General features: G+C 37.8%; 1 protein-coding gene across 6 annotated transcripts; it reads right to left on the bottom strand.

Moving 5' to 3' along the window:
* Nucleotides 1-16,436: 16,436 nt before the first annotated feature.
* Nucleotides 16,437-38,372, bottom strand: SLC35B3 (solute carrier family 35 member B3). Of its 6 annotated transcripts, none has more exons than XM_087961279.1 (11): nucleotides 37,936-38,090; nucleotides 33,130-33,175; nucleotides 32,058-32,308; nucleotides 28,949-29,070; nucleotides 27,340-27,494; nucleotides 25,425-25,532; nucleotides 24,439-24,536; nucleotides 22,499-22,591; nucleotides 21,911-22,022; nucleotides 19,344-19,413; nucleotides 16,437-17,125 (listed from the first exon to the last, which is right to left on the bottom strand). In XM_087961279.1, exons 3-11 carry the CDS (start codon nucleotides 32,256-32,258, stop codon nucleotides 16,981-16,983), a joined length of 1,104 nt encoding a protein of 367 aa, XP_087817405.1. In that variant the 5' UTR covers nucleotides 32,259-32,308; nucleotides 33,130-33,175; nucleotides 37,936-38,090; the 3' UTR covers nucleotides 16,437-16,980. The 6 variants fall into 6 exon arrangements, with proteins under 6 accessions (XP_087817405.1, XP_087817406.1, XP_026532460.1 ...); XM_087961280.1 differs by having other exon boundaries at nucleotides 33,083-33,175; XM_026676675.2 differs by lacking the exons at nucleotides 33,130-33,175; nucleotides 37,936-38,090 and adding an exon at nucleotides 38,129-38,372.
* Between the last annotated feature and the right edge of the window lie 33,717 nt (nucleotides 38,373-72,089).

The raw sequence follows: 72,089 nt of genomic DNA on the forward strand, positions 1-72,089 counted from the left end.
GTCAGATCGTTGTCAGGTTAACAGAGTTGGAGGGGACCTTATAGTCCAGGAATGTCAAACTGGCAGCCTGTGGGCTGGATGCGTCACCCACACCCCCACAACTCCGCAAAGGGAGAAAACATCGCAATATGTCATGTGACTTCAACATGACATGGCGAGTTTGAAACCTGTGTTGTAGGTCATGTAGTCCATTCTTGATTGCACAACCTTCTAACCCAGCGGTGGGCAACTATGGCCCTTTTATGAATTATGGACTTCAACTCCCGGAATTCCTGAGCAAGCCATGCTTGCTCAGGAATTCTGGGAGTTGAAGTCCATAATTCATAAAAGGGCCATAGTTGCCCACCCCTGTTCTAACCTGATAGTTTCAAATCACTGTGTTCAACTATCTCTGTCATTATAGGCTTCTAGTTGTGTACAGCTAAGAGTCACTCACCAGGTTAAGAAAACTACCTCATACAATGCATGCTGGAACAATTCTCGCTGTTCACAAGATCTGAACCTCATTGCACAGTTAAAATGCAGTTTCTTAAGATTCTTGGCCATAAGATTGACATAATAATGGAACGATTTAACAGGGGGTACCATTAATCTTTAACTAATGAGACCAGACCAGTTAAGATGTGAAGATTCACAGGAGTAGCTGCACCACCGGAAAACTGGTGATTTATTCAGAGCACTGCAAGGTACTGTAATAATCAGAGTGAGAAATTCTGATGCGTAAAAAAGCAGGATTTGCATCTTAACAGCGTCATGAAAGAACATTATATGACATGACATTTTGCCAGTAGCCACTTCAACATTACTCATGTTGACACCATTCCGTATTATGACATAGGAACAAACGAAATCACAGTTCTACTTACTGCTGAAAATTGGGCTGGAGTGGGGGGGGGGTGAGAGAATCAAGCAGCTGCCATTATTTATTGGCTGCCAACTTGACAGTAGCCAGTGCAATTTTTTTATTTATTTAGTTGATTTGTTGATCGCTTACAAGATGATAGGTATAAGAATAAACATGAGTGTGAATATAGGAAATAGGTACAAATAAATGAGGACAATAGGACAGGGTTTGGCCAATTGCATCTAGAATCAGAATATTGGAATCTTAGGCTGCAATATTGCAAACTATCTTTCTATCATATAGTGTACAGTAGATCAGTGATCCCCAACCTTTTCGACGCCGCGGCCCGATTCCGGCATCAGCTGGGCGCCGCAGCCCGGTACCGGCGTCAACTGGGCGCCGCCATCTTTTGACGAAAAAGTGCTTCCGGTGACCTCACGGAGCACTTTTTCGTCAAAGATGGGCGCCAGCGCTTCTGGTGAGCTTTTCGGGTAGAAATGGCTTTCTACCCGGAAAAGCTCACCGAGCGCTGCGCCGCCATCTTTTTTGATGAAAAAGTGCTTCCGGTGAGCTTTTCCAGGTAGAAAAAAAGATGGCAGCGCCCAGCAACCAGCGGCCCGGTAAGGCTTGTTCCGCGGCCCGGTACCGGTCCGCGGACCGGCGGTTGGGGACCCCTGCAGTAGATGATAGTATATGTATATTGTGTTTACATGGTGGCAAAAGCTGAACTGTGAACATACAGAAATTAAGTATATCACAAAATATCACATTAGTCAGAAACATAGAATGCAATAGATTTCAGCAATGTCAAACCATTTTCTTGGTATGTCCAGTATATAGTATATAACTGTCTGGTTTGGTTCTGCAACCCAACAAGACAGACACAGACTTCAGAGGATAATTAGGACTGCATGGAAAAAAATTACGACCAACCTACCTTCCATTGAGGACCTGTATACTGCACGAGTCAAAAAGAGGCCTGTGAAAATATTTACAGACCCCTCACATCCTGGACATAAACTGTTTCAACTCCTTCCCTCAAAACGACGCTATAGAGCACTGCACACCAAAACAACTAGACACAAGGACAGTTTTTCCCCAAATGCCATCACTCTGCTAAACAAATAATTCCCTCAACACTGTCCAACTATTTACAAAGTCTGCACTACTGTTACTATTAATCTTCTCATCACTCCTTATCACCCATCCTCTCCCACTTGTGACTGTATGACTGTAACTTTGTCACTTGTAGCCTTACGATTTATAATGACTGTTTCCTAGTATGATTTGATTGCTTATTTGTACCCCATGACTATCATTAAGTGTTGTACCTGATGATTCTTGACTCTTGACGAATATATCTTTTCTTTTATGTATCTTGAGAGTATTTGCACGAATTCCTTGTGTGTCCAATCATACTTGGCCAATAAAGAATTCTATTCTATTCTAGTAGGTATCCTGCTTTCATCTTGATTTACTTTATAGGGGTAAAACAGTTTCAAACATCATCCAAAGCCAAAAGGTGATTTGTTTGCAATGTTGCATCATTGCAGTCCTAGGTAAACTCTCTGCTGTTATGGTTCTCCAGCAAACCATTGTTAAAGAAAAAGATAGCTTAGTGTGGATGGTGTTAGCCATATAGGGTACTCTGGTTTTTGAGTCCTTTTCAAATGAGCAATAGATCAAAAATATGAAGCCCAATTCTGTGCTAACCTGTGCTAGCCACCATTCTTATAACACTAGTCATTAGTCCACCTAGTAACAGAATAACAGAGTTAGAAGGGACCTTGGAGGTCTTCTAGTCCAACCTGCTACTCAAGCAGGAGACCCTATAGCATTTCAGACAAATGTCCAATCTCTTCTTTAAAAACTTCTGTTGAAGAGGTACAAAGCACTAATCTGAAAGCAAACAACCACTGAAGAAGAGAAAGGGGGAGGGTAGGAGTGCAGAAGAGAAAAAGAAACAGTTCGTATGCAGTTACTGGTTACTTTCCCTCTTTTTCTTTTGAAAACTACCTGACCTGATAATTTGTTATGGAAATTCAAAGCTTTCCGTGCCAGACTGCATTTTTCATATTTGCACCAGGCAAGCAGAAAATAACTTAAATACAAAATTACCAGGCCCATCTAAAAACTAGTTAAATGTCAGTTTAAAAAAACCTATCCAGTTATCTAAACTACTTCCAAGACAGTGGTGGGATTCAAATTTTTTTTACTACTGGTTCTGTGGGAGTGGCTTGGTGGGTGTAGCTTGGTGGGCATGGCAGGGGAAGGATACTGCAAAATCTCCATTCCCTCCCCACCCCACTAACCTGCTTTTCAGCTCCGTTCTCCTGTGCAGAGCAACAAAAGAAGACCCAGCCGATCAGCTGGGACTCGTGAGGCAGAGAATAGATGGGGGCGGGGCCAGTCAGAGGTGGTATTTGCCGGTTCTCCGAACTGCTCAAAATTTCCATTACCGGTTCTCCAAACTACTACCAGTTCTCCAGATCTGGTCAGAAACTGCTGAATACCACCTCTGTTCCAAGAAGATAACCCATTGGATACAATTTGCCTATGGTTTTGTGCCTTGTAAGACAGTGGTTTCTGCCTCTCTGCCAGCTTTAAAAGTAATAGTCCCTTGCTGATGGGGAAAAAAAAAAAAAGAATTGCATGGTTGCCTAGCCAGAGAGAGCTCTCAATGCACCAGACACAATAGTTCCTTGATGGAGGCATTGGGCTCTTCAAGTGGTGTTGAGGTGTTTGTAGTGCAAAAATTAGAGACTTCTCCAGAGAGCTAAATTTTTTGCATAATTAATCCAAAATAGGGTATTTGATCCTGGTCATTTGTGTCGCAAGTGATAACTTTGGGTTGATAGACTACTATCGCTGATGTAAAAATAATATGGATTAGTGTCAGATCGCAAAATTGATGCTAATGACATTTCTTTATATCGATGAAGTTTGTGCCACTATTGTCAGCATGATGAGGGCATAACACTTCCAAAAAGACCTACAAGTTCTTATCATTAATGTTCTTTGTCATGTGCACATATGGTTGTTATTGTTGAAGTGGTTTGTATTAAATAAATTTCTATGATTTACCTCTTCTGTATTAAGGTTTACAGTTTATGAAAGAGGCCTTGTAATTAGAGAAGGGCTTCATCAATGCTGCTGGTTCGGTTGCAAGTAGTACATGTAGTACCATCTTTTTTTGCTTTTAACTCCACCCTCCCAGATTCTTGTTTTCTTTTCTTTGAGTAATAGGCAAATGCTGCTGGTGCGTCAAATTGCTTTTGGGAGACAAGGAGAAGTTAACTTTCTCCTATTGAAAGCCTCTGTTTGTTTAGGCCAGTGGTTCCCAACCTTTTTTTCGCCCCGCACCCCTAAAGAAATTTCACTCGAACCTCGCACCCCCTGAAATAAATAATAAATAAAAATGCCAACATATAACCAATATCCTATTATTTACCTGGACTTTTCTCACACCCCCTGGAATATCGTCTTGCACCCCCGGGGGTGCAAGCACCCCAGGTTGGGAACCCCTGGTTTAGGAAGTGAGCATGATCCAAAAACATATGTGCTTTTAGCATGTGTTTTCAATTAAAGGAAGTCTCACTCCATAAAGGAGAGGTTACAGAATATTATTTCTGGAAATCAGGGTTGCCTAAGGCTGAAACAAGAGTGATAGATTTTTGTTTTAAATCTGGATTTGTATTCAATACAGTTTGTATGTCTTGGTATGTCCAGGCACAGTTTTAAGTATCAAACACATACATGTCTGTGCACATAGGCACACATACAGAGGGGGAAAATACTCAAGCTTTCTTCTCCTTGTAATGTATCTGTTTTGATCTGATAACATCTGTAAAAGATTTCGAAGTGGTTTCCACATAGTGAAGAGAAATACACTGGACTGGAAATACAGTACATTTCAGCAACACTGTTTCCTATTCCCAGTAGGATAGGATTAAGATTCATCTCCAGACTTAGCTTCATGTAAAGTGGGGATGTCCAACCTTGGCAACTTTAAGACTTATGGACATCAACTTCCAGAAGTTGAACTCTCATGCTGGCTGGGGAATTCTGGGAGTTGAAGTCACAAGTCTTAAAGGAAGGAACAGATTTTTTCCCCCTCAGATTCTGGCTGTTCCCTGGAGAAAAACTCAAGAAGTTCCTCTTTTCCTATTCTGGGAAGTCCAAATTTGGGAATAGATTTTGGATATCACAATATTATAAAAGTAATGCTGTCAGATATAAGGCACAAAATTTCAGGGATCCGCTAGTGGGCAGCTGAAAATTAGCTTTCTTTTCTACCATGGAATGTGTCTCCAAAAGTTTGCAGCCTGGAACTGGTAGTGATTTCTTATTTGCAACATTTTGTCACAGAAAGAAGTACTGTACTACAGTATTAAAGTAAAAAAGAATAATAACTCAAGATTTTATAGGTTTTTTTCATTGTGTGCTCAGCTAGATGTCCTCAAAGATGCTGCAGCTAACACTACCAGCTCTGGAAGTTTGTGGATCAACTCCAGGATAATCCGTCATTGCCAGCAGCATCTGTCATTTTCTGATTAGTTGACACTATGGAAGGTCTGGATTACATTTAATTATTATTACCCACTGCTTTGACAAGCATATTTTAAATTTCATTTACATTTTGCTCATACCTCATTCTTCATTTTATACATAACAGCTGAAAAAGACCTGGCTTAGCAGGGTTGCAGATAAGGCCTGATTTCAGATAATTCTTTATAGGCCTTTATATTAAAGGTTTTTAGACATATAGTAACACATAAATACGCTCCTGCCTAGGGCTGATGTCATCTCACACTGTCATATGTACTGTACAAATGTGAATTCATTCTTATTATAGCCACGTGCTATTAAAGATCAATGAATTATTGGCAACTTAATTCAAGCATTTCTGTATGCACTAAATTTCACTTGATGACTTCAGAGGAGAGAATGCTTTTAAAATAATAGATTCTCTCCCTCCTGTTTGTTCAGTTTAGCTGAAATATTCTTGAACAGTCCTCCCTGGCAGCATTACTTGCAACAACATTAAGATAGTATTCATATTATTATATATAAAAACCTATCTTTTGGTTGTGTATTCTGTTGGGAATGCTTCTTTTTCCTTATCAAGCTGTTTGTAAGTATTGCTTGGTAGTGGAGACCAAAGTTAAAAAGATAAGGATCAAGTTCCAAGAAATACCATGCCACCTTTGTACAAATAACTATCCTTTACAGCAGGGGTTGCCAACCTTTTGGAGCTCAGGGACCACCAAACTCATAATTTTAAATCCCGCAGACCACCTTCGCTCGAAGTTTCCTGTGCCGCTCGCGCTTCAGAGCTCCAGGGACACAAGTTTCCTCTCACTCCCTTCTCACCACAGACGCTTGGGAAATTACCATCCTCTGACTGGCTGGCCACCTGTGGTTGGGCAGGTGGGCGTGAGCAGGACAAGCCTTTGTCAAGCCCTGGTCCGGTAGAGTGGGCGGGATATAGAGGGGTGCTCTGCACCTAAAACGACTCCAATCATGATGGCCAAGAAGGTGACAGCGGCTGGGCCCCGCCACAGTTTTGCTATGAAAATGGGCAGTGATGGAGGCCACCGAGAACAGAAAGATTACCGGAGTGGTTCCTGAGGCACTCTGAGCACGAATGGCTCCTGCCAATGTCGCCGCCGTTTCTGAGGGGCGCCTTGACCGGGCTCTTGACAGATGAGAGTGATTCTGGCTGCTTCTCTCCATGAGCGCTCCTTGAGAGAGAGACAGAGAGATGATTTTGCAGGTAGCTTAGCCGAACTCCTGTCCCTGGAAGTCATCCCAAGCAAGGTGGGGAGCGGTGGTGGCGGCATTCAGGGCAGGGGATTCGGCTGGTGTGAGGCACTTTGGGGAAGAGGCAGGGAGAATTCTGGGAAGCCTCACTAGCCCACTCCCCACTGCTGCCACTGTCCTGTCCAAAGTGCCACCGCAAGCATTCCAAGAAGGTGGGAAGCGGCGGAAGTGGCAGCATTTGGGACAGGGGTTTAGGCTGGTGTAAGACACTTCAGGGAAGAGCCAGGGAGGGTTCTGACACTGCCATCTCCCACACACTCTCCTCCCTGCACGCGTCAGTCCACCCACCAGCATCCCCACTTCGCCACTGGCTGCAGCTGCTCCCCTGCCCACCAGTGCCCTTTGGTTCAGCACAATGGGCGAGGAGCATGTCTCTCTCCCCCATGTGGAGCGTGTTCCCCTCATGCACCCAACTGCAGCAGCAGGTGCACGAGAGGGGTGCTTCTCCAGCAGGCCCCGCAAGAAGTGGGGGAGGGCGCAGCATTTCCCCATCCGCTGCCAGACCCAACAAATGGCGCCTGGCTGGGCTTGTCCAAAGGGGGGCAGGCTAGGAAGTGGTGCCCCTCCCAAAGCTGGAGGAAGAGGGCCTTTGAGCCCCAGACATCAGTTCGGGCAGTGCCCTGCTGACTTGCCTGCTCATAAAGCGGGAAGCGCCTTTATCCCCGAACCACGTCTTCCCAGAACACCAACCAAGTGTGGAATTTGGCTGCAATTCTCAGCTTGGAACAGAGATGTGGTGGTTTAACTATGCCCCCCTCTTGCTACAACAGCACCATTACCTCGCTCTGGCCGGCAAGGAGATTTCTAACCCCACTACGGGCCAGTCCCATATTCCAGAGCTGCAGTAGACACAAGACTGGCCCTTTGGTCATCCCGGAGCAGCTCCAGGATGACCAAAGGGCCAGTCTTGTGACTACTGCAGCTGTGGAATATGGGACTGACTTTCCCACCATCAGCAAGCCATCCCGTTGTTGGTCTTACCTTCCAGTTCCAGCTCACGTGGCTCTACTGAAGGGAAGATTTGCACTTGGCTGAAGGGTGGGGGCCAACGTGCCATGTGGACGCTGTATGTGGGCGGCACAGTCTTGTGTTCCCACGCACTCTGGATTAATTGCTTTGGGAGGGTGTTTGGGGGGGGGGACATTTCTCTGTGGCCCACCGGTTGGTGACCACTGTTCTAGACCAACCTTCTGCTCAAGCAGGCGCCCCTATACCATTCCAGACAAATCACTGTCCATTTTTTTCTTAAAAGACTGCAGTGATGGAACACCCACAACTTCTGAAGGCAAGCCATTCCCCTGATTAAAGGACCGGCTTGTTTTCAGAAGTTGTGGGTTCTCCATCACTGGAGGCTTTTAAGAAGAGAATGGACATCCTTCATTAACTGGTACCAATGATAAGATGAATTCGTGTACATTTTCTTTTGACTCTATCCCTTGCACCAGTATCAATCTAACATTTCAATCTATGACTTTTGCATTGGCATTTTCCTTCTCATTAAATGCTATCCAAATTCTATATTACTTCTGAGAACAAAAGGGGCCACTGGTGTGGATTTTGTCATTAACATGCAAAAGAGTTCTGCTCTAATAATAACAAGTGTGATCTGCTCCTCTGTATGTTAATACAGCCTGCCCGCCCAAGAATCTTGATTGCTGCTCTAACCCAGGGCACATGAAGTATGGATATATCTAGGTGTGTAGAATTTTGGGCGATTAACAATAAGAGTTTGCTTGGTAATATATTTCCCCTGAAATCTTCTGCTTAACCAATTCTGCATTCCATAAAAGAGTCAGGAGGATTTTGCTTGTTGAAAATGGCAACTAGAAATCAGGTTCACTGCTCTTTGAGTAATATTGCTTCTCTTGTACTAACAGCATCTTATAGGGGTCAGCGCTTTGGCTATAACAGGGCATCGTGGAATTGCCTTGCCTCCATAGCCTAATGCTGTTTAGATGGTTTAGGGATCCACTTGAAGTATAATGAATCGGGGGAAAATAAACAAATTATCTTTCAAATGTTTAAGTGGGGACAAATGGATTTCAGTAAACTTAGGGCACGAGAAACACGCTGCACAATTTGTGTTTAGAAACATGATAATGTTATGCTAAAGATTATTTTGACAGCTCTTGCATGAAATACCCAAATTTTCCCTTTCTCTCTGTTGCTTTTGATGTAGCATCTTACAATTTCAGCTGACAGTCCCTAAGTACCAAAATACTGTGGCATATTCTACAGTATTCTAGATACAGAAAGAGGCAAACTAAACAAAAAACAAAACCAACCAAAACCAACCATATATTTTCTCCACCAGAGAACTGAAGTCCAGCTTGCTTTCCTTCTATAGAGTTTAAATTAAGTCAGATTCTTAACACTGTAAGCTGAAGGACAAAGAGTGAAGAGTACCACAACACCTTAAAGACATACAAAGTTATTATCACACAGGTCTTTTTGTAGATCCGGAACTATTTCATTGAGCACATAGATTATAGTCCTGAGGAGAAAGGTTCACACATAGTGAAATAGTGATTAGAAATTAGAAAGAAAACATTTAATAAAACAGTCACTAAGTGTGACCTACAGAGTCTTGCATTGCTGAGTTATACAAGGAAGACTTTCCATCCTTCTTCTTCCCATCTGCTTTTCCAGGACTATCAAAGCCCATAGCAGTTGCAGTTGGATACAACAAATTTCAATCAATTAATCAATCAATATTGGTGTAGCCTGTGGGCAGACCTCTGAATGCTTCTCTCTGCTCCTTCAGGAATAGATCTTAAGCCATAAGTACTCCTGAAAACAAATGAGCACAATTTTGTATACTGGTTTTTTGGAGAGACATACTGGTGGAGTGGAGGAATGAGAAACATACCTAAATACATTAGCTAGTGTTATGAGAACAATAAGAAGCTAAGATTAGGAACAGGAATCAAATCAGCCCCAATGTATAACTGTAATAAGGAACTAGGAGTGTTTGAACTCTATGGTAAGGGAAAGGAAAAAATCCATCCACTCATCCTTTCCTCCAGTTACCAATGGAAATATAAAAGAGATCCCCCCCTTTGTTGAATATAAGAGTGTATGTATGATAGGGAAAAAAATGCTACTTGAAGTCGAGTTCAAAAAAGGTAAATCTTGTTTCTGGACTTTCAAATTGTTACTGTACGTATTCATTTTTGCAGAAATACAAATGCCCTTTTCCATTATTTAAATGGCATGTAATTAAGTAGCAAGGTTCTCGGTTGCTACAGAGGGAAATCCGGCGTGCGCTAGGATTCCAAGCCCAGAGGGCTACAAAAAAGCACACTAAGACTAAGGGAAAGAGAAGGGGGGAAATGGTGTGTGTGTGTGTGTGTGTGTGTGTGTAGGAGTGAGGAGAGAGAACAGAGTGTTTAACATTCAGAATTTGTCCACAGCCGATAATTTATTGGAACTCATCTGTAACAAGGCCTGGCACTGATTTATAAGTTGATTTGAAAAATAAATAAAAGTGATAGAAACCTGCATTCGGTTTTAATGATAGACTGTTGCAGCGTGAAAAGTAAGGATATGAGACATTGCAAGGAAATTAGATATTATGCCCTCAAGACAACTGCAGCTACCAGCCCATTAATTGTTAGATATTTATTATTAAAAATTTCTTTTCATGACTGACTGCAGAATATTTGTGCTGTTAAAGTTGTTGAGTACTGACATGAATGGAGTGCATGGAAGTCATTCTCTCTTTCTCCCCTCCTCCTCCTCCTCCTCCTCCTCCTCTTCCTCTTCCTTCTCCTCCTCCTTTTGTCTGCTTGACAAGGAGACAGACCTGAAAGAGATGGCGAATCTCCACTGTGCAAGCATGAATAACAGCCTGGGTTGATTTCCAGGCCACTTGCTAATCCATGCAATCTAAGGGCACAAGTCACCTAGAAATTATTTTGTGTAGTTTCAATTTATTCTCACTGAGATGATTGATCAATGTCTGAAGGACATACACACTACTTGTATGCTTGGAAGCATGTTTTAGCAAATACCCACATTTAAAATACAGTCCCTTTTGTAGTTGGTAGGAAAAGGGGACACTGGTTTTTCGGTCAACATGTCTTGATTGTGCTATCAGATGTTAAACAAAAGGAAAAATCTGAGCTGTTCAACTGGACACCCTGTGTAAACTAAAAAAAGAACTCCCCAAAACCCTTTCCCTTTGTACTTAATTCAGGATAGAGTTGGGGCGACTGGATGGAGCTGAGCATTTATGTTCTGGATACTCTTCCTGATGCCTATGTGGAGTTCACAGCAGATTTTTTTTTCCTTTGTGCCCTTGGAGAGAAACATCTGTTGCTATCTAGCATTGAATGCTCAAACTTCTGAGTGGGAGACAAGTGTTTTTATGGGTAGGCTACCATACCACTCACGTACCTGCCTTTCTATCAAGATAGGAAGGAGAGATGGAGAATTTTGTAATAGCATTTCTAAAAATTGCCTGGCTCTGTGGTTGAAATGTATACAATTCGCATTCTGCTTTATTCACTTGAAATATCATAGAAAAGCCATCATAGTCTAGGTTGGCCAAAAATTAGAAGGAATCTGGAAGCACACTTTGTGGGGGGCGGCAGCTAACAAATTTTATTAAAGGCATAAGGCACTCTATCTACGCAGCTAATAAAGTGAACTGCAGTTCACAAAGGTTATGTTTCAATTGAGTTGCCTGAATATTTTTAATTGTGCATTTTTGCATTTCCTTGTTTTAGAATCTCTTTAGTGTAAGAGCGGCTGTAATGCTGTGGCATGTAACAGAGCTTTAGGTTGACAAAAGCCACCTGGAGCTTGTGTTTCTGTCGGGGCAGAGATCGGCAGTTTCATTGCCACCTATATGCAGTCAGTCAGTTCTGATTTTTGCTAGAAGGTAAATGATATTGGTATTATGATCTGTTTCTTCATGTCTAATATCTTCCCCAGGGGTGGGTTTCTACCAGTTCGCACCTATTCGCTAGAATGTTGTTAACGTTCTAAGCAGTTTGGAGAACCGGTTGTTAGATGCAATTACTGGTCTAATCCTGTAAGGAAGGAGGAAGGAAACATTCTGGTGTTGCTTACAGAAACTGCCTCTCCGTTAACCCCTATTACATTCTTGGCAGGACTAGACTTCCTGTTTCAGGAACTTCTCTGGAGTTTTTTTCCCCTTCCTTTGCTGGTAGTTTGCTTGTGTGAAGTGACCATTCAAAGTTACAGTGGCACTGAAAAAAGTGACTTATGACCATTTTTCACACTTACAACTGTTGCAGCATTCCCACAGTCATGAGAGGCCAGGTGAAGAGATGTGTGCCTCGATGTCAGTGATATTGAGTTGGCCACACCCAGCCAATAACATGACCACCAAGCCATGTCCACTTGGTCACATGACCACCAAGCCACACCCACCACCTAAGCCATGCCCACAGAACCGGTTGTTAAAAAATTTGAATCCCACCCCTGATCTTCCCCCCTCAAAATGGAAGCTTCAGAAATAGTTCATAGATTTGGAATATCTATTTTCTGTTGATTTATTTGTAGCGTAGTGCAAATTAACAGATTCATTATATAGAACTACATGATACAACACTGCAGGTCAGGATGATGTATATATTTAGAATTTGCTTTGGATTTTTTAAAAAATATGATCAGATTTTCAATTTCTGGTCTCTCTTCATGTTGTTCAACTGCCTACACATGCCTGTAGAGATTCTAAGTCATCCAGGTCATGTTGTCCCAAAGGTACTTTTTTCCCAGGAGGCAACTGGACTTTGTTTTTTCTTTGAAGACATTTCGCTTCTCATCCAAGAAGCTTCTTCAGCTCTGACAGGATGGTGGGGAATGGAAGGATTTATATTCCTTGCAGACAGCTGATCATTTGCATTCTTTCAGAGAGTTGTTGAAGCACTTGGAGGTTTATCTGTGTCCTCAGGGCCACCTGAGTTGTTCTCCTGGTTCCTGTAGTCTGCAAAAAAATTTTTCCCTCTGGGAATCCCTTCCTACTCTCACATTATTCAAAGGGTGTTCATCCCAAATTGTACAACTAAAAATCTGTAGAGCTTCTCAGACATCCAGATCATGGTTGTCCCCAAGGTGTTTTTTCAGGAGGCAACTGGACTTTTGAGGTTTTTTTTTCTTTGAAGATGTTTTGCTTCTCATCCAAGAAATGTCTTCAAATCAAAAACAAGGAAGTCCAGTTGCCTCCTGAAAAAGCACTTTTGGGATGCCTACACATACCTTCTTCGGTCTGGCATTGGTCTACAACTCTCTTAGTCATGAACAATAATCTAACAAGTATCTAGGGAGATTATGGTGAGAAAAATTAAGGATGCTTAGCTTTTTGGTATGACAGAGCAATTGTCCCAAGTAGCAATTGTACTCAAATTGGAACTTAGGCAAGATTCTGAAGTTTGCAAAAATTACAGAAATGTTTATAGACTGCTAGTAATTCACCATTGAAAACAGTGATGTATGGTATGGTAATACATGCATTGTAACACATGTCACTCTGCCAGCAAAAGTGCGCATAGGCTATGGTTTTCCCAATTGTAATGTATGGCTGTGAAAGTTGGACCGTAAGAAACGCTGACCACAAAAGAATTGAGGCCTTTGAACTATGGTGCTGGAGAAGACTCCTGCGAGTCCCTTGGACTGCAAGGCGATCAAACCGGTCAGTCCTTGAGGAGATCAACCCTGACTGCTCTTTAGAAGGCCAGATCCTGAAGATGAAACTCCAATACTTTGACCACCAATTGAGAAGGAAGGACTCACTGAAGAAGAGCCCAATGCTGGGAAAGATTGAGGGCAATAGAAGAACGGGATGACAGAGGATGAGGTGGCTGCATGGAGTCGCTGAAGCAGTTGGCGTGAGCTTAAATAGACTCCGGGGGATGGTAGAGGACAGGAAGGCCTGGAGGAACGTTGTTCATGGAGTCACGACTTTGCAACTAACAACAACAACAACACGTGGATTGTGTTTCACATGGCTAAATTATAACAATGTATTATTTATGATTTTAATAATGTTTCAAAATCATTTTAGCTTTAGTAAAAATGGTAACATTTGCTCTTTTGGGCTCAGCAATTACAAGGGTGATAGATGTAAAGGAAGCAGGGTATCTTGTTACAGAGGAAGCATTAGAAGCACATGCACAAATAGACCTGTGTGATATTCATATCTATGCAGATTGAAATACCTTGAGGTCAGTGGGGACAGAGGGATGAAACCTGATTTACTGTTTGCATGGAGATACTTAAAATTATTTTATAAGACACCCTAAACAGTCAACAGAAGAACAAATCAAGACAAACATTTAGAGAGGACAAAGAGCAAAGAGGAAGAACAGTTGGAACATATTTTGAAAGGAGAACAGAAACATTGGTCCTGTCCTTTGTTTTGCTCTGGAGGGAATTCAGATATTTGGAAGGTGTAATAGCTAGGAAATCATAGGAAGACCTCTTTGCCTCTAACCCTTTCCTTTTTTAGGGGATTTCTCATTATGTAGGACTTGTGATCATGGCTGCCATTCTGTAATTGGCCTTTTGTGAAAATATAACAATGCAATACCTGCATTTTTGACTGGTATATTCTAGACTGGGGAAGGAGGGATGGGAAAGGCTGGGAATGGCTGCAGTCCCTGGGACAAGCATATATAGTGGCAAATTATGGGTTATTATAGAACATATTACGTATGTTACATATATAAGACTGCTTTGCTCCTTGGAGGGAAAAAGCCTTATAAAATACAAGTAAGACTAAGGCTTTGTCAAGGATCTCTGCCTTAGCAGCCTGCCGTACAATAGCCAAGGACAAACAGGGAAGGGTTATGTTGGAGTAATGGATGTAATAGATGAGCTGCCAACTATTCCTGCTGTGGCAATTTTGAGAGGATGATGGTTCTGCACCACCCTATTTGCAGTTGTGATGAGCTTTAGACATCTCCCATTATTTATTGCACAAGCTCAGGAAATAGCAGAGGCCAGCCAAACCAAATGAACTGGGCAAAGGGAGCGTGAGGCATAAAATACCCTCTGCTTAAAGAAGAAAAAAAAGATTATAAAGAAGAGGGGGAAAAAGGGAAAAATGATTTTTAATTAATACTTGACTCCGTGTTCTAATCTCTTTTTCAGCTTTTGAGACTAGGACAGCTGAGAAGTTTAAATAAACCAGTGTTGTGCTATATAGATTTCATTTTCCCAAAGTGAGCTCTTTCCTCACGATTTTTAGCCAAGAAACTGGGAAATTAAGTTTGATGCCAATACTGGTTATCTTTATTTAATGAAAGAGTAGAAAAATATAAATTGCTTTCATTCCGCTTTTGAAATGTAAAATGGATGAACGGGCTGGCAACCAAAAATTTAGCAAATGTTTGTTACAATATGAAATGCATAAGAACTAGTTGGTTAGCCAAAAAAACCCATTGAACTGATTTAAAAAAAAAAAAAGTGTAAAATAAAGCAACCCTTTGACAAATTATCATGAAACGCTACACACTGCCTATCTGTGGTGGTGCAGTGGTTAGCATGCAGTATTGCAGGCTAATTCCACTGGCTGCCAGAGGTTCAATCCTGACCGGCTCAAGGTTGATTCATCCTTCTATCCTTCCGAGGTCGGTAAAATGAGGATCGATTCTTGGGGGCAATATGCTGTCTCTGTAAACTGCTTAGAGAGAGCTATAAAACACTGTGAAGTGGTATATAAGTCCAAGTGTTATTGCTACCCTACAAAACCTAAGAACAATTGATAGGAAGTACAATCTGATGTCCTTCAAAATGTATGCTTCAATCCCTAAATGGAATATTCAGATGCTTAGGATAGAAGGATTTGCTTGAGATCTTCTGACGACATCTCCAAACAGACTAATTCCATTATGAGGATGGACTTTACTATCCTGCACAAAATGCCTTGGATCTTCATGATTTACAAAAACAAAATAATGCATGTAAGATATGCAAGTATACTCTCATGTGCATAATTTATTTAGCTATAAAATTAATGTGGCAAGAGTATTTTAGCATTTGGTTTAAAAATATACACACTACAGGAAACTCCACAGAATGATCAAATTTATAAATTAATTACAATATCAAAAATGTACAAAATAATTCATCTGCTACTCTCTAGCTATTTCCCCCGCTTTCTTTCCTTTCATTTTAATATGCAGAAGTAGCAAGAAACAGTATTTTGTGGAATGATGTAAGTTGGCTGGCTAATCAAGCTTTTCTGACTACTTGTTCGTAAGTGGGGATGTGAATAAAATGAGAAATGTATTTTTTTTCCCAAACTCAGAACCAAATGATCCTCCTTAAAATATTCCATTACAATGTTCAATCAGAACAAAACTGAAATATTTAAATTTTGCTTTGAGCTCAGAATATTCGATATTGTCTATTTTGAAGTCAGAACAAGTTGTTATAAGGTTGCAATGGTTTGTCCAAGGTTATATTTTATGATCAGAATATTCATCATATGACAATTCAAAGTACCCAAGTTTTTGTTTTAAGGCTGGACCAATTTTGCAATTGCCTTAATCTTGAAAGAGGAGTCTCAGCGTGCTTCAGTTTTATTTCAAGCTTGGAACACCTAAATGGCCGTTTTCAGCTCAGAACATTTGTGCAGCCCTACTTGTTAACATTTGTTGAAAGATAATTTCATAAAAGAATCAGTTATGTGACAGGAAATGCACAGGCAGAAAATTGCTCTTTTCTAAAAGCCCTTATGTGGAGTTCTAGCTTTTCTCAGAAGAAATCCACAGTGCTAAAACAATGAGAACGAAGGTTAAAAACAATCTGGGATAGATTTTATTATTTAAAAAGAAAAAAAAATGGCATAACGACCTCAACCTTGGAGGTTTAAATTTTCACTTTTATCAATCAAGTTTTGATTTGTATCAGTTAAGACATCACATTTAAATAAACACATTCCAACAGTAAAACAAGGTCCACTGATTTCAGCCACTGCCAAAGCACCTTTTATACAATTAAAATGCCCAAATTAATCACATAACTCACTCTCTCAAGCGTTCCATTCAGAGAGACAATTTCAATAGCAGCTTTCCCAAGAATTATGATTTTTCTGTGTTCCTTGTCCAATGATATCATTCAACCCAACCCTTCCAAGAACGGAATTCCAAGTGCTCAGACAAAGTTTTGCAGACAAGCTGGCATCAGTCTTCTGCTAGTAGACAAAAGCGCCTTCAATGCCTTTGGTTTTTTTTTATAAAAAAAACATCCTTCCCTTTGGAAAATGATTCGGCTGCAGACTATTGCATGGAAAGAACAGAAGCAAACAGTCTAGTGCCAACACATGGCACAAGCCAGTTCTATACTGTTTGGGATAACGTCCTTCTATCTTCCAGAGATTTATTCCAGAGACGGCGCAGTGAAGGCAATCTGATTTTATCCATATTCTTGCTGTAAACATTGAGAAATATGCCAAGGATAACCAATAAACCCGACCACACGTACCTAAAAGGGGTGGGTGAAAGAAAAAGAATCGCATTAGCAACTGCACGTGTAAAAGTCCAATACGTTAAGATTCATGCAGGAAGCAAAACAGCCACCGTAGAAGTGAAATGAGTTATAGAGCATACGGATAGTCCTCAACTTACAACAATTCATTTAGTGTTCACCGTTCATTCACTGTTCAAAGTTACAGCAGGACTGGAAAAAAAGTGACTTAGGACCATTTTGTTGCATCCCTGCGGGGGGGTGGGGGGGGTGTCGCGTGAACAAAATTAAGATGCTTGGCAACTGACTCATATTTATGACGGCTGCAGTGTCCTCGGATCACGTGATTCCCTTTTGCGACCTTCTGACGAGCAAAGTCAATGAGGAAGCCAGATTCAGTTAATGACCGTGTTACTAACTTAAACAACTTCAATGATTTCACTTAACTGTGGCAGGAAATGTAACTCAATGTCTCATTTAACAACATAAATGTTGGCCTCAATTGTGGTTGTAAGTTGAGGTCTACCTGTGTTTATTTTATATATTATAAAAAGGAATAGCTTAGATGCTTTTATATTGTTTTCCTTCACTTCTTTATAACAAAAATAATTTCCATTGTTTCAAATAAGATAATTTTTATAATGAAACCAAGGTTTCTCAAACTTAAGAGTTTCATCAGAAAGAGGGAGGTGGGGAGTAGACTCTGCCACAACTTAGCCACTCACTGATGTTTATATCACCTATCTGTTCATATGACCTCTTGATAGATATAACTGATGTTGTGGTCTAAAATATCTTGAAAAATCCAGGTTACCAAAGCTGAGATTCGCATAAAACAGATAACTTTTTAAGACACATTGTTCTACATCTCTACATTCAGAATGCAGACTGATCTTGGAACTTAACCAGATGATGATGTAGGACAGAATTACTTCCTGCTCACTAAGCCTGTTTAAAGAAGCAGGTCTGATGATAATAATGAAGATGTAGTGTTAGGTTGGCCATGGTTTGAGAATGTCCACCAGAAGATCTAATTAAACCTTATCTGTATTGTTCTGTTAAATAATTCTAACATCACCATCATAAAGGTCTCGAGTTATAACAGTGTATATTTACCAATGGATGAACTTACAAGTGCATCCGCATGTAAAGAAAAGAGAGACATATGCCATTCACCTCAAGGAAGACAACCCTGAATTGGATGTTGAGCTATCCCAACCACAAGATAAAAACAGACAGAAAAAAAAAATAGATATACAAAAATCCTCACCTGAACTACTATGGCTTACCAATTCTGGCCTAAATAAATCCTGGAGAATCCTTTCATCTAACAAATGCATGACTCAATATAGATTCCAAAAAAGGAAAAATCACAAAAATGAATCAGCATTAACTGAATAAATATTGATTTAAATTAAAAAGTTAATTAATCCTTAATCTGCATCTATCAAATATTCCTTCTCTCTCACAAACACAAAACCCATCCTACATGTATAAAAAAAGACACACACATACATTCCCTTCCTTTGTTTCGCTAGAAACAGCAATGAAAAGGAGAAACAACCTGGGGGTGAAAGTGGGAGAAGATGAATGCAAGAAAAATAAAACTAAATGGAGAGTGAGAAGAAAAAAAAAAAGAGAAGTCTTGTTCAGATGTTCTAAAAAAGGGTTAATGTTCATTAGATAAGGAGCCCCTTCCAGGCTATTCTTTCATTAAACTAATCTTCATATCTGGGCTTTTCAGCAGAAATGTCTACAGCAAGGGTGTCAAACTCGATTTCATTGAGGGCCCCATCAGGGTTGTGTTTGACCTCAGGAGGCAGGGGGGAATGTTGTGGCCGGCTCAATGTCACTCACTGAGGCTCCGTTTTCGGCCACAACAGCCCTCCTTGGCTCCATTTTTGCTGGCAGAGGCACTGCAGGCCCATTCTTTGCTGTTTCCAGGGCACGCCCGCGGACTAGATCTAAGCAGCCCACAGGCCGGATCCACCCCCTGGGCCTTGAGTTTGACACCCCTGGTCTACAGACATTTGCTCAGTTGCCCATCTATTTTTCAGTACTTTCAATTTCTGCTCTATTTCTTAGCAAATGTATGAAACAGGTCTGTGGGTGCACATGGGCAGGATGATCTAGTGAAAATCTCTCATTGTGTTATTTAACTGTATGGTTTTGGTGAATGTGTTTGAATAAAACATACTAAATTTTCACAAAAATGTGATACAAGAGAAATACTTACTGGAATGTGAATGGCTTTGCAAAAAACAAAAAAGAAAGGACAATTGTCATTGCTTTTCTTCCAGTTGTAACTGAAGGAAAGAAAAACCACAGAAGGACATTATACATTCATTCCAATCCAACTAAAATACAACTTCTTAAAGAAACACTGTAGAAAATATAAATATGAAGCTTCTTCAATCTTGCATTGCTTGATTTCAATTGCCATAAGCTCTAGCCAGTCTGTCCAACAAACATTCTGACTGAAAATTGCTCTAATGTTCAAATTTGATACAGTTAGAAGGCACTAGATTAAGGAATGGGAATGTAAAGTAATTAAAAATATTGAAAGACAGTGTCTTGAAAGTAAGTGATTATAACTGGTTATTAAAGTGACAGCTTTCATCTCAGAATGAAACTTATTTATGGTGACAAGCAATTTCATTAATTGGTAGGTGATTAAGGCTATCTAACGCATACTGTAGTATACTAGCTGGTTATTAACTTGTAGAAACCTCTTTAAGCAATAGAATAGTCAAATATCACAGGGCATCTATAGTGGAATTCCCCTGCAGGCACAATATCAGCAAATTGCTAAGACAGCTTGTCAGTTGTCTGATTCAATACAAGATTTTATAGTTGTAGGATCTCTTATCAACTTTCACCACTTTGTGGTCTTATTCTGTCACAATGTCTTCCTATGAAATGCTACAGAACAGTAACAGAACTTGCTGGCCCCACCCCAAAGGACTTGTGGCAATTTTAAGATTGAAAAATGGAGAAACAAAGAGACAAAAGTGATTTGTCCCAGGTCATCCAGCTGCTGGTGCCAGAACAGAAACTGGAATATAGACGATAACTATGAATGATAAAGTTGTTGATTATTCAATGTTTTTAATGATCTGGAGAGACAATGGTTTAATTACATTCATCTACTGGCAAATTTGGTTGATAACTGGACAGCCTTATTTTGGGTACCATTTCAGTGGCTGTTACCACTTAACTTACCAGTCAAGCTGAGATTTGTAGTTTGCAGCTATTGAGACAATCTATACTAGGCGTGTCAAACTGGATTTCTTTGAGGGCTGGATTAGCATTGTATTTCTCCTTCGTGGGCCGGCTGTGGGGGGGGGGAGATGGGACAGATGACCCCTGCAGCACATGCCCCGTTCTGGCCAGCAAAGTTGTTCAGGAGACTGTCCAGGCCGAAAATGGGCGGTGAGGGGCCACATGTGGGGCCTCCATGTCCCATTTTTGCTGGCAAAGTGCTGCAGGAGGCCGTCCAGGCAGAAAATGGACTACAGGGGGACAAGTGTGCCCCCCCATCCTGTTTTGGCTGCTAGAGGCACTGTGGGCCGGTCCTTTACTATTTCCAGGCCAGCCCCGTGAGCCAGATTTAAGCACCCTGTGGGCCAGATCCAGCCCACAGGTCTTGAGTTTGACACCCCTGATTTATACTAAACAAAAGAAGCAGTAACACAGAGCATTGCCTCGGTTGTTACTTAAATCCCAATATGGAACCAAGTCTAGGATTGAAATTAGCCATTGTGTCTTTCTTTCTTGACCATGCTCACGTCTTTCTCTCCAAGGACAAGAAATAAAGCCTATCATATGCATATGCTCTTTCCATCTTACAACTATTGAAAAATGGCAAATCTAGAAAAAGTATATTTAATATGTTTGAGCTGAAAGCTATATGGCTGAAAGCTGAATGACTATGTCTAAACTAAAGCAATGTTTCTCAAAGTATCATTCTTAATCCTTTATGTGTTTTAAGGAAGACTGATAAAAACCACTGATCCACTTTTCCTGAAAAAAAAATATTCATGGGCCAATCAAATATCAAATATAATTTCAATATGTTGAAAGTAATCCAGAATCTGACAGATATACCCCCGCTCCTTCTACAGTTTTCTGTTGTTCTCTTTTGACTTTTAATGACTATGTTTGGTTTTTTTTTTATCTGAATCATTTTACAATTGATTGAAAGTGTTTTTTGTGATGAATATAATCTGTTTTACTCTCATCAGAAGATTTCTTGATCATCTATCATTATTAACATTGCCGTTCAAGTCTCACTGGCTCAAGGTTAAAAATTGACTCAGCCTTCCATCCTTCTGAGGTTGGTAAAATGAGGACCCAGATTGTTGGAGACCTCTTAGAGAGGCTGTAAAGCACTCTAAGTGCTATTGCTAACTATATTAAAGATTTTTTTTTTAAAAAAAAGTCAGATAAAAAGATATTTTTAAATAGCTAAAAAAATATTTAAAAAATATTGATTATGCTTTTCCATAGCTCATAATGGAATTTTATGAATTTCTTATATGAATTTGAATTTACACTGATTTCTTTCCAATAACATCTATATCAAAATGAAAACATTACATGCTTTTAATCTGTATGCTCACCATTTGAATTTAAAACCAGAATAAAGGAATAGGCATCAGATCAAATGTAGGGTGCTTTGTATCTGTAGTCGAAGATGCTTAACAACCTATTTTAAGCATCTAGAGATTACATAGTTTACAAATTTCATCCAAACACGGAGTCTGTTTCAAATCTCCTGTAAATGTATAAACTCAGTAATACCTGTTACAGCTAAAAGAGCCCCAAAGATTTTAATCAAAGCCAGGACAAAAGAGATTCCAAAATAGCCAGTCAAGGAGAATAAGAATGCATAGCCGTATGTTTGAACTGGGCGCTGCAAAAACAATAATAACATTTTTAGTAAAATGCTAAATAAACCCTGAGGTATTGCAAAATGAAATAAATGTCTTTAATATGCTGCCTGAACTAAAGTAAAAGTGCTTAAAGCTTTCAAAGTTTGTATTTAATTTTTGATGAATAATGGATAAAGCAATAATTAAATTATAAACATTCCTTGACATTTCAAAGAATACAAAGTAATTCTGATGAGGATGATTACATATAAGAGTTTCAAGCTTTGTTGTATTACTGTACAATGCTAAATGTGTCTACCGAGGAATAATTCCCAGTTCGGTTGAAGGGGATTATCTTTCAGCCTTAATGAATAATACAATTTATTTCTCTCTCTCTCTCTCTCTCTCTCTCTCTCTCTCTCTCTCTATATATATATATATATATATATATATATATATATATATATATATATATATATATAAATAATGAAAATTGTAATACAATCAACACATTTACCTTTGAACAAAATGTTACCGCAGGAGTTAGGCCAGCAGTGCATGTCAGTCCCACTAAAATGTATAGGAAACCTATTGAATAGGAATACAAAACCTGGAATAATTACAAAAACAAATTATTTAAATTTTTGTTGTTTTAAATATGCCACAAATTTGCTCTGTGGATCTGCAAACATTCCCTTTAGGTAGTACAATATTTTTTACTCATTTTTCAAACTGGATGACAGCAAATTCTAGCACAATTAGGCTGGATGTTTCTGAATAATTTAAACTACACAGTATTTTAAGTGATCTGCATTTTACATAACTAAGATATACGTTGGCAGTCAGCAAATGAGATGAATCAATATTTAGTTGATCTGAAAAAAGTGGGCCCTGCACTTGTGGGAAAAATGCTAGGAAGTAAAAAATAGACATGTATTATATTAATTTTCAAAAATTGAAATGTTTTGGTACTACATAAATTTTTCCGGTTTGCTTCTGAAAAATATTGAATCATTTCTTTTCAAAGGATTTACATTTTATCCCAACATTTCCGCTACAACAGAAGACTTGCTATATCCCAAGATGCTAAATGCAAAAAGTAGCATTGAGGCATTTCATCCTTTACTGGTATTATATTATATTCAGGTGCATTGGCTGCCATTTTTCTCCTAAGACAACTAAATTGTGAACATGTGTTATCTGAATCAGGCAAGAAGTCCAGGAGCAAAAGTTTGAACTATGGACATTCGGTGGATAATACAATTTGGCTTTCACTACGGTATACTGGTAAAGGACTGTGATCTGTAGTCATTGCTATACACAGTACATTAAGGGAAATCAAAGTTAAGGTATGTTTAAGACTCACTGATTTCGGTGAAACACATTCTTAAATCTCCATCAAAATCAATGGGTCATTATATCTTTACTACTACCTTAATCAATGCTTACTGTTTTTGGTAGTATATTAATAAAATGCACTATTCTCTCCTATTCAAACTTATTTCTTACAAAATATGCCATTTTACAAAAAAAGGAAGTGTATCACTATAGCCACAATATTGAAGGGCACATTGTTTTCACTCCAGAGACAGAACTTCAGAAAACTAATAGGTACACCTGACTAAATACATTAAAAAAAAAAAAAACACCTGACATTACTGAATGTCTAATATTTATTAAAATATTAAGTTCAAACATTTTATGTGAAAGATTAATGTTAATGTGAACTTAGTGGTAAGCCATAAATGGTTGAGAAACTGAATTAGAATTTTGTACAAAAGTTATTTTTAACTAGCTTGATCGTATTTTGAACAGACAGATCTAGTTCCATAATTTGGATTTATCAGGGATCAAAAGGTCCAATAAAAGGTACTGAAACTAAGCTGTGCTAATGTGATCAGTGGACCTTATGCTTCAGTACTATTTACAAATAAACATTTAACACTAAAATCTGGCTAATTATCATTATTAGTGACTGTTGTCAATGATTAAACATCTTGAGACATCTTGAATGTTTAAAACAGGTTCTTCTTTTTTTCTGTTTACCAGATTTAAAAGAAAACAGATTTAAAAATAGCACTCTGATATATCAATCTATGTCAGCTATTGAGAGCTATTGCTACATTTAATGTAGTAAATGTTAAAAACTCTGTAGTGGCAGCCTTCTTTCTAACTGAAGGATAGTAAAAAGAGGCTAATGAATGCATATCATACGATCAATATACATAATCTGTCTGGATTAGCTTAATGTTTGAAAAGCTATCTGATGCATTTTTAAGAAAAAGATTTTAAAATCTTCTAAGAAAAGATTATTTTATTATTCTTTTAGATCAGACTAGCAATATCCCCCCTAATTCTGAATTTTTAAGAACATGATTTCAAACAAAAGACTTACAGTTCAACCCTATATTTTTCAATCAATTAAATGACATTACAAAAAAATATATGAGGATTTACCATTTCAGAATTTGAGCCACTGTGCAACTTCATTGCTTTTTCCTGCACGTTTCCTATAACTGCATCTGCGCAGAGGGCAAGGGATATAAGGACCACTCCTTCAAATAACCAGAAAAATAAAAACAAGTATAAGAAAAATATATTTAAAGAATAGACATACACAACATTACAATGTTAAAAAATATATATATTTATGAAAATGTATAGAATATAATAATTTTGTAATAATAAGCAAATCTGACATTTCAATCACATAGATCAATATTCATTTGTCAGAAATATATAGCATTTATACACTTTCTTCTTGGTTGTGTGGGAGGAAGAAGAAAATTAAACTAAGACCGAAAGATTTCGAAGTAACTGATTATGAATTGGTTGGAGACCTAGCAAAAACTTCAAAGAAAAATAGGAAATTAGTTTTTGTTTAGCGTGAAATTGTGATATTTCAGTTTTTTCTTTGTAATAAATTCATAGACATTTCTAAAATTCTTTTTTCACTTTGTCATTATGGGATACTGAGCGTAGATTAGTGAGAATTTTTCCCCACAACTGTAGAATCAGGCTGCAGCATAACAAAACTGACAAAAGTGAAGGGGGTCTGAATACTTTCTGAATGCATGTAAATGTTTAAATCCAATACCGAGTTAATGAAACAGGATATGATATCCACAATTTAATATTTAAATTGTGTGTAGTTCAGGCTTTCCAATTATGCCCTCAATTTTAAAGTGACACTGTTGTATGATGCAGGGTAGATGTGTGTGTGCGTGCTACCTGGAATATTTCCTGGGTCAAAATCAAGATAACTGGATTTCAATAACTAAGTGTCTCTATTTTGTGTAACTTTCCACGTCCCTACAGAAATTCAAGCAGAAGAGTCTGAATTCAACAAGTCAATGGTGTCACTTTATCTATATGTTCACTTATGTAAACATCATGTATTTTCAAGTTTAAAAAAGAATAAAGTTCCAAAACATAAAAGTTACCTGTCAAATTGAAATTTGGTGCAACTGTGCTATCAGCTAGAGTAAACCATATTAAGCCCAAGCTCATACATACTGCAGCAGAAACATCTACAATGTTGTAACGTTTCCCTGTATTGTTAAAAAAAGGGGGGGTGGGAGGAGAAGAAGAAATGTTGATACTATCTCAGTCAGACAACTTTTAGCCCATTCATGATGCTATATTATCAATATTCTTTTTATGTGGGCTATTTTCACACTGCACAATATTGCCTCCCTCCCTGATGTGAGAAGGAGCAAAGCCGAAGCACTCACTGTATCATTAAAGTAACACATGAAGCACTCCTTTTTTTGTCAACATCCTGACACAATATCACAACAGAGGGCTTATGTGCATTCTCTGCCTGGCTTATACTGCCATTTACACGCCATTTAAACCCTTCTATCATAAGCATGCTTAAAATGGTACTCAGGGGTGAGATTCTACAGGTTTGCACCTATTCGCTAGAACCAGTTGTTAACATTCTGAGCAGTTCTGGCCTAATCCTGTAAGGAAGGCAGGAAGGAAACATTCTGTTGTTGCTTACAGAAACTGCCTCTCCATTAACTCTTATTACATTCTTGGCAGGACTAGATTTCCTGTCTCTGGAACTTCTCTGGAGTTTTTTCCCCCTCCTTTGCTGGTACTTTGCTTGTGTGAAGTGACCATTCAAAGTTACAATGGCACTGAAAAAAGTGAGTTATGACCATTTTTCACATTTATGACTGTTGTAGCATCCCCACAGTCATGAGAGGCCAGGTGAGGAGATACGTGCCTCGATGTGAGTGATGTTGAATGGCCACACCCAGCCAGTCACATGATCACCAAGCCACGCCCACCAACTAAGCCATGCCCACAGAACCGGTTGTTAAAAAATTTGAATCCCACCCCTGGGTACATTTCATCACATTTTGATCTGTTTTATGTATCTGAAAAACACATTAAGTCTGAAATTTGCAATTTAAGTAGTAAAGAAGATTTCAGACTTCAAATCATTTTAACATTTGACTTCAGATTTAATTGTTATCACTTAATTCACCTATTACTGTTCCATGGTTAATCCAGCTAAATAACTTTACTGCAAATTTGAGAAGCAGAAATAGCTGCTTAAAAGAATGGAGTTCAAAGGAAGTTTTTGCAATTTTCCACAGATAAAAAGTTCCACAAAAATACATCAGCTTTCTTTCTATATGTTATTATAGTGAAGAAAAAAGGGAAAAAAACTATACTCGATGGATTTTATCAATAGGAGATATTATTCTTTTGTGCTTGTCTCAAATGATTCATAAACATTCTACTTTGTCCTCCTCATAGTTATAATCAATCAACTATATAACTATCACTGAAGTGGCTCATAAGTGGCACGATCAACAAGTACACAAAAGGGCTAGGAACTTAATGATGTGCTCTGAGATTACTGAAGAAGAGAAAGAACATGCTTTTCTTGTATTTCACAACATACTTTGGATGTTCATATATGTAGGACTGATGGGATTTTAAATTAACTTAAAGCACTTAACAAATTATTTGTACTTTACATATATTCTCTCTATATTTTAGGCAGGCTAAAGCAAGTAAGATATTCTTATAAGGCAGTTTCAAATAGCTTATCAATCATATCTTAAATTTATCTTAACAGCCTAAGACAGCAGAAAATAGTTTGCAATTCTTGCTAGTAATAGTGTGCAAGATATATAAAAGTTCCTTGGTGAACATAAGTGGATTTGAGGCGTTTCTGATTTTATTTTCATGCATATTTTCTATTGGCCTAAACTGAAGTCTTCTTGATTTTTTTTATGGAGGATTGGGGGGGGGGGGAGGCAGGAAAAACCAATACTGGGTCTTTACAAGGTTATTTTTCTGAAATGAATAGCAATCAATAGCAAGAATAAGCCATACCTTGTATAAAGACTCCTCCTATCATAACTGGGATCAGTTTACAGCACTTGAAGATTACTTGTGTAGGATAATTCAGATATCCCAAGGAGGTATTTGATAAACCCATAGTCCCCACTGTTAGAAAAGCTATTATCATGTAGGTTTTGCCTGGGATCCTGGAAAATATAAATGAAGCTCTAATGTTGGGAACAAATGGCAACACTATAGAGAGGTTTAATTACTTTGGTAAGTAAAAATTATTAATGAAGTTGGTGGCTTTTTCTGCAAAGCCTGATATATATAAATGCTGAAATCTGAATTCGGTTAAACATAAGTCAGAATATGTTCAACTTTTCAAGGCAAAGCCTCTGTTTTATTATTATAATTTCAATATTTTTTTTCTTTTTGTAAAAGAACTTGTATAGCCTTTATGCTTTGTCCCTCACTAACATAGTGAAAGGAAAGAATGTGGTCTCAATAGCAATGATTGTCCCACTTCTAAATTAATCAATAGGATAATTCTTAAACAACTGTGCTGACAATTTCACCCTTTGATTTCCCATAAAAATGCCTGATATAAAATCTGTCTCATGAATTCCGCAGCTGCTTTGAGGGCATTTCATTGGTAAAAATATGGAATAAAAGTCCAATGGCTGAGCAGACATGCTTTCTTTTGCAGTTCTTCACGTTCACATTTAGAATGAATACAGGTAGTCCTTGACTTGTAGCCAGAGAATTACAGTCATAAATTGTAACAGTCATAAATTGAGACGCCCACATGGCCGGAAATAATACCCTGGCCTTTTCTGTGGCAGTCATTACGTGACCATCATTATTGTTAAGCAAATGCTGTGGTTGTTAAGTAAAACCATAAATAAAACCATTCAATTGAATGGGCATTTTTTGCTGGAAACTGCCAAAAAAAGCCACTGTGAATCGCAATCACATGACTGCAGTACACTGTGATGGGTTGTAAAGCTTATTACATGGGGAGCACCATTTATGATGGCCGGGGTGTTCAACAGTTGTAAAATGGTTGTTTAGCAAGGATTACTTGTACACTATAGTCTAGAAAGAGGTTGCTCTACTAGTCTACTTGATGCACGGAAGCCACACAGTTCACCGGGTTCCAGATTTTAAGAAGCATTTTCACTGTATGCTAAGCCAATTAAAAAAATCTTTTGAAAGTTCTAAAGTTATCTTATTTTATATGTTTTATGTGTAGAAACGCTCTATTTAAGCCAATACAGCTTTCCTTTTATTTGTAGATTAAATGGGAAAGTTATGCATGCTGCTGAAAAAACCTTTTATTAACTGTACTTTTGAACTAATTGGTATGGGGATACAAAAATTGCATTTATATATATAAGTATTTTTCATTTTAAAATGGAGTGGGGGAAAATTTACATTTAAAAGTCACTCGTGTTCTGAAAACTCATCAGTTCCAGACAGTTTCATAAATTAACATGTAGTTTTCTGAAGAGTATTGTCCTGACTTGTCTCTCTAGTTTTCTTTATTTTACAAACCGGAGCTAAATTTTTGTATAAATTTTGTCCACTTTGTAAAACTACATATAAGGATCAAGCTTTGAAGAATCGAATTTTAAGGCTATAAAAATAAACCTCATACCTTCTCCTCTTGTCTTGAATAAGCTGTAGTTCTATAAGTCCAAAAATGGAATAAAACCCAAATTGTACTAATGTAAGATACCAGCCAAAAGATTTAAAGCCTTCTACTGAAAATATCAATTCCTAGAGAGAAAGGAGACAGAAACTTATTGCAAAATATGATATGTAGTCATATTATATGAGTTGTAATATTAGCTTTCAATTTAATTTTGGATGAAAATTGTTTATATTGTTTCTTTTCTTTATCAGGTATAATCAATGGCATTGTTACATCAATAGCTATGTAGACCTGATTAACTTTCAAATGACTTTGGATTAATATCACCAATATGTATAACACAAGTATTAATATTAGTATAAATAGAAGACATATTTTAAAAAATGCCCCCCAATATGTCCCATTTAGCTGTTGTTGTTGTTGTTGTTGTTATTATTATTATTATTATTATTATTATTATTATTATTATTATTATTATTATTATTATTATTATTATTATTATATACAAATATTATTATATATATATATTATTATTATTATTATTATTATTATTATTATTATTATTATTATTATTATTATTATTATTATTATATACAAATATTATTATATATATTATATTATATATCAGCCAATTACCTTTTGAAACCATTTGCCTTCTCACATTATAATGAAGTGGTTTGTTGATCTCTGATTTAGGAGGATGCACAAATGAATCAGTGAATGAACCATGGTTTATTTTAGAGAAATAAACTCATGTTTCATCAGCTACTGATTGCACATCATGCTGAATCCGTTACAGTTAGTAGTCACTTGACTTGCTTCCCATACTAGCCCTGAGCCAGCTACAAGTGCAAGGCACAAATGATTCCAAAAGCAAGCAAAACATGGGAATGTTGCTTACATGAAAGGTTAATTGTAGCCAAGTTTGTACACTGTGCTATTTTTGTTCAAACTCACTCATTATGATTTAGCATAATATAGAAAGCAAGCCATTGTTGCATATCCAACAAAAAATTAAAGAACCCTGCTTTAGTATTATTCAGAACAGCTGCATTTTATTGCTGTTTTATTTCCAAAACTTTTGCATAATATTTGCTGATTTTACTGCAGCTGCACATTCATTTCACTGAGCTGCTCACATCTAGTTCAAACTTCATAAATGACTATGTGAAACTGGAATAAATTGCTCCAATGCGTACTATATAACTTTCATAAAATGCTCAATATGCATTTTGTTGCTGGTTCATCCAAATACAAAGCCATTTCTATTGAAATTTAAATTCCAATTGATGGTATTTTTTTTAGTGCAGAAGATGGAAATTAATCCACAGAATGGAGATTGAAGTCCTTCTCTTGCATCAATATTGCTGCTGGCAATATGGAATTTAGTCACTGTCATGTTCATCAGGACTGAAGTCTTAAAATTATATATGTCTTCTTTGAGAAATATGATTCAATCAAATGCCTAAATACAATATCGGGGTACTTGGCTGAGATGCAGTATATGCAGGAAGGGTTTCCAGGCATAACTGGTAACAAACTGGTGTTAATTACCACTGCAAAGGATTACTTAGTATGAGTAGGCATGGTTCTGCAGCAGTTAAACAGATCTAAGAAATCTTGGGTTATACCACAAAAACCTTATGTTCATATAACAGGAGATAAAATTCCATTGTACTCTGCAATAGTTAGATGGCACTTGGAAAATTGCCTTATAAAGACATAGTGAGTTTAGATTTCATTCAAAAGAACAAGAGTCTAGAAACCAAGCCTTACAAAGAATGGTTAAAAATATTTGATTTTACAAAAGTTAAGGCTAAAATAGACACATCTCTAAAATGCGCAAGAGTGGGCCAAAAATGAGGGCAGGACAAGGACTAATGATTGAAATGAAAAGAAAAGTGATTTAGACTCTAGCTTAGAAGGAACTTCCTGACAGGAATGTGCGCTAACCAATGGAACAGTATTCTCAGAATACTGGTACACTCCTTGGTGGTAGTTTTCAAATGGGAACGGTATGTGTGACCACTCAGGGATCATTTAGTCACTCAGTAAAATTCTTGAATCATATACTCTTTCATTATTCTCTTTATATGGTATCTCAGACTACTTTTATCCATTGATTCTGAAGAAATTCCCTGGCAGAAACCATAACTTACATTTGTTGTTTCTACTATCTGTCCATTATTCAGATATATTTTTCTGGTTTGCCCTATTTTGCACTTATATGTGGACAATCTGTCTTTTCTCTTATGTGAAAAATTGTATGAATGGGACTAGATAACCCAAAGATCCCATTCAAAACATATACTATGACTATATACATTATGAAGTGAACATACATTATGATTGTATGTTCACTTCAAATTGACACTTCTGCTTTCAGATGACAACTCTCCTGAATACTATTTCATTAAAAAAAAAAATCACAACAGTTAGATACTAGCAAAGCAGGGAGAAAACGTAAAGCCCCTTTTTCTTGACATCTACTTTTGTTTTTGTAAAAAACCTTTCTCACTGCATGTTTATAGGATCCATAACTGCATAGCCCGAAGTTTCACCTCAGAACAAATAATGCTTTTACTAAATCTAAATGTTAGTTTTATGATAACTATTAGCTATTTTACTTATATTTTTCTTCTCCACAATTTTCAAGGTGCCATATGGATTATATAATAAATTACATTTCAGAAAATAATATAACTAATGAAAATTTGTATTTGCAAAGCATGTATTTTCCAGGTTTATATTTTAGATATTCAAGTATATTATTAAATATGTAATAATTCTTTAGATCACCATAAAATTTAAATTCTTGCTACTTCCCTAATAATTTATTTACCTTAATGCTCAGTTGAATTTCTAATACTAATTATACTAATGTCTACCTAAAATTTTTCAATGGATTCTGAACCTTGCAAAACTTTTAAGAAAGCCCATTAATGAGTGGGCATTCCCACTTTTCTTCAAATGTGCATATACCTATTTATCTTGATAAGAATAGATTTTTTATTTTTATTTTAAAAAGCTTGTAGCTGCATCAAAATTGCTATAAGCCACAAAAATTGTTTTCTGGCAATTCTGGCAACACACAAAGAATGAGAATACATACCTGCAAATATCCATAAATAAGAAAAAACAGGAAGACTCCCAAAACACAAATAAAAAACTGCGTAGGTTTGTTAAATTTGCTGAGATTAATTCCGAGGACAATTATATCATCTACTGATTTGATGTGTGGTGACATGGCTTGGGATTTTGATGGTATGCTGATAGAAACATATTTCCGAGAGGAATTGAATTTCATATCCATGATTCCTAGTCTTCTGCATTCGGTAATTAAAAGTTGTGTTTGGTTGCAAGCTGAAACAAATAAGGTTAAATTTAATCATAGCAGAGTTAAGGGAGCACCTTATGTATTCATTATGACATTTAGTTGTAATTTGTTTCACTCAGACTCTCTTGAGGCGATTTTTAAAAATTCAGTAGTTATGTAAATTGTTTTTTGTATACATTTTATTAGAGAAAATAAAAACTAACACAAACTAATACAACATGAAGAAAAAAGAAATAAAAAAGACAAAAGGAAAATGACAAAAATGCACAAAGCTTAAAAATAAATAGAAGAAGCTTCCGATTAGGTTAAATTTTATGGTTTTGAGCAGAGTTTGAGATAAAATTATCTACTAATGATGATCATGGTATTGCTGAATTGTGTAAAAAAATTGTTGATATATGAGAGAGAAGAACAAAAATGAAAGAATGCAGGCTTAAAATGGGGTAAATACTTTGGTTATAACAGACAAATGGTTCAATGGCAAAATATGTGGTTGAAAGGATTAAAATTCACTTTATGTTCCACAGTAGACCTAAGGAGAATTTCTATAAAATGATGTTTTGTTGGCATAGATTACCAGATAAATTGTTTAAAATATATAAATGTACTCTGAAAATTTGCTGAAAATGTGAAAAACGTGTAGAAACATATGTTTAACAGACATGCAAAAAGCTAAAAAAATTGGATACAAACATACATTAATCCAGAAGATTTTAAAAGTGAAAGTATAACAAAGAAACTTTTGGGAGGGGAGAAAAACTAATGGATAGATAACTAGAAAAAATATTATTATACGTAACTGCAGTAAGAGTGTTCTATGTTCAAAAATGGAAAGGTTCAACATTACCCACAACAGAGGAATGGCTGGTGAAGATGAGGGAACTTGCAGAACTCTTTGATTAAAGAAAAAAACATCTGTTTTAGTGGCTGACTAGAAATCCCTTATACTTTTTGCATGATATAGAAAAAAATGCACTCATAATTTATGGTTTTGATTATTAGAAAAAAATTGGAGAATAGAAAATAGCGAGCTATTTTTTTGTAATTTTATAGAAGGAAGCAAAATTGTAATTATACTTTTATTTGCTGGGGAAGAAATAAGAAGCATATCTATTTTTATTATTTTCTGCATTTATTTAATAAATATTAAATATATTTATTCCTTCCTTCCTTTGCTTTCTTATCTTTTATTAGTTTTCATTAGTTTTTCTCTTATGTGTAAAACTTTTAATAAAATTAAATTATTTTAAAAAGTAAAACTTATTGTGTGGTATGAAAGGCAAAAATAGGCAACCTTCGGTGTAAAATAGGCAACCTTTTGGTAACCAAAATATAGATTATTTTAGGTGGGGGAAGGGGAAAAGTGCTACACATGGCAGGACAGTACAAAGTGAGTGAATTATATATCTTTGGGATTTGGGGGGGCTTTGGGCAGGGTAACTTTAAACCAGATTAAATTTATTTCAAGTCTTATATTGGGGACCAGCAGCACAACACATCTGGCATTTCTAGTCAAAATCTTGTGAGATATGAACTAAGAACAAGAGGTTTGAGGTACACTGCTGAAATATTATCAGATGTGACATTTTAGCCACTTTTCATGATTCCTATCTTATACTATATTTTTAAATTATAATTCAATATTTTTTATTTCCTATCTAATTTTAGTTGTAGCCAGAGGAGTTTGAGGGATTACATGAAAGTTGCTCAAGAACTGTAGATTGTCTATCCCAAGTTAGAATGATGTGTGAACAAGGTCTCCTATGCTATGGATATAAATTATCTCCAATTAATCATAATATCCTCATTTTTAAAATCTAAAATTGAATACATAATTCAATCTAATTTACCAAAGAGATATTTAAGTATTACTGTATTTTATGCCTCTGGGAAACTGATTTGCAAGTGTTTGATTGCTCTCAAGGCAAAAGAGATAAATAAGATATACTATGCAAATGAAACAAAACAATAACAATTACTAAAATACCTAACTACACATCAATCAAACACTATTTCAAACATTTGACATGGAATTGATAACTTAATTCCCTGCCCCCTCTTATTTCCCTCACTTGTTCTTTCAGGCAAAATATACTTTTTAGCCAAAAGCTGCCTAAAAAATGTTCCATTAGCAATTCAGTTAACAGGGTGCTAGGAAATAATTTATATTTGCTTGGATAAAATAGCAAATATTTGTTTAGTCTGTTAGCAAGTTTCTACTATGGTATCAACTTCTGTTAACGGGCTATATTTGTTAGCATACATTTACCAAAGGAAAGTTTTCCTTAATAAATAGTCATTCTTCTAAATTTAAATATGTAATTATATATATATATATATCAGTCGACTGCTATTGCCAATTAAAGGAAGAACGTTATTTTGCAACTTTGTGTTGTAACAGGATTCCTACTTCTTTTCTTAGCAACAGAACAGAATTTACAGGTAATTTCCAGATGCTACAACTTTGAGCAGTCCCAGCATCTAATGATGATTAATCCTGGAAGCATCTTTGTCCACAGCAGGGATGTGTGTGACAAGTAGAAAAGTGTGATATTTCTCTTTAATCAAACCTGAGTTCAAATCATAGCTACATAGATTTAAATCCAGATTTGCAATTGGACAAGGAGAAGGATAAGCACGTAACCAGTTTTTTCTTAATGTGAAAGGTAGAATGTAAAAATCTTGTCACTAGTTTCATATCTACTGGATTTTTAATAAATTCAAAATGCACATTCTAAACCACAAATAAAAATAGATGCACTAAGCCTAACTGCAATTTCAAATTTATTAATTCAATTATTTTTATTCTCTATTTGTCCATCAACATACACTTGTATATGAGTACTTACAGTTGAATATGCACTTAACATATTTTTTAAAAATAATTCAACAAATTGCAATCCTAAATGTAATGTCTTGGAAAAACTTCTTACATAACTTAATTAAGCTTACTTCCTAACAAATGCAGCAAGGATTGAACCACTGAAAGGTACTTAAATTGTTTTTCAAAATACTGTTTCAAACCTTCTTTTGTACTAATAATATATGGATTTCTTGTCTTTAAAAACCATGGGAAAAACAAAAATTGAACAGATGAGTCAGCATTCATAACAAATCAGATGATGTAATAATGTAACAATGACAAGTGTTATGATGTCAAATAATAATTATATAACTTCACCATGATATTTGACCCTACTATATAAGTTGTGATATTATTTGACATTCCCCTCTCCAACACTTATGAAGTGATCTTTTTCTGAACAATGTTATGTAAAATAGAATTTGTTTTTTGGGCCATAAGATTAAAAGACACATGAAAATCTAGATTAGCTTATTTTAATCATAAGTTTTATTTCCCATCTTTCGCCTACAAAACTTACGGCAACCAAAACTAAAATGCAAGCAAATTGGAAATTCAAATGAAAACAAATGAATATATATTACATTTAAATTTCTTGGGATATTTATATCTTATCAATTTACAGGTTGTTTGGAGGGAGAATAGATGTTGTTTATTACTGTCCTAAAAGTTTACCAATATAGAAAAGACAAACTTTTGATAAAAGAGATTGCCTTTAAAATTTGTTGTGTGTCAAATATGTCTGCAACAGGTAGCGTGATGATGAGAATGGAACATTTCTTCGAAGATTAAGCACCTACATAAAGAACTGGACTAAAATGGAAATACAATTCGGTTACTGTTTATTGTTTCATTTATTTTATTAACAACATTGCTGTTCTAATTCTAACTTATTTTGCACACTGTCTAGAGCAGTGATGGCTAACCTTTTCGTCATCACATGCCGAAAGTGCGTGCATGCACCTGCACCCATAATGCAATGCGCGCAGGTCCCCCCCACCTCCCTGCACATGCACGCGTGACCCCGTGCGCCCTGCCCCCTGCGCATGTGCAAGCATCTCCCCCGCACATGCACGGCAGATATCCAATAATCAGCTGGCTGGTAGAGGGCGTGCGCATGCATGCGCAGTGGATCTGTTACGGGCAACGGCTCGCATGCTGGCAGAAATGGCTCTGAGTGCCACTTCCGGCACTCATGCCATAGGTTCACCATCACAGGTCTAGACCTTATGGAGTAAGGCTGTTTATCTTATAACTTTTATAAATAAATAAAGACTATATTAAGCTTGTTTTAGGATCTTCTTTACAATCTCTGAATGTTTGTCATATCAAAAAGGTTCATGTTGTTTTGAGAGTTCCTAAAAGGTGAAGGGAGATGTGTCCCTCCTCCCGTAAAAAACCTGGCTGCGAAAAACTGAAATAGGAGAATATGAGTGGAGAACAAATAATAATGTTTAATCAGAGCTTCTGAAAGATCATGTCTTATATCAGTAAAGTAAATCAAAGTAGTCATGAGCACACCAGAACAGTTATGCTTGTTCACTGACAAAAAGTGAGGCAACTATTCAGTTCTGTTCATGCCACTTTCCTCTCCAACTAACATCTAACAGTCTAACTTGACTTTCCCACTATACTAGTTATTGGTAGTCCTCAACTTACAACAGTTCATTTAGTGACTGCTGACAGTTATAACATCACTGAAAAAAGTGATTTATGACCTTTTTTGACACTTATGACCGTTGCAGCACCTCCGTGGTCACATGCTTTAGGTTTGGATGCTGCTTTTTTTTAAAGTTTTTTATTTTTATAACAAAAACAACAAATAAAACCATCTTTCAGATATATAGTGTGTTGACTGGGTACGGGTTGGATGCTTGACAACTGGTTCAAATTTATGATGGTTGCAGCGTCCTGGGGTCATGTGATCCCCTTTTGCAACCTTCTGACAAGCAAAGTCGATGGGGAAGCCGGATGCACTTAACAACCGTGTTACTAGCTTAACAACAGCAGTGATTCACTTAACAAATGTGACAAGAAAAGTTGTAAAACGGGGCAAAAATCACTTCACACATTTCTCATTTAACAACATAACCGTTGGGCTCAATCGTGGCTGCAAGTCGAGGACGATCTGTATTTTAGGAGTTCAGTTGTAAGAGCTGCCAAAAAGCAACCCTTAGTATTGTTTGCCCCGCCATCCACCTTGCCACGAGTGGCTTAAAGCAGCCCTTAACCGATAGCAGTTTTCTTCCTTCCCTTGCTTTCCAGGTGCAGCGATTTTGGGAGACCCCCCCCCCAAAAAAAACCTGCCCCACCTGGTAAAAGCAGCGTGTGTTACAAGCTGGGCACCTGGTTGCATTCTTAAAACTAAGTGTGAAAGCTGCCTTTGATAACCCCCTTCCATCCTCTGTCAGTGGTGGGACCACTTTCACAACGGTGCAGGGTCTTCTGCTTGGGCGGGGTGGGTGGGCTGGGTGGGGTTGGACTAGATGACCTACAAGATCCCTTCCAACTCTTCTGTTATTCTGTGAATGGGTTGCTGCAACGGGACGCGGGATTCGGAATGCATCAACCCAGAGAGAACAAGAGGGAAAATGAAGAGTGAATTCACGCTTCAACTCAGCTTGGACGAGCAAAGCGGGAGAAAAGGAGAAGGAAAATGCACCGTGGTCAAAGGGAAGATCTGTCATCACGGACCGGGTTAGGAGAAGAAGCCCCCTTGCCGGGCGTTGCCCAGCCTCGCCCTACTCTATCCCTCCCTATGATCGAGCCGGGGAGACGAGGCGTTGGTACCTGAGTCCGGAGAGACGGTTTGGCCACAGTCAGGAAAAGGGGGGGAGGAGGAGGAGGAGGAAGAAGAGGAGGAGGAAGAGGAGGAGGCAGCCGGGCCGAGGTGGATAGCTCCGGCCGCCGCCACCGCTACCGCTACGCTCCCCCCTCGGCAGCCCAAAATGGCGGGGAGCGCAGAGCTCATCGAACTACCCACCTCCGACGTCTGTGACTCGGCGCTTGCTCGGCTTGGCCTGGGAGCTCGGAGACGGCGCTGCAGCGCCTTTCGCTGGTTCGCTTCCTCCTTCTGGGCGACCGGAGCGGGTCGATCTTGCGGTGGCCGCGAAACGCGACCTTCTCTTTCGGGAGGCGGGGAAAGAAGTGGCAGCGGCTGCAGCAGCCGGCACTGCGGGCTTCCGGGGATTGTCCCACTCGTTCATAATGCTTGTGTAACTTTTCTTCGGTATCTGTATTTATTATAGATAAGATCTGTGGAGTTCACCGGATGTACGGCGTGCTTTGCTGCCTTGATCTTCGCTTATAGATGTCAGATAGGAAAGTCAAAATAGGTTTGATACGCTTCTGCATCTGTTTTCTGTCTGTCTGTCTGTCTGTCTGTCTATCTATCTATCTATCTATCTATCTATCTATCTATCTATCTATCTATCTATCTATCTATCTATCTATCTATCTATCTATCTATCTATCTATCTCCATCCATCCATCCATCCATCCATCCATCTGCTGTCTGTATGTCTGTCCATCCATCCATCCATCTACCATTTATCATCGACCGATTTATCTACTATCTACCATCTGTCTGTCTTTCTGTCTGTTTATCTAACCTATCATATATCATTTATATCTACAAAGATACATATCTATAGATAGATAAATAGATAGATATAGATATATATTTATATCTCTATCATTAGATAAGGAAGAGGAGCCAGTTTTTCAGTAATGTTTGTAAGGCTAGCCATTTGTAGTCAACAAACTGGATTAATCCAGTGTTTTTCTCCCCTGTGTAAGGGGATCTTTCCCCCTTGTAGTTACATATTCATGCATTGTCACTAATCTTTAAGTAGAATTAATTTCTTTTTTCTGTAAGTGTTTGCTGATCCATGCCTCAAAAAAAAAAAAAAAAAAAGAAAGAAAGAAAGAAAGAAAAAAAGAAAGAAAGAAAAAAGGCAGATCTGGCTAAGCTTATTTAAAAGTTTTATAGAGCTGCCCAAAGTATGTACTTACGACTCCAGATATATAAATATGGGAAATTACACACAAAACTGAGATTATATTTTTAAAAAAAGAACATAAAATTGAAGGAAATGAAATCCATAACTTCAACTGAGTAGTTTTTGACTTGGACAGTATATGGATGAGAGACAAAGAAGAAATCCCATAGATTAGAGCAGATAAATTCAGAAGGAAAAAAAAAGTCACCAAGAGGGCAAATTGATTCATGGAAAACAATAATTAATGTTGTTTTAATCATTTGATTGACTTAACTGTACATTGTCAATTGGCCAAGATTTAATTAGGCATCCTCAGTTATTCATAACATTTCCCTGATGTTCTCATGGTAATATAGAGACAGTTTATCTATCTCATTTATTTTCATTCTTTCATCCATGGATTATCAGGTTGAATATTTTTAAATTTCCTAATTTTTAACAGTTTATTCACTAAGGCTGCCAACTTATTTGATGGTTGCTGAATGAGAGGGGGGAAAAGGATCTCATAGGTTAAATATATAGAAGCCATAGCAGATAGCAAACACTAAAAAAATTAACATTGCCCTATTAGTAAAACTTGTAATACTAAAACATTTCTTCTTTCAAAATAGTATATGGTTTAATGAATGAATAAACGGAGGCCAAAGAGGAAATTCTCTCATTTCAAACTCCAAAACTTTGAGATTTACATTTGGGGATATATCAAGTCAAATATTTTTGTTTGCATTTATTCAAACGTGTATTCTGGTATTCGTTCTTAGAAATTCCCAGAATGTTGTGAAAAATAACAGCAGAACATCACTATATAGAAAACAATTAATTAAAACTAAAAACAACCATGGCTCTAGAGAGAACAATAACAAAAGGAGCAATGTACAATAATCCAATATATTAGTCCTAAAGCAATTATAGAAGCCTGGAATAAAATTATAATTTCATTCATACCTTTTCCTAAAAGTATTCTTTATAAGAATTGTATGCCTCCAACTTGAGGCGGTAAGATTCCAGTATTGGTTATGTGTTCAGAGTGATACAGACTGCGCTATCGCACTGGAAATAATTCCCTCCACATATGTTAGTAACCACCTGTTGCTCTAGAGCTTTCAAATGGTGGTAGTTTTCCAATAACTATCAAAATAAAATATAATACTGCTTTCATAAAATAACATTGTAGGGAGTACAGGGAGGAAAATTTTAATATATTTTTTTTGCTGCAAACTTTTAACATTCTGATTCCTGATTTTAAAAAAATTACTGTTAAAGCTACTTTTTTAAAAAGTTGATTCAGAGAGTAAAGCTGTTTCCAATGGAAGGTTTCTTGCATCATCTTTCCAAAAGTGCTCCCTAAATTTTCTCCTTAACAAATTAGGGATACAGGTGGTCCTTGACCTACGATCAGTCATTCAGTGAGCATTCAATGTTATGACCCTACTAAATGAAAGTAGTTACAACCACTCCTTGGAATTCCACCTGCCCCACCATCCCTGTGGTCACATGATCATGACAATTCATTCACACTTCTGACCGGTTTTATTTCCTGTGATCACATGATCACTCTTTGCAACCTTCCTTGCTAGCTTCCCCAGGAAGTCAGTGGGGAAGCCAGTAGGGAAGGCAGCAAATTGCTGGAATATGTTTCCCCCATCTGTGCAATCTGACTCTGCCTGTACCAGCCACCTGTGCATTCTTTCAGATCTGGGTGAGGCTTTTTCTGCACCCTCCCTGAACCCATGCCTCCGCTCCACCCTCATGCACTCCCTCAAACCTCCTTGACCCATGCCTCTCACCACTCCCTTGAATCCTCACACAATCCTTCCTGGCCTTCCCTCTGTCTCCTTGTTCTGTGTCCCATCTGGCAACAGCCACTTGCCTGCCTGCCTGTGAAGCCGAAGAAAACTTCCTTCCAGCTTCCCCACTGACTGATTAGGTTCCAATTGCAGTTGTAATTTGAAGACTTTCTGTAGAACAAAATAGGAAATTCTTATTTGGAAACAGAAAAGGTGATACTATATAGTAGATTGAGAAAGAAGAATAAATAAGCAAGATTGCTATCTTGATTTGTGAAAAAAAAATTTTTTAGTTTCTGTAAAGATGATGTTACAATTGCTTATAAAGGATATGATTTCTAGATTTTAAAAACTCACCTCCCTCCTTTACTTTGTCTTAAAGAAATGTTGATGATGTTTTTTACATTTCAGTATTTCCTTCTTGCTGAATTAGTCAATATTTTAGGTCAATGCATTCTATTCACCTCTCTTGATGTTGGAAAACAGGTTTTACTGGTGGGAATTAAGTCATTTAAAAGTGCACTCAAAAGCAGTGCATTATTTTTATGACTAAACAAGCAAAAATGTCTGTTAATTTATACAGTATTTGTGTTTAGTTAGAAGAAATTCAGCACAGTAAATAAGCTTTTATAAGCTTGCTAATATTTTGTGACAAAAAACCTGTTTTAGAACTAATAAAATATAGAGAGTATTGACTCTTTGTGATTACATGGCCACACCTATGCAGTGTCCTTGGCAAATACATAATTGAAATTGCTGCTTCCTTCTGGAATTTTTTTTAAACTTCTCTCTTTATCTTATAATCCTAGAATTCTCCAATAGTTTTTTATCCAAATATTAATCAAGCCTGTTCCTGTATTAGCGGTTAAAGTCACCCAGATACTGCTTACCACATTACAGTGCCTTCCCCACATGATATGTGTTTATTTTTGCTAGTATTGACTGTCATCATCTCTCCCCATGATCCCTGGGATATAAGCCTAGGTTCCCCCCATGCCTTCATTTTTCTCTTAATTACAATATGCGAGGGCACTTTAAGGCCAGAAATTGGAGCAGGAATGTCCATGAGGGATCAAAAATGTCAAGATGGTGGCAATGACTTGTGGGTTCTGTTTTTGAACCATCAATAACCAGATTGACTCAGACTTAATAGAGACAAATCCCTGAAAATTTGGGTGTTTGGGTTCTTTGTTTTGTTTTAAATATCTCTCTTAGTGACTTGCAGAGAAGGGGGCAGGAGAGTTGACTTTTACCAAAAGGAAAGCCTGCAAATACAAAAGCAATTGTAAATTACAAAAGCCTTCTACTAATGCAGAAATTACTTTAAATAAAACGTTTCTATTTAATTGACTGTTCTGTAAGTTTATTATGCTGTATTCGTCAAAGTCCAGTTTCACTGTGTTTTCATTTTTTATTTTATACCTCATATATATTACTGATGTTTAAATTTTTGCTGTTTTAATCTCTGTTTATATTTCTGTTGGCACTCTATGGAGCTGTAGTCCTTTTTTCTATAAAGTTTGATCTGTCTTTTTATCTTTTTAAAAGTTTCTGTTCATCTTTTCTTGTTGTTGGTTCCTTGTTGAGCTTCTTCACGTGTCTCTTCTAAATCTTTGGTCTATTTTAGGGAAGTGACTTGAAGAACATTTTCCCTGAAGCCAGGTCTGAGGGAAGGAAATAAATGCTCCTTTTTTCTGGTGGCCTGTCTATCTTTTACTTTGCCTTTTTATTTGATTCCTGGCCTTTGATCTCTTTATTCAGCCTCTCCATTATAAAGTGTATGGTGGCAAGAGTTCTCAGGCAGCCATCTTGTCTCTCCTCCTTCTCCCTCATCGGCCCAATGCTACTCTTTGATTGGCAGAATTATGAATTGACTTTCTTTACCACTGCTTGATTACAATATCAAAATATGGATTGCATCCAAAATGGATTTTTCTGATTAGCGAAAACAGTAAACAGCTTCAGCATGTTCATATGTACAAATGTTGGGGTCTGAGAAAAAGTGTAGATGGAAACAAAGGGATGATATGTGGATGCATGAAACTTTAGATTGATCCTTAAGAAATTAGGTATGAAAGGAGCTGAGCAAGAATTTCAGCATATCTAGAATAAAACAATATATTCAGTCTAAGTTCTCCATTTATCTGTAAATGATTAATTCTTTGTGGAGTCTTGGAAAATTTACATTGCACACTTTTTTTGAATTCACTAACAAGTTCCTTCCTAATTATTTGACTTGGGGGCAGTAGGAGGGAAGTACTATTTAGTCAGGAATTTAGAAAAATGTCTTTCTGACTATTCTTAATAGAGGTACAAGATACCAGATTACATAGTAAATCTCATTTTGTGCATTTTGACCCAACAGAGCTAGTTGTGCTCAAAAAAAAAAAATGGTGAAAGTTTCCATCTCTGTTGAGACAGGACCCTATACAACATGTTTAAGGATACATCCACATCACATAGAATAAAGACAACTGCCTTTCCTCCTTCCCCAATGTAACTCAGGTGATAGCATAGGCTCTTCTTAGAAAGGACAGCTAGATCTAACGCCTCTAAGATTAGCACTGTAGTGGGGCATTCCATTTAGCCACTGCTCTATATCCATAATACACATTTTCTTAGAGGTTTTTCTAGGGGCGTGTAGCTCTTTCATCCAAAGATGGAAAGGTGCTTTGGAATGGGTGCAGATGCACAGTATGCCCCTCTTTCTTTAAATATGTATCTTTTGCAGAATTGCATCTGTGAGACCAGGAAAGGACAGATTCCTTGAGAAGGTTCTGGCAGGTGCAACCTTGATGTCCACGCCCACAAGCACATCAGAGCTCGAGTACTGTACATTTTTAATTTCCACACCTACTCAATGTCATCTGATAAAATCGAGGTCCTTTGGGGATTCTGTGATCAGGTCCTATGTGGGCTGTTCTAGAAATAGTCTTTTCTGATTCAATGATAGGGCCTGGGATGAAAATGTTAAAAAGAGAGGGTTTAAAATTTTCTTTAGGATAGCATGAAAAAAAGCATGAATAGCATGAACTATGCTGTCTTAAATTCATTATGTCTGATTGTTGGTATATTTTACAATTTGTACTGAACCTTGTCTTTTTGGAAGACAGAATGGATGATAGTTGCCTTGGGAATATGGCATAAAGAAGAGGATGAACCCCTTGATCTTTTCCCCATTATCCACTATCCCATTTTCCCATTGTAAATATGAGCCATGAAAATGAGGGATACTTTTTTTTAGTTTTGTTTAATTAGACCAGGATCTAAGGCTAAATGTCTAAGCCAGGTGAGCTATGTCAGTGATCCCCAACCTTTTTGACGCCGCGGCCCGGTACCGGCATCAGCTGGGCGCCGCGCCCGGTACCGGCATCAGCTGGGCGCCGCCATCTTTTTGATGAAAAAGTGCTTCCGGTGACCTCACCGGAAGCACGTTTCACGAAGCACTTTTTCATCAAAAGATGGCGGCGCCAGCGCTCGGTGAGCTTTTCCGGGTAGAAATGGCTTTCTACCGGAAAAGCTCACCGGAAGCGCTGGCGCCGCCATCTTTTTTTGATGAAAACGTGCTTCCGGTGAGCTTTGTACCCAGCAATCCACGGCCCGGTAGGAGTTGTTCCGGTGGTTGGGGACCCCTGAGCTATGTGACTCAGAAAACATAACAATACAACTGCTGAGATGGCATGACAATGAAGCAAAGCCACATGAACAAATGAATTTTTAATAATAATAATAACAAAGGGTTGAACAGTCCACTGATTGATCCATTGTTGTAACAAATGTGTGTGCATGTGTGTAGAAAGAGAGCTTTATTGATTGATAGTACAAAAAGATGAAAACAACAACAATATGAGGCAATATTTCTAAACAAACATACATATGATTATTCTGATTTAGACTGTATCCCAAAGGAAATTAATAGATTATTTTTATTATTGTTTGTTTATGTAATGTTTATGTTATTGTTTGTTTATGTAACTGTTGTAATGTAATGATTTCATTACAGTTGTTGTACAAATGAAAGGTACTTTATGAGGTTGAGGATGAACATCTATTGCATCATTCCAACTCTTACATACCAGTTTATCAAAGTAATCATAACCACGGCCTTCTAGGTGTCATTGGCACTTTGCACATGAGCTGGAGATGCCAGGCAATGAAGAACAGAGCATTACATTAAGATTCATCATAGAAAATTAATTGCCATGCATAGAATGCCACCTACATGGTTTTGAAGACAAACCGCTTGTGTAAATTAATCTGTGATTGGTGTACAAGAGCAGGATCCCCTAAGCATTTTATAAAGCATGAATGAATGGATGCCAATTGTCCCCTGATGTAGGTAATGGTTTTATGGTACATGGAGGACTGGATCTCTTCTCTGACAGCCTGCAGACATTAGAAGCCCCTCATGGCCGACTTGCAGTGTCGATGTTATAGAATGATTTTTACTTTCCTGCCTTTTCCATCAGATCATCCCCCTTTCTTTCCACACACAAGGTTAATTCACTTCTTGATCACATTATTTCTTCGCTGCTCTTTGACAATATAAAAATTCTGAGTGGACAGCTCAATCCCTCTTCCATCTCAGATTTGATTGTTATGGTATTGCTGGGCATCCCTCTGAGGCCTCCAGCAGCCTTTGCTGCACTTTATGACACTTAAATGGCTGGGCTACAATTTCTCCATCTATTCACAAAATGCTGTTAATAACTCATTTCCAAAAAGGCCCTTCTTTATGTCGTGGCATTAAAGGATTTTTTATTAGGTGCCAGGGTAGGTGACACACAGCCCCAGTAACCAAAGAGTTAATTAATCTGTTGGAATTTATAGCCTTTTATACTGCACTCAGTGTGACAGTCCCTAAGAGAAACAGATACTATATTTACAACCCAGCTGAAATATTCAGTAATATAGTCTGCATACTGGCCCACTCCATCAACGTATGCCTGTTGCTAAAGGAACCATTAATCAACCAAGATGGATTTGTGTAATCTGTCTCTTTTCTTATTCTGGGATTCCAATAAATATTGAAATAATAATTTATTGATTACCCTGCAATATAAATGTGTAGTAAAGGGACTCAAGATATTTGCATGGTAATGCATTTTTTGAAAGCTCTTGGCATTCTGTAGGTAGGAGAAGGGAGCAATGTGATACTTAAGAGAGCAAAAGAGGATTTCACAGGACGTTCCGGTCATTGTTCTCGGTCATGGAAGCGTCTTGGAGATAGTTTGGGATAGAGTGATGCAAATAAACTTATCAGCAGCTGTGCTGCCCTCACTTGAAGTGAAATGTTAGCAATGAAGTGAAATAGTATAGTTGGCCAATCGTTGATCTACTCTACAAAATCAGAAAAGTAGAATTCAGTTCAGGAGCTGCTACTATGTGCTGCTCCCTTCAAACATTGTAAATGCACCGGGTTTACTGGAATGCTTGGTGATTATACTATTTTGGGATCCATCTTTTCATAATTTTCATGTCTTCTGCCTTTACATGCTCTGATGCTCAATTGGGCATCTATAAAAATACAGCATGTTCTTCCCCTTTTGGGAAGGCAAGCAATCTACCTTGCTCAAAATTTTGCCCCAATACTGTGTTTTCCAGGAAAAAGTAGAGCCTGGAATGCTCTACCTGGAATGACTTGAAGAAATGATGACAGTTCTTTGCTGCAACTCATAAGTGTGGTGGTACAACGTGCTCTGACCAACTGGTGGTTTCTCATTCAAACTTTCATAGTGTATTTGTGCCTTTCACAATCAATTATAATCTTATCTAAGCTAATGGCATATAACCCACAGGGCATAATGCAAGAAAAAGGCAACATCAAATCACCTTTCAAAACTATCTTGAAAAACATTTAAACCCCTTGAAGATCAGCATTCAATAAAAGCACCAATGAGTGGGAACTTGAATATCAACATGTCAATTTGAAATGACTCAACTATTAAATTTTTTTTCCTGTGAGCTAATACTGATGCAAAGAAGCTCTCAGCAATCCCTATGTGAGGGAGAGCATAATACAGTCTTTATGACAATATTCCTACAATATGCAATATTTCTGCAATTTGCACAGTTCATTAATCTCAGCCAATTTTTACATTTCCTTGATATTTTTGTGGTCAGGATTATGCAGATGAAGAAACGATGCGTTTGTAGAATCCTTCAGATTACAAGCTCCATTATGCTTAGTGATCCAAACTGAAATAAGTCTTCACAGCATTTATTTTTTTAAAAAAGCATATGGCTCGTGATAGCCAGGGATCACCAAAGTGGCTGGGTACTTCTGTGAAAAATTTTGTTTTGGCCGGTGTCATCTTTACCCATGGGATGCCTGAATGTTGATAGGCGATTGGGGGAGGTTCCTTTCTTGTCCCTACGTGGTTTATTCACTCACAGGAATCAAGCCACCAACCTCAGTGGTGTGCAGGCCAAGTGTCTTTTACCACGTGAGCCACCACGGCCTCTTCAGAGCAATGTATGAATACAGCACAACTGCCACAAACACATGTGCAAGGAAATAAGTTAATTACCTATATAATTTAACTGACAAAATCTTAGGATATTAAGGAAACCCAACCAGACTGTTAATCTTTGGAGATCTCTTATAAGATCTCCTCTCTTAAAGCAGTCACCTGAGTTGTCTATAACTGTACGTCATTTTTCATGATTAATAGTTGTAATTTTTTGTGGATACACAAATCATTGATACAACAGATTTTGAAGGTTTATAAAAGTACAGTGTAAGTGCTTCTGATCTGGATAAATCTGACACACAAAGGACATTGCTCTACACATATCTTCTAACATCTTCTGATAAAGTTTTAAAAAGGGATGGAGTACAGTTTTCTAGGAAATATGATAATAGAATGATTATGGAGTATATGGAAGATGCTGTTTTAATTAACTTTCTCCTGATTCAGAAGCCAAGAAACCGGACATTTGTTTTATTTATAAGATGTACTTCAAAACTCCATAGAAATGGTTGTCTACATTAGCTACTTTCATGTTTCTTAAAACATATTAGTTTCTATGTGTGCTTAGTTGTCTCCTAAAGAAAGGCAGAACCACTGTAAGATGATAAATCCTTGTTGAAATATATAGATTGAAATTTACACTGTATTCCTCTAGGGGTAAAGACTATGATTTCTGTGTCTGTGAAGATTGGCAGTTGCTCAGGTAAAGTTGTCTGGAAGTTGAGTCATAGCAACTGAAAAATCTGAAGAAGCTACTTGGATAAGCAGCAAAACATTTCGAACCAACAAGCAAAGAAATCGAGTTGCCATGACTTCCAGGCTATGATTTATGGCTTTCCTATAACCTTACTAGCTTACTATCTCTTGACTGGCCACATGAAGGCCACTGATTGCCTTTTGGATTTCTTGATCTTTAAATTAGATTTGTACTAAATTTTCCTTTAAGTTAAGGACATCAATGAATATCCCCAGAAAAAACAATTTAGATAAACAAATATTCAAATGACAATAGTCCACTGTGAAATAGGACATACTGTATAGCAGTGGTGGCTAACCTTTTTGGGTTCCTGTGCCAAAAATAGTGCACGTGCTTGCACGCTCGTGCTCATGTGCCAGCACCCAGAAGGCAATGCGCGCCCATGCCCCCTACTCATGCACACACAATCCACTCCCCACCCCGCTCTGCCCCCTTACCTGCACTGTGCCTCACAGCTGATTTTTGGCCAGTTTGAGGCCTTTTTTGGCCTCCCGAAGGCTTGAGGAAGGCGTCTGCAGGCGTCTGCAAGCTTTGCAGGCCAAAAATTAGCCCTGTTTCATCACTTCCTGTTTTCCCCGAAACTACTTCAGCTTTGTAGGCTGATAACTAGTCCCGTTTCAACGGGGCTAGTTTTCAGCCTACAAAGCTTGCAGAAGCCTGCAGAAGCCTTTCTCAAACCTTTGGGAGGCCGAAAAAGGCCTCAAACTGGCCAGATATCAGCTGGGAGGTGCGCACATGTGCAGTGAGGTAAGTTTGCCTGCAGCTTGTGTGCCGGCACAAATGGCTCTGTGTGCCATCTGTGGCACACATGCCATAGGTTTGCCATTACGGCTGTATAGTCACACATGGCACAAAGATTCTAAGGAGTCTTGAATGTTGACATCTTTACTGTACACAATTTCAGAATACTGCTTCCATCTGTTTGATTTTCTTTGAATCAATCACTAGCTGTTCATTGACATCTTTTAGCACATCTGGAATTTTTGGCTGGAATACCTTTTGAGTACAAAGATCCTTTGGAAGACTTCTTGTTTTGTCATGTCTGTTTCCATATTTGATATTTTTACAGATATTGTTCTAATGCTGCTCAGTTTTCTAACAATTTCTCCAGATGATTCTTTTATGAAGCAAACAAAGGTGATAAATCGTAAAAGAAAAAATGGCTAAATCTATAGCACCATTAGTGCCAACTAAAGCATAAATCTGATCTGATAGCATATTTTTAAGTATGGTGTTTGGATTATCTTGATATTTGCACTAGACAAGTATGTATAGAATTGTAACTTTATTGTTATAATGACATATCATATATTTGTGTATCATATTTTTTCACTTTTTTGTCATAGCACTTTTATTCTCTGACAATGTGCATATCACTATCACTTTTTGTGTTTTGCTTTTTTCTTGTTTGTTATTAATTAAAAAGCAATATAAATAAATAAATAGTTTATTGTTTGGTACTGCACTAATAGTATAGTATCAAAGTTACAACTACATTGAGCTTGTTTAGACTTGACGTCCCATCTTGTGGTGAAAACAGATTTTTCAGTATAAACCTAGACTTATTTGTGACGAACGCTGTTTGTGCATTCTGTTGACTGGATTAAAAAAAAGGAATCAATGAATTCTGCAAGAGGGATTTTTTTTTGCCTTGATTCATATTGAACATTATTTGCAGAAGAGGGCAGAGCAAAAAACAACAACAACCCCTTGCTTCTACACTTTGAACTTACATATGAAACGGCTTGTAAGAGGTATTCTGTTTAGATGAAATTCCTTTCTATGTTTTCCTTAGTTTCTTACTCTGTTTGACACCCTGAAAGATGATGAAAGATGGGCAAAAAGGATTCTGCAAAAGTTGGATGACTTTTTAAAAATACCTGTGCTTTGGACTCAGTTCCCATTAACCTCAGCGAATATGTGATTATTTCCATACTGAAAAGTAAACCTGCTTGGTTTTTAATTTCTCTTTTGCCTTAAGCCTTTCTTAGCTTTGTCCAGAAGAGGGAAGCATCTTCTTTGTGTCTCTGAAAACACCTGCATGCACACTTCAGTTGAATACATAGGAACTAAAAAAAATGGAACGGGAAATGTAGTGTGATTAGATATAACATTGCGTTTAAAAGTATAATTCCCACAAGGATCTGCATTATCTTTAGGTACCATGTGACTTTATGTTCCTTCATATTCATTCCATGCGTGGAACAATTTTTTTTTTTTAAAAAAAGTGTTGTTGGACTATTCAGATTCAAGTTCCTTTGACTGTCCACAATCTGTAATGGTACTGGTAGTCCTTGACTTATTATCATAATGGGGCATGTCTGTTATGTCATAAGTGGTGACAGTTGTGTGACCGATTTGAGCTTACAACCTTTTTTCGGCAGGAGTCATTAAAAAAATCACCATGGTGAATCTGCAGTTGTTATTGTTCACTATGGTGCCAGTTTCTGGTTTTCAGAAAAAAATATCATAAACGGCGGTCAGGTGACTGCAAGATGCTGCAAATGGCTATACATGAAGACTGGTTGCCAAGTGCTCAAAATGAAGTCATTGGGATTTAGCTGTCAAAACGTTGGAGTTAGGTTATAAGTACCCTTTGGGAGAGTCCATTGTAATTTTGAATGGTTGCTCGTTGTAAGTTGAGGACTATTTGTATGTGGGAATGATCATAGGAGACAGTTTTCACAGTAGATGGAATAAATGGCATGTAAAAAGATGTCTCAGCCCACAGAGAAACATTTCTGAAGAGACACTAGTTTTCTGGAGAGAGAAAAAAAGAAAGGAAAGGAAAATATTTTCAGTCTTGAAAGATTCTGTTAACGTAACTTAGAGTAATGACAAAGTTAGCATTCTTTGTCATGATTCTTGTCTGGACTAGCTCAAGGGGCTAATATAACCTTCCTTCACTCTCTTTCAGGACAGAGCTGGTTCTGATTATATATGACTGGATATGCTCAACCCACACTTTTGTAGGGATGGAAATATCCAGAACAAATGTGATAGGAAGTTATATCATTCATGAAGTTACCTAACTTAGATTTTGGGGGTGAGATTTATTTATTTATTTTGTTACATTTCTATGCTGCTGAAGCAAGTTGGAAAGTCATCCTTCAATTTACATTGTTACAGTTAGCCTAGTTGTGCCCAGAATATTTCCATATTTTGTCATATAATTTTTTTTAATTAAAAAAAACGTTAGCATCAGTCTGTACAAGAACAAACTTTGTATTTATTACAAATATTTACTTATTTTATAGTAATATCTTACCTTCTCAGAGTTGAAAAGCAGCATATGTGTATGTATGTTTTCTTGTATCTTCATAGTAACAACCCAATGAGATATTCTAGGTCAACTGCTATGATGAGCAACATCTGCCTCTTCCTTCCTTCCCCCATTCTAGCATCTAAGCCAGGGGTGTCAAATTCGCATTGTCAAGGCATCATCATGACTTTTTTCCCTTTTGTTAAACCGGGCGTTGGTGTGGCCAGTACACGATGCATCCAGCCTGAGAGCCATGAGTTTGACAGCCCTGATCTAAGCTAGACTGATCTAAGCTAGACTACATTGATTTGGCTCTGTCTGTCTGTCTGTCTGTCTGCCTGCCTGTCTCTGCCTGCCTGCCTGCCTGCCTGCCTGTATATGTGTATGTGTATATGTGTATGTGTATATGTGTATGTGTGTGTGTGTGTGTGTGTGTGTACATGTGTCTATATACACAGTATATATTAGTATGTATGTCTATATACACAGTATATATATATAACCCAGTGTTGCCCAGGTATTTATTTATCCCAATCCTGTATTAGACAGGAAAATCCTGTAGTCAGGACTCACGCTGAGGGCTGAGAGGGAGCCCCCTTGTGGAGTATTGGAGTACTGTGAAGCCATTACCATGGCAAGTCTACTGTGCTGTACAGTAGAAGCCATTTTAAGGTATATATATATATATACACACACACATACAGAGAGAGAGAAGGGTGTTAGGGCTGTCTTACCCCCACAGTATTTGTTTCCAGAGGGTAAGTCACCTGTGTACCAAGTTTCATTGAAATTGCTCCAGGTGTTCCAGAGTTATGCTGGAACATACACACATACACACACACACAACCATTTATTTATATATAGATATATAGATACACACACACACACACACACACACACACACACACACACACTGAAGGGTGTTAGGGCTGTCTTACCCCCACAGTATTTGTTTCCAGAGGGTAAGTCATCTGTGTACCAAGTTTCATTGAAATTGCTCCAGGTGTTCCAGAGTTATGCTGGAACATACACACACACACACACACACACACACACACACACACACACACACACCCCTCATAAACATCCTACTAGTAACTCATTATTAATATATTCACAAGAATATATTGGGAATGGCTGAAAAGCAATGACTTATCTCAGCCAGCTTTTGCATTCATGGCAGAGTATTGTTAGCAAATTTAACACCCATCCATTGGGAAGTTGCTGAGGCCCAGCAGGATCCACCCTGAGACCTGTTCTTAGCTGTTCTTGGAACAAGTTTTCCCTCTGGAGCTCCCATGCTTTGATCAGCATTAGGCAGTCGGTTGCATTTTTAATTCTTCACAAAGCTATGTTGGGGACATTGTGGGAAATCAAAATGTTGAGTCAGCAACTAGTCCTGTTAGGGACATTTGTCTTCACTGCTGCCAGAGTCAAGGGACCTTCAAACTTGAAATCAGCCTTTATTCAAAGCAGAAACATTATGATTTATAGTTCACCTCCTTAAACACAACGAGTCAATGAACTTCTGATGTTCTTTGTGGAATGCAAAGGTCCATCAACTCAGCAATTGCAGGATCTCCAGAAGAAAATGGGAAGAATACTCTTCAGGACCTTACCTCCCTCTCATTTTGAGAATGGATATGAGAGTTGGGAACTTTTTCTTTTACCTAAATATATGTTCTGATTTTGCAAAAGAGTGTTTACTGTTAGACAATCACCCCCAAGTAAATTTCAGCTGGAGAAGAAGAAAAGAGTGTCCTAAAATATTATTCTGAGATAATGGCAGGAGTTTATTAAAAAGTAGCATGGATGTCCCTCCTGCTCGGGCAGGAAGTTGGACTAGAAGACCACCAAGGCAGAGGTGGTGTTCAGCAGGTTCTGACTAGTTCTGGAGAACCGATAGTGAAAATTTTGAGTAGTTCGGAGAACCAGCAAATACCACCTCAGACTGGAGATTTTACAGTATCCTTCCCCTGCCATGCCCACCAAGCCACGCCCACAGAACTGGTAGTAAAAAAAATTGAATCCCACCACTGCTCCAAGGTCTCTTTCAGCTCTGTTCTGATACAAAATCTCAATTAACATTCAATTCATATTCACTTTTGCCAAACCCTTTTTCAGGATATGTATGATCAGTTTCTGGACAGGTAGGTGAGAAGCTATCTGAAATATCTAATTCAAATCAAATCAAAATGGCGAGCCCTGACTTTTGCAAAACGCTTTTGATATTTTATTGGACCAAGTCTATATTATTATTTAGTTCCTGCCTTGTGTTTTGGGAACCGGGAACAATCTAGCCAAACCTGCAAAACAATGCAAAAACCCTTCAATAAAAATCAAACTCCCACGACATAAATACATTAAAAATGGAAATGCAAAATCAAAATCTACTTTATTTAAAAGGCAGTCTGATCTTAAAGCACTTTTTACTCTGCAAACTCCTGAGGGAGGGGGCACTTTTTTCCCCTACTGATATTCAAAGAAAACACCTAACTGTATGTGCACAAGGAAAAAGCCCAGATTGGAGTGCTGGTGCTTAAAAGACCCTACTTCTAGTTAACACATTGTCAGCCAGACCCATCAGTGGCACTACTAGATGATCTCCAGAAATGGGATGGTATAAAAAGAGGCAGTTTTTAAAATACTTTGGGGCATGCTGGGAATACTGTGGGATCCCAACTAACTTTTTTTTTTAAAAAAAGGAAGATCTGTGACCAAACATAAGAGCAGCTGTATCTGAGCAAAATGTAACCTTTGTGAATATACTCAATGATTATCTACTAAATGACTAATGGTCAGCTTAATGACCCATGCCAACTCATGCTAGAATGATCCATTCATTTGCAGACAACACTAATGAAAGAAGTTATGCCAGAATGAACAGAAAGGCATTCCATTCCACACTTACATTATTGTATCAAAGATTGGCATAGAATGATTAAAAGTACCTGAGAAATGAGAAAACAAATTCAGTGACTGATAACCAAACTGATTATGCTGATGGATGAAGTTGTGGCAGACTAGCATCTGAAAATAATGTTCCTGAGAACAGAAAAAATATTGTTTTAACATCTCTCTTCCAAACAGGGAACTATATTGTAATAATGTCCAAATCTGATTTAATTGGAAAAACCACATTGTTTTTCCAAAGACAAAGTGAAAATGAAGGAGAAAGGGCTAGCTAGGTCAGCTCTTTATTAGTTCTTATTCAATTTTCTCTCTAAAAACATACCTAAGATCCTAATATCTTTCCATTACCTTTCAACTCAGTGAGTGGGGGAGGTGGCTCACCATTAGCTCTTTGTATGTTCATACCTCACCTAGGGATAAGTTACCTCACAGACTTTGCAAAGATGTTCGCATTGATGTTGAGACTTTGGAAAAAGTGCAAAGAGCAACTAAGATGATTAAGAGCTTGGAGACAAAAACATAGGAAGAACCGTTGCAGAAATTGGGTATGGCCAGTCTAGAGAAAAGTAGGACTAGTGGTGGACATGATAGCAGTATTCCAATTTTTGTGGTGCTGCCACATAGAAGCGGGGGGGTCAAATTATTTTCCGAAGTACCAGAAGGCAAGACAAGAAACAATGGATGGAAACGATTCAAGGAGAGGAGCAACTTGGAATTAAGGAGGGATTTCCTTAAATTCCTTAAATTTCCTTAATGCACACTTTGCGTTAATTGTTGAAAACAATTAACCAGTGGAACAGCTTGCCTTCAGAACTTATGGGTGCTTCATCATTTTAAGAAGACACTTGACAGCCACTTGTCTGGGTTTCCTGCATGATCAGGGGGTTGGACTAGATTAGAAGACCTCTAAGGTTTCTTCCAACTCTATTCTGATTGAATTGATTGACTTCTGATTTTCTGCTAAGGTAATCCTTCTCAAGGAGGAACAATTATGAAAGAGATTCCAGTTTGATTTTTTTCCCCCCTTATGGGTGTAACTGTGTAAATGAACGGTCACTAAATAAATAAACTCTTATAATCTGTGTTTTGCTGGTGTGAAGTATGCAGATCGTATATAAGCGAAAGCTGGAAAAGAATGTGGAAAGGTGAACCAGTCAGAGATATTTATAATATCTGAACATTAGGATTCCAGCCGAATGGAATGGAACAGAATAAGGAGAGACGAAGACATGCTTCACATCAGATACCAGTGGTGGCTTGTCCACCATGACTTTTTACTGTAGTGACCCAAAGAAAAAAAGTAGTGTTGTGATGCAAATTATGTTCACTCAAGCACTTGGGTGGAAGGGATATTGCAGAAACAAATGCACAAATAGATAAAAACTGATGAAGGAGATAATTATGCTCCATTTGTAATTCTAAGTTGACTTTTTTTTTTCACCTTCTCCCACAATACCCTACATCAGGGTCCCCCAAACTTTAAGACTTGTGGACCAACTCCCAGAATTCCTCAGCCAGAATTCTGGGAGTTGAAGTCCACAAGTCTTAAAATGGCCAGGTTTGGGGACCTCTACCCTACATTAACTCAAGAACTTAACTTTGGTAAAACAGAAGGTTTGTAGGCTACTTTCAACCAGTGGTGGGATTCATCCGGTGTAACAACCGGTTCGGTGAGTGCACACTGCGTGGACAGATGTGCTTTGCACGCATGCAGTGTTTAAAAATCACCCATTTTCAGCTCTAAAACATACCTTCTACTTCAGCCCAGGTGAGTAAAACAGCCAAGGTGTGGCAATGCGCTGTGCCGCGCAAATCAGCTGGGCTGCAAAACACGGAAATATAGGACAGACTAGGGCAGGGGCAGGCAGGCGAGGTCAAATGATCACCGGAACTAAGGGCTCGCCTGAACCCCTGCAAACCGGTAGCAGCCCACCCCCTGCTTTCCACTGAAGCTAATGGCTTTGATTAGGACCATGTTTATCCTACGAGAAAGCAGTGTATTGATCACTGATATGTCAGGCGGTTTTTGCTGGACCCAGGAAGCAAATATAATGGCACTCTAAGTACATAAGCCTTCAACAAATTGTTGCTGAAATATATCTTGTTGATTTCTGTGGGTTGGCATGCCCACTGGAGGCAAAAGGGGCCTCAAGGACTCTCAGAGAGCTAATGACCCACCTTCAAAATGCTAACAACCAGATTAATATAGGAATATAAATCCTTCCGTTTTCCAGCATTCAGTCAGAACTGAGGATGCTTCTTGGACGGGAAGCGAAACATCTTCAAGAAAAAACAAAGAAAGTCCAATTGTCTTTTGAAAAAGCACCTTTGGGACAACCCTGACCTGGATCAGTGGTGGGATTCAATTTTTTTTTACTACCGGTTCTGTGGGCATGGCTTGGTGGGTATGGCATGATTTGGAGGGTGTAGCTTGGTGGGCATGGCATGGCTTGGTGGCGGCAGCTTGGTCGGCATGGCAGGGGAAGGATCCTATAAAATCTCCATTCCCTCCCCACTCCAGGGAAAGGATACTGTAAAATCTCCATTCCCTCCCCACTGCTGGGGGAAGGTTACCACCGGTTCTCCAAACTACTCAAAATTTCCGCTACCGGTTCTCCAGAACTGGTCAGAACCTGCTGAATACCACCTCTGACCTGGATGACTGAGAATCTTCATAGTCAGCCAGAATTAAATGCACATATTTCCGGACATTGCAAGCTTGGGAGTTAAAGCTATATCCAGAATTTTCTCCAAATAAGTAGTGATAGAGAAACTAATTTCACTACTGCTCTACCATGGTCTGTTGATGATTTAGTTATCTTATCTAGACTTGTGGAAAGGGAACTTCACGAAGACAGTAGTGTCACAAAAAAACAGGAAAAGCCCAAGGGGAACATCAGGCCAGCCAGAAAACAAACTTACATAGGAAAAGGAATCAAATAAAAAGTATTAAAGAATCCTTATAGACAAAAGCCTAAGTAATTAAGAAAACTAGACAAATAGAAAAAAGGAAACAAAAGATAATTCAGAAAACCCTTACAAACACAGGACATACCAAATAAGCAAAACAAACAGACAAAAGACACAAAATATAAATTACAAAAGGGACAGACAGGAGATTGCCACAGAACAAATATGAAAAACTATCTTAAAGCTAAAAGAGATTACAGAAAACCAATAATACAATCTGGCCACCCCGTGGAGTTTTCCTTCCGCACCCTGCGGAGTTTGCCCTCCGGCAGGAATAAAGACAAACTCAAACAGGATTTGAAACATTAGGCACAAATACAAACACTCACACAAAATCAACTTATCAAGGGAGAAAAGGTTATAAAAAACCAGGGACTTACCATAAGAAGCTAGCTCGCCCAGGAACGCAGACTTCTCGCTGTTTTCCGCCTTCCTGAAAAATAAAAAGATCCAGCTTTCAAGCAGTTGTCCGTATCCTTGCTGAAATATATTCCCGCTCTCCCAGCGGGAAAATCGAATCCTTGAAAGAAAGGCATTTTGACACCTTTCAACAGACTTACAAAAAGGAAAAAACCCACATATACAATTATACCAGGCCAAGCAAACAAAATCCCTTTAGGTGGAGGCCAAAGATAATAATAGAAAGAACTTCAGGACCATGCTAAGATTCTCAGGGAGCCTGATGCGTCCCAGCTGACTTTCCATTCTGAAGGCCTGATGCCAAAAGTATCTTTTCTACTAGCAATTTCCTACACAAGAAAGGAGTAAAGTTCCTTTGCTCATTACCTTTGCCTTTGTAGATTCCGAAATCTTGTAGAACCAGGGTATGTGGGCTGAAGCATGAAGGAGGAATATGCAAAAAAAAAATCACTCTTTTTCCACAGTACAAGTGAGATGCGACATTGCTTTTTACAAATCTCTCCATACTAAGCGATGAACATTTTCTCAAGTGCATGAGATTGTTAAATGTGAGCAATCTATCAGGGAAAACAGTGTGAAATGAATGTGGCACATGAAGTAATTTTGGCGTGATGCCCTGCAGGTTTATGAGATATACAATAATAGAAATCCTCATTGCACTTCTTGTGTATATATGGGCGTGTGGTTTGATATATTACTTTTGCAAACTTTGGAGTTCCCCACGAACATAGATATTCTTAATTTTAGTGACACCCTTGGTTCTCATTCTGTCAGTAATCACAACCTAAGTTTGAGAGAGAAGGTAACAAATAACGTGTCAATATGCATGTCTAACAGTTATACTTCTTTATTATCATTCATTGGAGTTGCTCAGGATTACATTGTTTATCTGATAGTGCAGCTTCAACAGGAATTGTACAAGGCTTGGAAAACGAAGCACATATTGGTGTTGTGTAGGATGGACCCTTTCATGGAATGTTTATTTCTTCCATGCCTCTACCAAAAATAAAGTAAATACTTTGCGTGTAAAAGGTGATTGGCAAACTAAATAAATAAATAACATGCTTCAGACATAATCCCCCACTTCCTTTTATACTGATGTCCAACACACCTTTCATCTGAGGTAAAAAAAATACTCCAACACTTTTAGATTTGTTCTCAAGACAGATTAATCACCCTTTGTCCACACTGTGGCAATAGTCTGGACTGCATTCTTTCTGTATATACTGTAACTAGACAGCTAAAGAACTGTCCACATTTAAGACTCCAATGTTTAGAGAATAAAGGAACTTACCTTTTTTGTAATACTTTTGCAATTGTGGAAAATGGACAGGATGATAACAAGTAGAAAACACATTATCTGAATTTCTCATAAAACTATCAGTGGGAGGAGCATAACTAAGTAAAAAAAACATCCTGATGTTATTGGCAATTTGCAGTGGTTATAACACAACACCAAGAAGGATGCAAAGAAAGAAAAGTTGTAATATCAATTCCTTGTGATGTAACTCATATAAGATTTATTGACACTTTCTTCCTAGCAAAGATACATAAACTTAACCCATCAAGAGCATATTTTGTGAGTTATAAAAGAGAGAGAAATATTTGTATGAAGTATCTAATAGTGCCCCCAAACAAAAGCTAATGTACAGTATGTACCTTTGGATTCCATGGTGAACACACTCTTCTGCATTGATTGGACATTGAGCTGGGAGAACATTTGCAACTACTGCCTACCCAACACTGAATTTTTTTAGCTGACCCTGGTTTCATCATGAGTGGTAGATACAGCATTAACCAATCAGTTAATCATGCTGACTTTTGACTCTTGCTCTGTTGAGGTTGGATTCTGATAGCTTTCAGATTCTGGAGAACATTGACTCCATTTATTCTAGTTGAAAGCCTAGATAATGGCAAGAGGGAGAAAATAAAACAGCTTTTGGGCTTGCAAGGAATAACTGAGAAACAAAATTAGTTAAATTCAGCCAGATTGGTAACGAAGAGTTTGATGTGATCTTGTTGGAAGCCTTGACCACGTTAGACAACAGCAAAAAGTTTGCAATCATAAATAACTTCTTTTCCCTATTTTTCCCTTTTCCTTTCTATTACTCAGGCGTTATTATGTTGAATGAGTGGTTCATTTTATTATTGCAAATGCTGTGGCAGTAATCTTTTACTGCTTCCAGTATAGGCCTACAGCATTAAGTTAGTATAAAATTACATATAGTTTAATATATCTGTACAACACCTTTAAACAAGCTTCTCTAGGCAGGAAGGTTATCCGTCTTATAAATCTATTATTCCATTGTACATCTTGATAGCCTAGCATTGCTCCTAGCCATGTTTAAGCATTAAATAGTGCATTATTATTTCACATAAATCAACTCGAGATGTGTGAATTCATAAATTTTGCATTTACACAGACAGTATTTTAAACGTTTTACAGCTTCGTGGGAACTTGGAGTAGGAGCCTATATACACATCAGTGCTGTAGAAATTTAAATAAAATTTAATGTTGCTATTATTTCTTTTCAAAGTCATTACTTACATCATTTCAAACTGTTTTAACTGTGACTAAAATGATAATTAAAAACCAAAACATCAGCGAAGGTTTGTGCATTGGCACGGGAAATCAAATTGTTGTGAGGAGGAGTCATACGATCTAATTTCTTTTGAGTTGATAGCTGCAGCTGATAGCCTGGCTATTTAAAATATCAGTGTTGTGTTGTTAATCCTGTAATAGATTTTTATAAGAACAACAGCTGTAGCTACCTGTCAATAGGGAAGAAAGCAGACTGAGCTCAGTATGAACAGGCCACCCATTTATTCATGGAAGAGAAAATGGATTTGCAGTTAGAGAACTGTAGTTTAAAAAATGTGCCCTATATATGCTTCAAGGCACTCTGATTTACTATTACTTTTTGTATTTCTGGGCTCAGCTTTGGATCTGCAACTAGATTTCTGATCTGAGTATGTAGTTTATGAACTAAGTTCAGTTCAAGTTAAGCCCCATTGATATAAAAATTAAGTTGTTATAAATATCTTTTAGTACAGTACTGCCCTGTTCATCTAAAATAGGAGTAAGTGGTAAATTGGTTCTTAAAAGTTGCCTGCTTACATATGAAATTTGTTCAGAAAGACCGCACTTCTTTCCTTTTGGCTATTTTGGATGAGCTTGAAGATGTAAATTGAAATAAAAAATACCGGGAAGACACCAAGTTTCAAAAGTGCACGCATTACATTTACCTCACAATAGCTGGTTTTAATGTTTTCATGTGGCTGCTGTGATCATAATTTGAGTCACACTTAAATAGTGGCTCTCTATGAGGACTTGGTCACTTCTTGAAGCCACAGTTAATACCAATGAGATAGAACTGGAGTGACCTGGAGCTCGTGTGAAATCCTGCTACAAACTCAACAATCAATCGCATGTTGACATCTGATTGTAGAGAAATTTAAAATGGCTACCACCTGTTGGTTATAAGATTTGCTCCAAGATTCACTAAGCCTGATTAACATGTGTGGTAAAATATGCAATGCAGATTCTTCTCAACAGTGGTATAAAATAGCATTTTAAATGGGAAGTTAGCCTTCTTCATTTCATCATGTATTAGTTGAAGGCAATTCTCTCTCTCCCTCCCTCCCTCCCTCCCTCTGTCAGTGTGTGTGTGTGTGTGTGTGTGTGTGCGAAATAAAGCATTGTGTTTCAGTTCATATAGATTCCTGCATCTGAATTGTTAGTGAAACATGAATGTGTGTTAGCCAGGATGCATAACAATGCCCGTGAACAATGGTCACCACAGAATATAATATTACTTCAAAATTACTTCAATAATATTACTTTATAAAATTACTTCAATAAATACTTGAGAATTTTTTTTCTGAAAATATTTTTCTTCAGAAATTATGCTTTGAAATTTCAACCGAAAGCAAACTATCTGATACAGAACAACCTTCCCCAGTGTGGTTATAATAGCAATAGCACTTTAGACTTATATACTACAGAAAAAGCAATAACTACCAACTTCCCTTCCATCAAGGACCCGTATATTGCACGAGTCAAAAAGAGGGCTGTGAAAATATTTACAGACCTCTCACATCCTGGACATAAACTGTTTCAACTCCTTCCCTCAAAGCGATGCTATAGAGCACTGCACACCAGAACAACTAGACACAAGGACAGTTTTTCCCCAAACACCATCACTCTGCTAAACAAATAATTCCCTAAACACTGTCCAACTATTTACCAAGTCTGCATTACTATTACTATTAACCTTCTCATCAGTCTTTATCATCCATCCTCTCCCACTTGTGTTTCTTGACTCTTGACGAATGTATCTTCCTTTTATGTATACTGAGAGCATTTGTGCCAAGACAAATTCCTTGTGTGTCAATCACACTTGATCAATAAAAAATTCTATTCTATTACAGTCCTCTCTAAGTGGTTTACAGAGTCAGCATATTGCTTCCAACAATCCGGGTCCTCATTTTACTAACCTTGGAAGGATGGAAGGCCGAGTCAACCTTGAGCCTGGTGGGATTTCAACTGCCAAATTGCAGGCACCGATAGTCAGCAGAAGTGGCCTGCAGTACTGCACTCTAATCACTACACCACCGAGGCTCTAATGGCCCTAATGGTTGGCAATTCTAGGAGTTGTTGCCCAAGACATCTCTAGAGCGCATGTATTTTGGAAAATCCTGTTCCAGAATAATCATAATAAAAACTTTCTAGGAATTCTTAAGGTACAGGTGAAAGAAAACAATAAACCACAATTCCTTTAATGACCGTTCAAAGTTACAACGGTACTGCAAAATGTGACTTATGACTGTTTTTCACAGTTATGACCTTTCCAGCATCTCCATGATCGTGTGATCAAAATCCAGATACTTGGCAACTGGTTCATGTTTATGACCATTGCAGTGTTCCAGGGTCATGTGATTACCTTTTGCCACCTTCTGACAAGCAAAGCCAATGGGGAAGATAGATTCACTTAACGACTAGGCTGTTAACTTATCAACTGTAATGATTCGCTTAACAACTGTGGCAAGAAAGGTCGTAAAATGCAGTGGAACAAAAGTCACTTAACAAACGTCTCACTTAACAACCGAAATGTTGGGCTCAATTGTGACCCTAAGTCGAGGACTACCTCTATAATCTAATTAGCTAAAAAGTATGGAGTATTCAGTTGTGTCACAACTTCTGGGGCAAAGGGGGCAAAGGGGGAGAGGGAAAGTTCCCCTGCAGCTGTGGATCCACCATCTGCAAGCTTAGTAAATTGGAAAGATGATGAGATCTTGATGACTTGATGGTTGGGGCACCAATGATCACTAAGCAGCAAATGAACACACACCGCAACATCAAGCAGTGAAGAATCTTATTGGGCTGGTTAAGAATCTTATTGCACGCAGGATCCCCCCAAATACAGACAGATAAAAGGATACATGCTTATTCTCCACATATTACCGTATTAGGTTGCTGTGTATGTGCCACAACTACAGTATATCTTCTCCATGCTGTGGAACAGTCTTACTAATAGCAGTATATCTTACAACTACAGTATATCTTCTCCATGCTGTGGAACAGTCTTACTAAGTTTGCTTTTGTGTTTCTTCCTACCCCAATTTCTAACATTCACTAAATTGCTGTTATTTAGCCATGCCCCTTTCCACATACTTTACCAGGGCATCCTAAAGCATCAAGTATCTAAATCATTTATCACTGGAATATCCCTTAATCCTCATCTCTTATTCTATCAGGCAGACTTTTTGTTTTCTTGGTAATCTCATGATTATTATGCTAGGACAACAAACAAGTCCAAGACCAAGATTAATGGTATTCGGAGACCATTGTCTAAAGATTAATCTTTTTAAAATGATGATATAAGGGCTAAGATATATGAGGCTTTCAGCAGCCTAAAGCTAAAAAGAATAATAATAAACATTAGCATTATACAAGGGGAGGCTAAGGATTACAAACAGAAGCATGCCTTATTATCATCAATAAAATCTAATGGCTGTTTTGATTTTGTCTCCCCTCCCATTATTTTGGCTACTGATAAACACACAAAATTGTTGGAAACTTCGTTTTTAAAGGCAAAATTGTCTGCCTTCTCTGTGTGCTGAACTATAAAACATTCACTTGTTTAGGCTCCATATTCTCCTTGTGATAATGAGAGCCAGTTTGGGCTAGTGGTTAAGGCACCAGGCTATAAAACAGGAAGCTGTGAGTTCTAGACCTGCCTTAGGCATGAAAGCTGGATGGATGACTTTTGGCCAGTCACTTTCTTTCAGTCTATGATGTCAGATTCAATCAATCAATTTTTGTCTCAACCAAGGGATCAACGCTTAATCTATCTGAAAAAAGTAGACCCTACATTTTTGGGAAAATGATAGAGGAAAAAATGGTCTTTGCAATGCTATGGCCACTGTCCCAGTTTCTTTTGCAAAACTTTTTGCAAAATTGCTTTGGTTGAAGGTAGTAGGGTACAACTATGCAGTACTTAAATTACATGTTCCCTATTAGGCCAAAAGGCATTCTCTTTTCTTCAGTTCTTGTATAAAAACCTTACTGTATAAACACACACACACACACATCCATGTGTTCTGTACATTTCATATTTATGTCATATAAGTAGTCAAGACTGTCTTTACAATAAATTTGTTCTTTTTTGAAGGATGAATATCACTCCTCAATGGCACAGGAAAGGTATGAATAAACAACTTACATAAACGGGCTTTGCTTCTAGTTAGCTCTGTTTATACATCATTCTGAGAAGAGAACTATATTGTTTAGAAGGTAAACATAATCATACTGAGAAGTTGTTTAGTGAAAAAACTGATCTGGCACAACAGAAGATAGAAATGGAAATAGACCAGGGATACATATAGGTCACATGAGTTCTTTTTTAGTAAGATTTTCCCATGTACAAGTTTTTTTTGGTCAGATAATATATTGCTATGTATTTAGAACTATTACAAAAAAACTGTATTTTTAATCAGTCATTCATTTAGGACATGTGAATTTGACCCAGATATTGATTTGGAAAGTATGAATTTGAGCACATCAAAATGTGAACAAATTGTAAATTTGTGAAATTTATCAGAATGTGAACATAATTAAATCCCCGCATCACTATCTACTGCTTGCTTAGTCTTCCAAATTAGAGCAAAAATGTTGGAGTAATATTTTAAAAGCCAATGGGATTGAGCTTCTCAATCATAAAGTCAGTAATATTAATAAAATGGCTGTAAGAACAGAATGTGCATGAATTTGCTTTTATTTTATTTCATTTCCCCAACATCCAATTAAAAAGGTTAAATCTAATAACCAGTCCAAGCAGCTGATCATTTGCTAGAGACATTTTATGGAGTATCCTCTTTCCCCTTCTTCAAATACTTGTTGAATCAACTGAAAAGAACATTTGTCAGAGAAAAGTGTTAAGCACTTCTTTAAGAAAGAGTTACTAAATAATTAAAATGACTGTGATAAAGTTGTCTTAGTTTAAAATAGACCACTTTTATCAGAGTGTTTAATGAATTGTGCTTTTATAGGATGAAATAAATCCAAGTGCTTATCCTAGAAATACTGCTCTCAGTGGGATGTTTTTATAGGATATAGTAAGGTGGGAAGGAAGCGAGCAAAACTACAGGCATATTTCATTCCACTCTACTTCTACCTCTGAAAACAAGATGGACTTTATGTGAGAAATCTGAAAAAGTATTCAAAGCAGGGCTGTTGGTAGAGGCAATCCAGGTTTCTTTTTGTGGAAGGGGTCTGTCCAGAAAAAGATTCAAGATCAGCTTATAATGGAGCACAGAATTTTGAAAGACCAGCAACCATTTTATCAGTAGGCAAACTCTAATAATAATTATGAATAATAATAGCCTAATAATTTCCATTTTGAGAAAGCTGATGATGTTTTCAATATTCTATAGACACCAGAGCCTATGCCCAAACTTTCTAGGCTATGGGGCTTTGCCTGTTGGGGCACCTGCCCTCTGGAAGACATCCATATAGCTCCCATCCTGTTCTGAAGTTTCTAAACATTTGGCTGATCTCACAGGTTTTGGTATAGGGTGCTGATGAAGTCCTAATTGGAGGTTTGCTACGGTATATGGCATGTAGTTGGCCAGATGATGTGGTGGAATCTTATGATGGTTTGCAGAAGAGAGGGGCTTTTCTCAAGGAACTAAAAGACAAATCTGCCTTGAGTCCCTGATATGCAAAAAGAGGCCAAGAAGGGATCCTCTCTAAAACCTACGTGGGATTTATCTGATAGATATACAAAGTGTGCTTTAGTCTGGAAAGATTGCTGTCTCTAGGTTAATAAAGAGCAATAAAGAAACTACTTTGAGCAGACCCACTGTGTCATTCTTGGTTCCTGTTCCTGACAGATCCACAGCAGAGGTGGTATTTGGCAATTTTGCGTAGTTCGTAGAACTGGCAAATACCACCTCTGACTGGAGATTTTACAGTATCCTTCCTTTGCCACACCCACCAGGCCATGCCCTCAGAACCAGTATTAAAAATTTTTTTGAATCCCACCACTGATCCATAGGTTTTTCTTTTTCTTCTTCTTCTTTTTTTTAAAGAGTAATCCTGCCAGAGTCATTCTGGGGTTGGGCAGCCTCTAAATCTAAATCATAATGATAACATAATGATAGTAGTAATTTGAAAATCTGAGCATATATCAGGTGTGTTTTCATAAAATGGCTACATAAGTAATGTCGTATGCAAAATATCTATGTTCCAAAAAGAAAACAAACCAATGGGTGGAAGAATGCATCTGGAATCTATGTTAAACTCAAGGCACGGGCATCCTCAAGGTGTGAGAAGCAAATGAAAAAACATGTGATGCAGTATCACACTTCAAACTTTGCCCTTTTGTACCTTGGGTGTGATGTTGCATGCAAGGGAGGCATAGCCAAGGGATATGTTGGTGGTGTGCTGCATCCCTAGAAATTTAGGTGCCAGTAATTCTCACTACAGTATAAAACATTATTTTCCCCCCTCTTTCCCTTGTTGACTTTGTGTTGTGTTTATGATTTAGTGGTTGAGCAATCAATGTATATTTTGGGTCTAGCCTTGTTTTGTACTCATGGAGTACCAGAAAGAGCTTTGAAATCACAATTAGCCCAGTCTGCTATCCAGCTATCCAGGCATACCAACCATATCTACAACCACTTGTAATCAACATAAGCCCTATGCAAATAGAATCCTTAAAAGAGACCCAGAAATTGTGCATCAAATCTTGGCAACATGGGAAGACTGGTGTATAGATTTGTAGTTTCAATCAGAAGGAGAAGTCATATATTAAAAGATACTACAGATTCTGCATGTTTTTTTTCTTATTTCTCTTCATATTTTATTCTGAATTTTCAGTAGTGGTAGATGTATTAAATATGAGGGGAAATTGTTTTTAACATCTATTTTAAAAATTAATTTAAACTTACATAGCCATAGCATTTTAGCCCTAAGGTGCCCCAGGGTTTTTTTTATTGGTCCATTAATACTCACCCCGAGTGGTTTGAACACACCTCGGGTAAGATTTAATGAAGCACTATAAAATATATGCTATAGTGCCTTATTGTAATGCAGGTAAGCCTTCTTACTAAATTAAATCTATTTCACCCATCTGTTTTAGATTTTTTTTTTCAATAGCAAACTCATCCTCTGAGTGCAGATTAGTAACCAAAATGATGTATCCCTCCTCATTAGATAGCAGATATCAGCAAAGTTTCATGAAAAAGATTTTCCTGGAAAATAAAAATGGAGTTGGAGATCCAACAGGATGGCTTGGAATATGACTGGGGTACAAACAGAAGCCCATAGGAAATGTTGGAATGGTGTATCTGGCATAGAGTCTTCTTGGCATCCTGAGCAGAAGAATTCTATATTTGTTTACAGTTTACTATGTTTATATGAAAATATAAACTGGACTATATTGTTGCAGATTTCATTTCATTGAAAATTACTGCTACAGAGTAACCTGAAGGAAGCAGATATTCTAGACCGGGGGTGTCAAACTCGCAGCCTGCGAGCTGGATGGGCTGGTCATATCCAGGCCCATTTTAGCAAAGGTGGAAAAAGTCATGGTGTTTCATCTGATGCTGCTGCCATGATGATACCCCTGTTCTAGACTCATTTAATTTGGGTTTGAGAGCAGAGATCAGTATGGAGATAGCATTGATCATGCCTGTCAATGACCTGTGTCAAACCTGGAATGCTCCTTGATAACTCAGCAGCTTTAGATGAAATCGACTATGGATCCTATTGGGCTAGTTCTGGAGATTGGAAGTAGAAGGCACTGTTTTACAGTGATTCTTGTCTTTCTGTGGTTGCTGTTGATAGGAGATAAGAGGTCACCCTCACAATCTCTTATACGAGGGCTGTCAGGGCTCAACTTTCCCTTTTTTTTGTTTAATTCTATATAAATCACTGGGTAAGATAATCTGTCAATTTGGAATCAGGTATCATCAATAGACTCTAGGCCAGGGGTCTTCAAACTTGACAGCTTTCAGACTTGTGGACTTCCCAGAATTCCTCCTCCAGTCATGTTAGCTCAGGAATTCTGGGAGTTGAAGTCCACAAGTCTTAAACTTAACAAGTTTGAAGACCCTTGCTCTAGGCTGATCAAGTAATGCTGTCGATATCCTGACCCAGCAGGCATGGATTGTAAGGAAAGATTCAGGCTCAGCACCGACAAGATGGATAGGTTTTATTTGTCCCCTCTGGCTCCAACTAGCCTTTAATGCAGTCGTTCTTAACCATGTGAAACTAGCTGCTAATCTCTTGGACTCACAGCTCCTACTCAAAGAACTAGTGGTATTTCTGAGCAAGAGACCTTTGTGGAGATATAACTTTGGTACCATTTGCACTCTTACCTGGACTCAGAGATCTTCAAAAAGTCACTTGTGCCTTGGTCACCTCTTGATTGGATTACTCTACATGGGGCTGCTCTTGAGGACCACTTGGAAGCTATGGCTTGTTCAGAATGCAGTAGCACAAGCAGTGATGGGTATGTCATGGTATGTTAATGTGTCTCTGTTGCTTCATAAGCTATATGGGTTTTCCATTGGTTTCTGAGCACAATTCTTGCTGCTGGTTATCATCTATAAGCTCTGTATGTTAGAGGGGCTGGTTACTTGAAGGCCTGCCTCTCGCCATAAGTTTCTACCCATCTGATCAGGTCAGCTAGAGTGAGCATGCTTCGGATCCCATCCCTTAAGCACAATCTTCTTATAAAATTTGAGGAGCATACCTTCTTGGCCTTTGGAATGATTTCCCCTGGAGATTTGTAGTGTTCCCACCTTTCTGATTTTTTACAAACTATTTAAGATTCAGTTGTTCTTCCAGGCCCTCACTTAGGATGGATTATTTCCTGCTTGGCTTTCTTCTTTTTCTTCTTGATATATTTTGCATTCTTTTAATTTTTATCTATAAGCCATTTAATTCTTTGTTGTGTTCCCTTTTTCTTTTGTTTACTATCGTTATATTTATTTTGCATCTTATTTTTCTCTTTCTTAAATGTTTTTTTAGATCTTAAGTCCTTCATTTTCCTCGCTTTCTTCCTTCCTTCTTTCTTAGTTAAATTTTGGAATTCATTAAAGATGGTGTCTTCGTCTTCTTCTTCTTGTTGTTCTTCTGCCTCCATCTGCTGTATTGTTTGTTGATAGTTAACCAGCGCCATTTCTAAAAATAGGAAGGCTTTTTCCATACCATCTTTACTGGCTGCTTTTGTTTGCTCATATTCTTCCCTCAGTTCCTCAAAAGAAAAAGCCATTATAGATCTTTTCTTTTCTTTTTTCCCTCTTTCTTCTTACACCAACCAAGATATTTAAAAAAAAAAAGTAAAACAATCTCAAAATCCACAATCCTCAATCAATCCAAGCCAAGACAAAATTCTCCCTTTCTCTTCCAGGGGTAGTATCAGACAAAAGAAAAAAGAAAGTCCAAATCTGTATTTTGAAGCCTTATTGGAGTTCTATTTCTCTCTTCAAATCCTTAAGGCATCTCCTCCAACAAAATCAAACCAGATGAATATATTTTTTGTCCTCTCCCTTCCGACTTATCCCATAAAGCTAGTTTTACCTGAAAAAAACAGGTTTCTCAATATCCACTTATTAATTCCGTCGGGAGGGAGAATAAACTTTCCTTTCAGCACCTCAAAATTGCCGCTTATTTTCTCTTGTGGAAAGAATCATCCAAAAAGCCATCATTTCCAGGAATTATATTAAATGTATCTTAGAGTCCTGGATCAACCAAGAAAACTTTCACTCTCAAAAGCTTTCTCCTCTTCCTCCTGCGCATACTTGCCCAGCTGCCGGCTTCTTTGTGGCGGCCATTGCGGACCGCCGCTGCACCGTCTTGGGAAAAGGGGTTCTGCCGGCCGGGAGGGGGTCTGCAACACCCCAAACCCCTCTCCGGATCCCCCCTATCTTCAGCTACCCCTGCAGGGTAGCCTAGCTCCGGACCCATCCGGATCGGAGCACCAAAAGCGGCTAGCACGGCAGGGATCGCTCAGAGTCGCAAATCCCTGCCGCTCGCGAAGCCGACAAACCGGAAGTCCCTATAAGCCATTCAATTCTTAGTCGTTCTTCTCTTCTAATTCTTTTAGGTTATACATACATGATGTTCCTCCTCAAAATGAAGATAGAATGTAAATCTAATTAATAGTAATATGGTCATGCGCCATCATATGTTCAAAGGTGGTACAGTTTGTGTCATGGCAGTGTAATGTTGCAACAATGATAAAACTCAGTAAGTTGGTATGCACATGATATATGGAATATGTAGGCAGGCAAACCTACATATGGATGGAATTCACCAAGCCAAATTATCATGTAGGGCTTTCAATGGAGATCAGCAATAATTTCTATGACTTGAAATTTTGGGGACAGGAATGACTCAAACGCTAAAATGTGAATTGCCCCCTTTCTCTGTAATATTTCTCCTTTAACTTGACTAAGAAAAAAGATCATCACAAACCATTTACAGTTGTTATGGATTTAACATTGCTTAAGAACTAATGCAGATTAGTTAATGCAATAATTTTTCCAATTGCTACTTATGGCTGCGAAACTTGACTCTGAGAAAGGCATATAGGAGAAAGATGGATATCTTTGAACTGGGGTGCTGGAGGAGACTATTATGCATCCCATAAACTGCAAAAATAACAAGTCTTAGACTAAACCTCACTACAAATGTCATTTGAAGCCAAGATAGCCAAACAGAGGCTGTCATACTTTGGTGATGTCATGAGAACAGATTCACTCAAAAAGACAACCATGCGGGGAGCAGATGAAAGGGCCTCCCTAGACATTATAAAGGAGGGCACTGGGATGACCATGGTGGATCTGAAGGAGGTAGTGAGAGATAGAGGGACATGGAGAATGCTGATCTATAGAATGGCTGAGGGTTGGACACCACTGAATGTCTGATGATGATGGAGGACATTATGCAGATAACAGTGAGTACCATCATTTTCATTTGAAAATATATTTCTATTAGAGGCCACAGAAGATGAACATTACAAGGAGTGCAACATGGGTCTATTCTTCTATGATACAATGTGCTACTTTGGCAGACAATAGTTGGTCAACCCTGAAAAAAAAGAAGCTGCTCAATGAAGATGTTGAAATTAGTATTGTCCATCTCAGTGCCTCCCTTGATTTATTATTATCTATTCCATATTTTTCACTTACACAACATATTGTGGCATTGGTAGTTTCTAATAATAATAGTCAGCAACTGTAATTTTTCTTTTACATCTGGTTTTCAAAACGAGGGCAAAAAGCTGTGTGATAAGTTGCAGGGAGTTTTTTTTCCCCCTCCCCTTTGCCTGTGAGGCTGATCATGTTTTGCAACTCTGAGTCTTCTGTTTTTCTAGGATTTAAATATTTAATAAGAAATTGCTTACAGCTTTTTGGTGCCTTAGTGTTAATATTAAAATAGGCTTTTTCTTGTCTTCCTGATTCCCTGAGATATAAGCAATATTTCATTACAGAGGAGACTATTTTGTTAATACATGCAATAGTACAGAGAATAGAGGGTTAAACGATACTTCACTGAAAGTACTTCCACTAAAATCATGAGGATTTAAATGAGTAGTGATTGATTTAATTGTCATTGGTTTTAGTTTATATATCTGTGTTTAACCCAGAGGTGGTATTCAGCAGCTTCTGACCAGTTCTGGAGAACCGGTAGCGGAAATTTTGAGTAGTTTGGAGAACCAGCAAATACTTGATCTAACTGGAGATTTTACAGTATCCTTCCCCTGCCACGCCCACCAAGCCATGCCCACAGAACTGGTAGTAAAAAAATTTGAATTCCACCACTGGTTTAATCCCAAAATCTATTAT

Source organism: Notechis scutatus, chromosome 3 (genome assembly GCF_049901735.1).
Source record: "Notechis scutatus isolate UNSWTSFEM ecotype Mainland chromosome 3, rNotScu1.2, whole genome shotgun sequence".
Taxonomy (NCBI): Eukaryota; Metazoa; Chordata; class Lepidosauria; order Squamata; family Elapidae; genus Notechis; species Notechis scutatus.

What these genes read in the sequence shown, in the direction of transcription:
- SLC35B3 (XM_026676675.2), bottom strand. Translation starts at nt 38,351, where the DNA reads ATGAACGAGTGGGACAATCCCCGGAAGCCCGCAGTGCCGGCTGCTGCA. An exon ending in ATTCAAGACAAGAGGAGAAG is followed by an intron (nt 27,495 to 28,948) that starts GTATGAGGTTTA and finishes TATATTTTCCAG; the next exon opens with GATCCCAGGCAAAACCTACA. An exon ending in GGCTCTTTTAGCTGTAACAG is followed by an intron (nt 19,414 to 21,910) that starts GTATTACTGAGT and finishes TCTTTCCTTCAG; the next exon opens with TTACAACTGGAAGAAAAGCA.